Source organism: Carcharhinus amblyrhynchos, chromosome 14, assembly GCF_965287045.1.
Source record: "Carcharhinus amblyrhynchos chromosome 14, sCarAmb.v2.hapA, whole genome shotgun sequence".
In the NCBI taxonomy this organism is placed as follows: domain Eukaryota; kingdom Metazoa; phylum Chordata; class Chondrichthyes; order Carcharhiniformes; family Carcharhinidae; genus Carcharhinus; species Carcharhinus amblyrhynchos.
The window spans coordinates 19955234-20016181 of record NC_137337.1 but is presented as its reverse complement, the minus strand read 5'-3'; the positions used below and the strand labels follow the sequence as shown (position 1 = coordinate 20016181).

The 60948-nt window shown below is 41.3% G+C and overlaps 1 protein-coding gene and 1 pseudogene across 2 annotated transcripts; both read right to left on the bottom strand.

Annotated features, from left to right (window-relative positions):
* Window positions 1–331: 331 nt before the first annotated feature.
* Window positions 332–57437, bottom strand: prima1 (proline rich membrane anchor 1). 2 transcript variants are annotated; one of them, XM_080202358.1, is made up of 5 exons: window positions 56764–57437; window positions 55159–55250; window positions 54858–55005; window positions 14607–14736; window positions 332–5038 (listed from the first exon to the last, which is right to left on the bottom strand). In XM_080202358.1, exons 2-5 carry the CDS (start codon window positions 55243–55245, stop codon window positions 4939–4941), a joined length of 465 nt encoding a protein of 154 aa, XP_080058484.1. In that variant the 5' UTR covers window positions 55246–55250; window positions 56764–57437; the 3' UTR covers window positions 332–4938. The 2 variants fall into 2 exon arrangements, with proteins under 2 accessions (XP_080058484.1, XP_080058485.1); XM_080202359.1 differs by lacking the exon at window positions 56764–57437 and adding an exon at window positions 56619–56649.
* LOC145352329 (small ribosomal subunit protein mS40-like) lies at window positions 37135–37802 on the bottom strand (annotated as a pseudogene).
* Window positions 57438–60948: the final 3511 nt, after the last annotated feature.

Sequence of the window (60948 nt, the reverse complement as noted above, 5' to 3'; positions counted from 1 at the left end):
AACCATAAAATCCCACCCTCAGTGTCAACAAGAGCTCATTCTTGCTTGTTAAGTCATAAGAACATAAGAACATCTTATACGTCTCAATGAGATCTCCTCTCATTCTTCTGAACTCTAACGAGTACAAGCCCAGTTTATTCAGCCTCTCCTCATAGCTCAACCCCCTCAACTCCGGTATCAGCCTAGTAAACCTCCTCTGCACTCCCTCCAAGGCCAAAATATCCTTGCGCAGGTGCGGTGCCCAAAAATGCACACAGTACTCCAGTCAAGAAAGACAATAAAAATCTGTTGTGTAAGGACTTGCAGGTGCATTAAAAAGACAATTTTCCTGTTTTAATTTTACATTTTATTGAAAATAAAAAGATCAGTAGGTGCATTATAAATAGATTGATGTACAATACATGTTTAGCATACTGGGTCAGCGTCAAAAAAGCGTATTCTGCAACAACCTATAGTTACTAAAATATACATTAAAGGCTTGTTCTGAAAAGATGACAACAGTAAAGTCAATCTCTAATTCAACTTTTCCACCAAAGTTCATTTTCTATAAAGATAATTCTCCTGTACATATAGTAAATGTACTGAAGGCAAATTTCTGAATCTTAAATATTTACATTCATGCATTAGTTCACACTATTGGTTGTGTCTGCAGTACATTTCAGATTACAATTTCAAATGCACAGATGCTGGGTATATTTTTAAGTTCATATAATCACACAGCTAATGTAACCATATTTTGTTGGATGAATCCGCTCTTGCAAGCAGGATTATGTACGTAGCTAACATTGGATATTTATTGCTAAAAAGAACAAGCTGTATCCAGTAACTCATGTGTACTTGAGCTGGCTGTTTTAAGGCCTGACAAATGAAAACAGTATGATTTAAAATAATGTTACAAGGAAAATGCTGCTGCAGTCCATTATACTTCTTACATTTTATTCTTCAGTCTTTTCTTCATGGGTGAGTTATTCTTATGCAAGGCGTCACCTTTGTACTTTATTGGAATTCAATGGCAAATCCCTACTTTAATCTACTTTTTCAGACATTGGATTTGACTTCAAAAGCAATGTGCCTGCAGTAATCTCATTACGTACTTGACAGGGAACTTCCTATTTCAGATTCTGGCCTAATTTGTTCCCCAAAGCGTTCTTTCACAGAAGTTCATGGTTAAGAAAATGCTTTGAAATGCAGGTAGGAAGGCAAAAAAAACCCTCCAGTGATCCAAATGTTGCAATGGGTTGCGGTGTGGGTGAGGGGGTCAGATCCTAAAGTGGATATAAATTCAGCAAGTCAGATGAAATGCTAGGGATTCTTTTAAAAGGCTGCGTGAGATTTTAAATACATTACTCTTTTAAAAAAAACTGCCTGTCAAGCTTTCATTGTGATTTGTTGCCTGCATTCAAAGAAACATCTGTGACTGAAATACTTTGACACTTGTGACAGTAGCATAGATCTGGAGGAGAAAACAATCATAAAAAATAAACTAGATATCCTTATGAAACTGCCTGTATTACGAGACTGATTTTCAGTTGCTAATTTAGTTTGATTCTTTCACTTTTCATTATCCAGTGTTATCAGTAAAATGTCAATGTTCTTCACACAATATTCTTGTGTGAAAATAGTCCTCCTTTGTACTCCAGATCTGGAGATGAAACAGATCAGTTAACAACAGAAGAATGTACAATAGCAAGTGCTGCAAGTTGATAGAATACTGAGTGTGTTGAATAAAGCAGGAGCAATATGGAGGGTGATGGTAGTGCAGTGGTAATGTCATGGGTCCAATAATGCAGAAGCCTAGGTTAATACTCTGGGGCCACTGGTTCAAATCCCACCACAGCAGCTGATTTAATTAACAAAATTTGGAATCAAAAGCAAATCCCTGTAATGGGAACCATTCAATACATCCTCATTTGTGAGGTAGACAGCAACTTGCTGTTTTCACAAAATGAATGGTGAAACAACACAACTCCAACATTAACTTTTCAATATTTGAATTGTGTGTGTCCCCCTCCTCTGTAAGTTGTAGCTATGTTAATTAGGCTATTATAGTACCTGGAGGATGCGCAGTGATAATGGGGATATCTCTGATCTCTAGGGAATGCCAATATATACAGTTTAGTAGCTTTCTGCAGATATATAGGCAATTGCCAATAGGGGTTTTTCTAAATTCTAGCCAGGCACTTTACAGCCTTCTGGACTGAATATTGAGTTCAACGGCTTAAAACATGAACTCTCTCCTCTATCTCCACTTATTTTATTTCATGTTCTTTTCACCTTATTCATCCATTTTTATTACTTTATTTTCTTATTTTTGTTTTTGAACTTCTAAAATCTCACTTTCCATCTTGTTTCACCACTCCCACCCCCTCAAAACCTCACTAGGGCCATCTGCTGTATTCCTACACTCTGCACCTTCGTTCTGCCATTTACACACTCCGATCTCTTAATGGACGCTCTTAGCACCATTCTCAGCCTTTATCGTCACCATTTACATTCCCTTTGTCTTTTTGTCTATGCCATTCTTATCGATTACAACAACTCTCCCTCCCCCCCTCCACCCCACAGTATAAACCCCATCCTATTTGTCTTGTCTTCAGCTCTGACGAAGAGTCATTCTGACTTGAAATGTTGGCTCTACTCTCTCTCCACAGATGCTGTCAGACCTGCTGAGATTTTTCATCATTTTCTGTTTTTGTTAATTACAACTTCACTGCATAGGAAAGTCTTTCCTCAGTGGCTGGAATTTTCCAGCCCTGCTGGATTGACTTTCACCAGGACTAGAAAGTCCAGGCAGTGGCATGAATGAGAGCAGAATTGGAGCATTTGTTTCAAATTAAGAAACCTGGTCAAACAGCCCCTTTCAAGGCTGAAAAGACCAGAGGTCAAATTCAACTTCCAGTGCTGAGTTACCACAAGAGATGGGAACTAAGGCGTGCAATGTATAGTTTTGTCGGCCATATGCAAGATCAATCAATTTGGATGTCACAAAGATTGAGCAGTGGGTTCAGGACAGTCTAGCCTAGATGTCAAAAGGATTCTAGGAGGAATGTTGACACTGTTCAAAGCTTTTGCATTGTTTTTAATTTTATACATGGACTTCAATCATAGCCACAAGGCATCAAAATCAATTTCTGCTCATTTTTTAATCACCTGTAATTAAAGTACACTGGTTGGCTACTGAGTGTTGATGCAAATCAACATTTGTTGGATACTTTGATAAAATACTCATTGCGCAAGGTCGCTTCACTGTTTAGGAATTGACAGGAACAGAAGTATACAAATTAAAGGACTAGATTATAAACCTACATGCTTCTAAAAGCTTTGGGGAGAGTTTGGAAGTATGCAATTGGAGGGAGTTGATCCCTGAACCTGCGCCACGCTGATCATTTCTACATTCGGTCTATATACATTCTCACTTGTGCATGCAGTCAATTTGATCATGTAATAAATGGCCATTGTTCTATGTGTATCAATCCTAAACTTAAAAGGAATAACTCAAGAACTTTATGGATAAGATTTGGGTAGTTTAACCCATTATTAATTGCGTTCAGCAGTTACTACAGAACATAATTATTTGCTGTTCATTAGAGAGGAATGAAATGTGGCTTTAGTATGAGAGAACACCGTAACGCCAGAGATGTATTTATGTCACATCTTCAGTAACTTGGAGCCTTTTTTACACTGGACCACATTTGCTTTTGAAGTCAATTTGTTTCATATTAAAAGCATATATGCGAAAGGCAACACGCACAAATCTTTCCAATTTCTTTCATTAAAAAAGAACTCAAATGAGCCATTTGCAAAATGCAGACTGATTAAAAAGTAGAAGGATGTGTCCTTCAAGAATTGGAAGTAATCTTCAAAGTTCAAAGGAAAAGAAATATTCATGTAAACAAAGATCCAGAAGTGAAAAGCATCAACACAAATAATGCAAGACTTAAGGAAATGTGGATGAGAAATCTACCCTGACTGACCTTGTTCTGCCACTGATGAATATTGCCAAATGTTTGTTACAAAACATCATGTTCAAAGTTCTACAAATCATTATACAGTACATGTCTGATTATAGAAAATAAATGCTTCCAAGTTCAGTTGAAGTAAAAACCACTTGATTTGGTCTAGAATAAAAGAAATTTAATGTTTTACCAAGCTTGTGACTACTGACAGCCATCTTTGTTGTGATTTAATGTAAGCAACCTGGGATAAAACCTGCCAGTGTAAAAAAGGCTTTACCAACAAAGTCAAACTATGATGGGCTGATGAAGTTTATAAAGCACCTATTTTCAAAATGATGCACAAAACTTTCCTGGCTATATTTTCTGAAAAGAATGAGCACATTCCAATGAGAGATGTCTTCAGATAAAGGAAATTGCATAGTCAGTCAGACTGCAAATGCATTTTGTGTAATGGACGACAATGCTCTTTGTTGGTTCATTGGTTTTATGGAGGCAATCTTCTCCCTTTTCACTGTAACCTGTTTTATTGTGGAGACACCGGGTCCTGCAGGTAAAGGCTTCAACGAGACCACCTCCGGTTGCAACTGAATACAGCAAGTTAAAACTATTCTAGTGGATGGCAGTTGTTGTAGAGAGAGAGTTTATAGATTGTTTGCAAGAACCAGCTGAGATTCACCCAGGATTGAGGCATCTTTGAGGTTGTTGCTTTCAACGGAAGCCGCAAGCAGTGATTATGCCTTTGTGAGGTTATGTCTCACATTGATTAATTTGATTGGCAGGCTTATCCTTCGCCTCACAGCCAACGTGATTGAAGAGAAGTCTGTTTCTCTGCTTGGAATAACTGATGTGTTCACTTTTGGTCTTGAAATGAAGTCCTTATCTTCAGAACACCTTTTCAACCTTTGCACACAGCACATTGTGTGTGCATTTTGAACTAGACACTCTCCTGTCTTGCAACAATCTTGTGTTAGCTTTTTTTAGGCTAAATGATTGCACTATTTGTGTCTGGCATTTTGTCATTTTGGGAGGTCATTGCATATTCAGCTCGACTTGTCCCATTCTCCTCTTTCCGCATCGGCTTCCTGATTCCAGTTGGGGAAGGACAGTTAAATGTAATGAAAAACAAAGCAGAGAAAAAAATTTGTTAGTACTTACTAATCACGTACATTTTATATGTTTTTGATAAAGGAGCAGTGTTAAATGGGAGTTAAATGGGGAACTGAAAGTTAAGCAATGTTTGGTTAACCATTAAGATTAGTCTGAGCGCTTGATGAAATATCACACATTCACTTCCATCTTTATCACTACATTTCTACAACTACAGAAATGTCTTCAAGTGTTTAACTTAAGGATGCCCCATGCATCCAGCATGCTTATTGGGCTGCCTCTACAAAAATAGAGGACCAGAAATTCAAGGGCAGCATGCCCAGGATTTCCCAATGTTCACTCCTGAAGAGACTGTGCACTGGAAGACTGCACCTGTAAAAGCTGCCCTTATGCCTTACCTGTTAAAGCATACAAAGCAAATAGTTTTCTTCACAGAAGCTGACAAATGGCTTAAAATTCTTTTAACAAAACATATTTTGGGTTTCTGAAGAATCTGCAGCATTAATTTCATAATCGTTATAAAATGAGCACATTGTTTTCAAAGTTCACTAACTGTAAAATGGCCAACTGGCTTGTTCAAGTTTCATGATTTTTTACTTACGTTCCGAAACCTGTTATAACTGATCCAACAATAATTAATTCAAAAAGACACTCACCTAAACAGAAAGCTATTATTCTCAGAACCAGCTACATAAGAGAAAGCTATTTAGGACCTGAAAATAGTTTAACTAATTTTTAATAATTCCACACTTCTGAGAATGTGTCTTAATATGTCATACACTTCCTGTGCTAAAAAAATCTTTCAGTCATTAATACAACACGAAAGCTCTGCATGCCAGATTTGCTAAGTGCATTCATAAAAATGGTTATTCCATGGAGCCTTAAGTAAAGAGAAAGTGCACCAATTAATTTATTCAGACTGCTGGAGCCATTGACACGGTTTACATTTCCTGCTGCCTTGGAAAGGCAGCCAACATAATCAAGGACCCCACGCAACCCAGATGTACTCTCTTCCACCTTCTGCCATCGGGGAAAAAGATACAAAAGTCTGTAATCATGTACCAACTGACTCAAGAACAGCTTCTTCACTGCTGCCATCAAACTCTTGAAATCGACCTACCGTATATTAAGTTGATCTTTCCCTACACCTTCTCTATAACTGCAACACTATATTTTGCACCCCCTCCTTTCCTTCTCCCCTATGTACGCTATGAATGGTAAGTTGTACAGTGCGCAAGAAACAATACTTTTCACTGTATCCCAATACATGTGACAATGACAAATCAAATCATATCAGCTCCATTGCTATGGAAATTCTTCAGCCTGAAGTGTACCATTTTACTATATCAGTATAGACAAGTTGATTCAAATAGGAATGGAATTTTCATCCAGTCAGAACAGATCTAGTGACTGCAAAATTGGTTAAATACAAGCATGAAAGTTTACCACAACTATCTAGTAGAAATGCTATTCAAAGTTCTGGCCACCAATTCCATGTACATGACCACAAATTCCAACAGGAAGACATAAAGGACCTTGCCAAATTCTAAAATAAAAAAATGTTACATGTTGTAACAAAAATATACTCTACAGGTAGAAAAGCACGATGTTCCATTTCAGACATAGGGCGGAATTCTCCCATCCTGCCCGCCAAAGTAATCGTAGCGGGCGGGACACGGACCATGCAAAGGTCATGCAAAACATCTAGGGCAAAGAAACCCACTTGGTTGGTGCTTTATTCATCACCGTAAAGAATAATCCCCCCCTACCAGTGGTATTTTATTCACAACAAGTGGCTATGGTGAAAGAATCAATCAGGATTGGTCTTTAGGTTTGGCCCAATTTATTGTAAGACACTTCCTCAGTCCTGGTAACCTACAAGAAGTTCTCTACTCAAAATGTTGCAGTTGTCCCGCTTTTAGGACAATCAATGTCACATGTTTATCTATCAACCCCCTTAATTAAGCAATTGCCATACACTGTGATTAATAGTACATTGACAATGAGGCGGGATCTCATAGAGGCTTATAAAATTCTAACAGGACCAGACAGGATAGATGCAGGAAGAATGATCCCAATGGTGGAGGTGTGCAGAACCGGAAGTCACAGTCTGAGGATACAGGGTAGATCATTTAGGGTGGAGGTGAGGAGACATTTCTTCACCCAAAGAGCGGGGAGCTTGTGGAATTCATTACCACAGAAAGTAGTTGATGTCAAAACAGTAAATGTATTCAAGAGGTGGCTAGGTATAGCACTTTGGGGTGAACGGGATCAAAGGTTATGGGGAGAAAGCAGAATTGGGCTATTGAGTTGGATGATCGCGATGAATGGCTGAGCAGGCTTGAAGGGCCGAACGGCCTCCTCCTGCTCCTATCTTTTATGTTTCTATGATGTACCAACTAATGAAAGTCTGCGACTCTCCAAGTTCAACAGTTGGATTCTCCAATCCAACAATCTCTACCACTTAGAAGAACAAGAGTAGTAGATGCACGGGACCACCAAACCTCCAAGTCGCACATTAGCCTTACATGAAGCCACATGAGTAAGATCCTGAGACTTCCTATCTCACAGCGCTATGAAAGCACCTTCACCACGCAGACAGCAGTGGTTCGAGAACACTGGTCACAACCGCCATTTCAAGGGGAAATTAGGTTTGGGTAACAAGTGGTATTCACAGTCCATGACCAAAGTTAAAATTTCCACAGTCATACTGGAATCACTGAAATATCAGCTAAGCGGGGGGCTACGGAAAGCAGCAATTATAAGCATGTCAAATAAAAAATGGTAAATCATTACAAAAAAACACTTGCATGTCATTGAGCTTAAGGCAGAACTCAAGTGTATTTTTTCAGGTTATGACACTGTCGGGGAGGTCACTTCACCAATAACGTGCACTGGGGTCTTTCCAGTGAGTTTGCCACTGGGCTCACGCCACAGCCGGCACAGTGAGTTCATGCTGCCGTTTATGGAAAAGGTCAATTTGCGTTAATCCTACAAGGGGACCATCAGTCACCTCCACTTTGTGGCTGAACAGGCCATGAAAGCAGATCCAAAAGGATCTTAGCTTCTCCCTCGGCAAGCAGCAAGTCTTTCTTGCAAAGCCAGCAGCATTATAAGCTATTTTAATTGGCATTGTCCATTGTTATGGTTGTCTTTTGCTGCAGCATATTGATATGCCACCTAAAAGTGATCTAAACTTAGAGCTACTTACCACTTAAGTCAGTCCAGAGTAATCATGACTATGCCGTTTACAGTGTACTTAAAGCATTATGGGGTGGTGAAGTAGTATTGTGGTTATGTTGTTGGACTTGGCATCCAGAGAAAGAGTTCAAATCCCGCTGTGCAATTGGGGAATCTGAATTCAATTAATACAATCTGGAACTATTCAGTCTGCAGCAGTATTGGTGAATGTGAATTATTGTAAAACCACCAGCTGGTTCACTAATGTCTTTACAGGAAGGAAATCGGATGTTCTTGTCCAGTCTGGCCTGTGTGTGGTTCCAATGTGGTTGACTTTCAACTCACCTTTGAGAGTAAGATACCCAGCTGTATTCAAGGACAATTAAGGATGGGCAGTAAATGCTAACCGGCAATGCTCATATCTCATGAATGAATATTAAAAAAGCATGCTCCTTTGACCATGCAATCTAACATGGTAATTTTCACTCTCCATTAACAGGCACAGAAAGCAGATCAGTTAATTAATTCGCAAAGTATAATTGTTTCTGTTGCGCTATTAGACTAATGGATTCAGTTTACTAGTAAATCCCAGCTGGTGGAGATTTGCAGCATTAACATTGATACAGGCTGTTGTTTCTTACAGTTTACTCTTGTCAGAGCACTGTTGAAAGCTGGCTGTAGCAAACCTTGCCTCTGCACATTATTTTTGTAATAGCTGCTTTTATAGCTGTGTTGTAACTTACGACCCTAGCTTTAATCAGTGTGGAGCAAGGTTTCCTCTGGTTGTGTTAAAGACATTCTAATCATCTCCAGCAAATCTATGGCCATTTTCTACAAATCTCTAAAGTCTCCAAAAGCATAACACTTCAATTGCCAATTATTTTAAATCTGTGCACTCTTGTTCTCAATCCTTTCATGAGTGGGAACAATTTCTTCCTTTCCACTCTACCTAGACTCTTCGCGCTTTTGAGTACCTTTACAAAATCTTCTCCTAGCTTTCTCTTCTCCAAGGAAAGCAGTCCTAACTTTTCCAATTTATTTTTATAACTGAAGTTCTTAATCCCTGCAGGCATTCTCATGAATCTTTTCTTGTTTTTAACATTTATTCGTGGGACATGGGCATTACTGTCTAGCTAGCATTTATCACCCATCCCTAATTGTCCTTGAGAAGGTGGTGGTGAGCTGCTGTCTTGAATCGCTGAAGTCTGTGTGCTCTGGATTCTCCCACAACTCCTTTAGGGAGGGAATGCCAGGATTTTGACCCAACGACTGCAAAGGAATGGTGATATGTTTCCAAGTAAGGATGGTGAGTGGCTTGGCGGGGAACTTGGAGGTGGTGGTGTTCCCATATATCTGCTTCCCTTGTCCTTTGAGATGGAAGTGGTCATGTATTTGGAAGGTACTGTCTAAGGATCTTTGGTGAATTGCTGCAGCGCATCTTGTAGATAGTCACTGCTGCTACTGAGTGTCGGTGGTGGAGGGAGTGGATGTTTGTAGATGTGGCGACAATCAAGCGGGCTGCTCTGTCCTGGATGGTGATAAGTTTCTTGAGAGTTGTTGGAGCTGCACCCAGCCAGGCAAGTGGGGAGTATTCCATCACACTCCTGACTTGTGCCTTGTCGCTGGTGGACAGGCTTTGGGGCGTCAGAAGGTGAGTTACTTACCACAGTCTGCATTCTCTCTAATGCATTCACATCTCCCTACAGTGCAATGCCCAGAACTGGTAGGAATACTCCAGCTGAGATCAAAGCAGTGACGGACACAAGTTCAATGTGCCTAGTAATAAAGCCTAGGATATTGTATGTTTTATTAACAACACTCGTAACTTGTCTGCTACCTTCAGTGACTTATGCACATATACACCGAGGTCCTTCTGCCCCTTTAAAGTTGTACCCTTTATTTTATATTATTTCTCAATGTTCTTCCTCCCAAAATGAATCACTTCATGCACAGTGGTATACAGTGGGAGGGAGTTGTCCTGGGAGTCCTCAACATTGATTCTGGACTACATGAAGTCTCATGACATCAGGTGAAACACGGAAAGGAAAATTATTGCTGATTACCATCTACTGCCATTGCCTCTACCAGCCTCAGCTGACGAATTAGTAATCCTTGATGTTGAACACCACTTGCAAGTACCACTGAGGGTGGCAAGGGCACAGAATTCACTCTGACTTCAATGTCCATCACCAACAGTGGCTCACTAGCACTATGACTGGGGCCTAATGGACTGAGCTGGCCAAGTTCTAAAGGACATAGCTGCTAGACTGGCTTTCCAGTGGGTGATAAGGGAACTGTCATGAAGATGCGTTATATAGAATATTACTTTACAACACCATCAGTTTGACATACATGGGTGAAACTGAAATATATTGGATTTGAACCAACGGTTAGGGAGACTGTCACAGGAAGAGAAGACACAACAGCCTAATCATTTCCCCTCCCATCCACCCCCTCTTCCGCATCCTCTCTCATCAAGGTTGAGCTCTTTGTGGTTTGAAAGCCAACTAGAAGATCTCATTTTTGCAAACTGAGAGTTCTTAAAAGAGGATTCCAAATCAGCGCCACTGCCTCCAAGAGAAAAGAGAATCAGCAGGGATTGCAGTGTGATTCCCCAGTACCAACAGCAACCATGGAAAGTGACTCTTCAGCTCTAAACAAGCACCTGGTCAAACTGTGAATAATATTTCTCAACTTTGTTTTTTACTTGGCCAATTTTAAGATCTAATACTCTTCAACTTTTTTTTAAATCTCTGGGTGCATGCTTGGCGAGGGGGGTGGTGAGGGGGGTGGTGTGTGTGTGTTTTTTGCATTAGTGGGAATTTGAATATATTCAATTTGAACTTTTTATTAATAATTTCTGCATCTTTACCTGAAAGGATTCTGAAAATACTTGTTAACTTAAGAAATCTGGCTGGCAGGAGGAGAGGCACATGGTCCAGCTTGTTCTGTGCTTAACACACCACAACTAGAGGATTTCCATGTTAATTTGTGCTCGTGCTACAAGCAGAAGTTGCAAAGAGATAGCAATATGTGAAAAGCAGCAATCTTTCCTCTCAACTTTTGAGTAAAGAAGCTAGCTTTCCCTCAGAAGCTAGCAACAAGCTTCACAGGTACTAAGTGCCCTCTATTAGCTTCCCAAGACGCTATAGTCGGGTTTATGTTGTGTGTATCAGCCTGATTCTCTTTTTGTTTAAAGGCCACTCATTCACTCTCCTTCGAGCACCAATGCGTAATAATCAAATGTGAAACATCTCACTGATTCCTTTCGGAAGCTGAGGTGAATTGTCACACCGGTGCTGCTGTCCACAGATGAGATCATTTAGTGCAGGGCAGATATGGAAGTGAATCCAAAAATTCATTATTACACTCGGTGATAGTTTTATCCACTAATTTAGGGACGGCTCACTTCACTACATATGGGGGAGGGGGGGAAAATTCTCTTATGGAAAGACATCTATGACCTGTAAGAACTTGAGAGCTGTCACAACCAGAATCCCACTGCGGCAGAGCATAAAAATTTGTTAAATACTCTACCACAGCTCGCTAAGATGGAGTCGTGTAATTATTCCAGTTGCCAATAAGGAAATGCTTCAGAAGGACCAAACTTAATGTAATTTTAACTGCCCTGCCTGAGTGACAAGGAAAAAGATTGAAGCATTTGTTTCAAACTGTGAACAGAATCCTTCCATTTGTTACCACTAAGCTCTAAGGTAGGGCATCTGTCAGGAGGACGCAGGAGACTGCCTGCACAGCAGATAGGGTGGCCAACTTATACCTTGTAGCCAAGAAACTTTAATGTAGCCTGGGGTGAAACACACTTCATTAAAGACAAGCAAGAGGTGCAACACTTGAAGCAGCATCCGGCAGAAACGTTCCATATAAATGTGCAAGAAGAAAACAAATTATCAGTCTATCAACTTCCTGTCAAGGTTCCTAACATCAATTATTGTACCATTAACAGAACTAAATGATTTTAATTGAATGGGAAAGGTGAAAGTGACAGCCTAGACTGAGTGCTATGTATTCCCTGGGTAGACAACTATGCTGCGGTAAGAATGTCTGCTGCATTTTACCCCTGAGAAAAATGAATGACAGAAGTGATATTATTGCCAATTAGAAAGTGACAAACACACAAACTGATCATCTCCATCTCACATTTGTTGTCAAAATAAGAGGCGATGAAGTTGACAGAAGTCCAGAGCGAATGTAACTTGACCAGTAATCAATAACCTCTTGTGCTATACCACCGCACTACACACCAGAAATTCAAATCCCTATTCCCTATTCCATGAATGGGACACATAGGAATGGATTATTACCAATTCATCATGGTTTCTAATTAGGAGTTCAGGCATTCATTCTTCGTGCTGGTTAAATAATTAACCAGGCAAGTAAACTCGAATGCAGTTAAGATGCTAAGTGGGGTAAAGCTTGGCAATCCATCATGTGACAACTTAACTTAGATTGTCTTATTAAATGTGCATCACTGTTTTGTCAATCAAAACTGTATATGCTGAAATACGGATTCTATTCCATTTTGTGGGATGTACAATGAACGAGTGTAACACCGTCATATCTACATGTAAAAAAACAGTAAGAATTGTATTTATATAGTATCTTTCGCAATCTCAGAACTGTCTACCTAAAATTGTATTTTTGTAGCATCTTCTGCAACCTCAAAGCAAAAGTGCTTGACAGCCAATGAAGTACTTTTTGACTTGTAGTCAGTGTTGAAACACTGGTTTTAGAATATATTTCTTTTCCAGTATTTATTGAATTCTTTTTTGAGGGTTACTGTTGAAAGTACTTTCACCGCTCTTTCAACAGAAATGTTAACTTATTAAAAATAAATAGGCTGCTTCCTTTATTAGGCACCTACGACTTTCATTTAAATCCGTTAAGTACATTAGTCACTAATATTGTGTGGAATGTTTCAATCCAATTGTGTATTATCCCTCTATAATGTGCGTCTTACAATATTCTTTTACAAAAGATACTTCAGCAATCTTCAAAAGAAACTTAATCCTCAAAACTGTGCAGTGAGGTACAAATGCATAAAGAATTATTGCCACCTAATGCTTTTCTATCTCAGTACATGTTAATCCATTTACTTAGAGTGGGCTTAAGCCCTGAATAAAATAGTGTGGTGAGTAATTTTGGAAGTTGGAATACAACAATGCAGTTAATCTGCAATACTTGTCACATGATGCTGCTAGTCTTTTGGTAATAAGTCAGCTACAGTTAAAATTTTATTGGACCACTTTGCAAAGCTTCACTGCCGTTGGGCTTGAACACAAGTTATTGGTTACAGTGAAGCTTCATAGAATCCCTACATGCAGAAGGAGGCCATTTGGTTCATTAAGCCTGCACTGACAACAATCCCACCCAGGCCCTATCCAGTAACCCCAAGTATTTATCCTGCTAATTCTCCTGATATTAAGGGACAATTTATAATGGCCAATCAATTTAACCTGCACATCTTTGGAGTGTGGGAGGTATCCACAGCACATGGAGGAAACCCACACAGACACGGGGAGAATGTGCAAACTCCACACAGACAACCACCTGAGGCTGGAATTGAACCCGGATCCCTGGTTCTTGTTGTTCACTTTGCCAATATCTTCCCCATCACAGAATATAATTATGCATCATAACACCAGATACCAAATAGCTGGCAAACTGTCTCAACAATGGAAAGGTCACTGTTTAGGAGTGCTGTTGAGCTGGAAGGGATAGAAGGGATTGTCCTGGATTTGCATTCTAGTAAATTCCCTTTGTGGTGGTGGTTCACAGATAGGTGCAGAGGAGACCATTTGGCCCATCGCATCTTTACCAGTTCTTTGGTAGAAATGTAAGGCAGCTGTGCCACCATGTCGCCCTTGTTCTAGTAAAAATCCACTCACCTTTCACCAAGGCATATAGCTATCAAGAATGCTGATTAACTTAACAATATGTATACTATATAAAATGAAAAGCAGTGCAAAGTAAAGGCACTAAATGTTGTTCAGTTCTGCAGTTCAATTAGTGTTCCCAAACTTTCCAACTTTGTTCTTCAAGTTTATGAACTGAAAATATGGAACATTTTTTGAAATCACAAAACCCATATCCCATATATTCTCCTTCACACTTCACAATAAGCAGACTATGTTGTGGTAACTGTACAATGCAAACTTCAGGTCTAACTATAGTAAAGTTATTATCTTATATAAAAGGCCACATTTTGGATCGATTTTACTCAAACCAGTAAAACGCTAAGGAAGACAAATGTCACAAAAATAAACGCCACAATGAATCAGTGGAAGACACACACATACACACAAGCCAAATTGGCTCAACAGAACCAGAACATTTTAGACTTACCTTTTTATTGCTTTGTAACAGATAATTACAGCTATCACCAGGAAAACAAGCGTGGCACAACCCACTGCGATTAAAATGACCATGTCTGTCCACCAGGGCTTTAATGGAGGATAATCTGTTGGTTTAACAGCTGTATAAAAACAAGAGAAAAGAATATATTGTAGTTTTTTTTGTACGTTGTGAATTTGCATTCATGTAATAAAGAGTGATCTAACTGGGCTGGTAGAAACAAGAGTATCACATCTGCCTGAATACACAGGTGGAATTTCCCCGATCCGCCCATCAGCAATGGAGTCATAGCGGGCGGGAAATGGACCACACAAGGATCTGTTGACCTCAGGCAGGTTTTGGGGTAAGTGAAGCTGGAAAATCCACCCATAGTATTTGAAATGAAATGAATTTACAATTTCCTAAGATGGCAACGCGTTGTTTACTGCAGGCTCCATGGGCGTTTTTATTACACGCTTTGAATGACATTGTTGTACAATAAAGGCATGAAGCAGGTTAGTAGATTTCACTTTGCATTGGTTCTTTTCCAACCTGAACTTCCTCTTGATTTTGGTTGAAAGGTCACTGCATTGTTTTTCTGTTCTATTTGTATGTTTATAATATATTTTTATGCTAATATGTTTGCACAGATCTTCTTTTGTTCATTATTTTGAAAGCGTCAATAGCCTGTTTAATTATTTCAAATCCATGAATTCCTCTAGTGCTGTGTGAGGAAAACTGCCTTCATCTGCATAGTTGAATGTGTTCTTCGATACAGAATCGCGAGCGTACAAGTTTAAGCATCTGCCTACATTACATGAAACAGGTTACATGAGAAAGAATAATGGCAAAATTAAAACCTAAAGTAGTTCACATTAAGCAATGTGTAACTTCTTCAAAACTTCCTTAATGTTGTTAAACCTGTGATGATCTGAAATTATTTAAGAATGTGAGGCTAGTTCCTTTATCTACATGCTGCAAACACAAAGCACATCTCACTGTCGATATTTCCACTTCCATAGCAGAGAGAGTGTTGCTTAATTAGGTGTTTTAAAAGAAATCTGCTAGTTGTTGTGCTTGAAGTGGCTGATTCATTTTTCTAACACTTTGTACCTCTGACCTGATGGAAATAAAAATCCGGAGGTTTCTTTAAAAAGGGGCTGGGAATCCACTCCGCTGCTTTACTGCCCTGGCAAGGTAAGTGAAAATGTTTCAAATAGTTCGCACACAACCTGGGGGGGGGGAGGGAATTCAAGGCTAACAATTATTATTAGGAAAAGTTGTTCACAAGATGAAATCAGCAGTGACAGGACAAAATAAAGAACACAGTGTAGAAAGTAGAAGCGGCCTTGAAAGAGGGTTAGATTAGGAAGCATAAACACTTCTGTTACATTGGAAATTGAAATCTGGGAGTTTGGCCAGAAGGAACGTCTATGGGAAAGTGTTTCCAATCTTGTAAAAATTATGGTTAGTGTACAAGGCAACAGACTAAAACAAATGATAAAGCTTTCATGTGTTTACCTTGTTTGAGACATTTTGTAAATCTTTTTATAAATCAAGGACAAACAGATCTTGGGCCTCATTTGGTGAATTTTGATATCTTTGCAACCTTCTACGTGCCAGCTGCCACAGAAAGCTAAACACAGTTAAAATAGCGTTACAGGGAATTGCAATGGGAGGTCATTTGGTTTTGTGCCCGCCATTGACAGTCACAACAATACTTGGTTTGACCTAAAGGGCTGAAACATGCAAGCCCAATAAAACACAGCAACAATTAACATAGCAGCTGAAATGTGAAATGTTCTTCATCTCATTTAATCATGCAATTTGGGATAAGTAATCGAATATAACCCTTGAATGAGCAATTTGAAAATGAAAGGAAAAGAGAGTATTTTACTGCCAGGCAAGCTGTAATTGTCTCAACTGTGCAGAAGTATTTGAAATTGGTCTAAGTTTTCTAATGGGCTTAAGATTCTCCACAACTGTGAACTCCTCAGATAAAACAACAAGCGAACGTCAGACAAATGAATTCATCATTCGGAAGTATGTCCCAAGGTATAAATTCAGAACCTAGGTTCTTGTGCTGCCTGAAAACTCTTAAAACTCCAAAAATGAGTGGTGCTGTTTAACCAAATTGTGTAAAGTCACATCATAGAATTCCTACAGTGCAGAGGAAGGCCATTTGGCCCATTGAGTCTGCACCAACTCTTCAACAGAGCGTCTAACTCATGCCCTATCTCTGTAACCCACCTATTTACTCTGCTAATCCCACTAACCTACACATCTTTGGACACTAAGGCTGGAATTTTAATGGCATGTCCGACCTGATTCTGGGGCAGGCAAGGCTCGGAGAATGGCATTCTCCATTGGCCTTGGGTGGGATCGTACGAACCTCGAGCAGACATGCCAGTAAAATTTGGCCAATCAACCTTACCTGCATATCTTTGGACTGTGGGAGGAAACTGGAGCACCTGGGGGAAACACACGCAGACAATGGGAAAGTATGCGGTCTGCACATAGCCAGTCACACAAGGCCGGAATTGAACCCGGATCCTTGGCGATGTGAGGCAGCAGTGCTAACCACTGTGCCATCGTTGTACATTATTTCCATGCAATAAAGAGAAAATGGAAGTGAAGTCTTTTTTTTGTCACCTGTCATTTATTTCCAGAAATTTTGTATGGTAAAATTACTATCCAGCATGCTCCCAAGAAAGAGTGGTGGCTTTTAACCAAAATTGTCAATTATTGGGGAGTTGCCTTTACTGCTGGAACATGGTGCAATACTTGTAACATAAATTTTTAAAGGATTAAAGTACAGTACATTAAAACAAGTGAAGAATAAGTTAACATACAGGTACCAAACAAGAAGGAAAGTACAGCACTTTTTATACTCTAGTGTCAATTTACCTTCTGCCTTATCTACATGAAAAGGAAGTGCAGAATGTGCAAATGCATAACCTCTTGTGCAGAGTAATAAGTTGGCTTTCAGCAACTGTAATCACTGTACTAAAAGCTGAAGCAGCCGCAGCCCAGTTATTTTCTCACGTTCACTGAAATCTTCTCTGCAGCCTTTTTCAACATCCTTGGCTACAACCCATTCACAACACTATTATTCCTGTATCACTAACAGGATATGTCATTTCACCCCCCCACCTTATCAACTTCAACCCATTCTTCTGTCTCACTTTCACAAAGTTTCTTGACTGGGTATGCTGAAGGAATATCATTCACCATTTTAATAATTTGGGCTAATTGTATTTTTTCTACGTCTTACATTATATCCTTCAAGCTCTCCCTCATCAGAAGAGCCTTCTGCAAACAAAGCACCGAGCAACAAATTTTTCCACGTGCTCCATAAGGTTTCACTTCTCACTGCATCCAGACACTGGCCACAATTAAAGTTGCAACTTTTAAGCCACAGTGAAACTGGAAAGTTCCCATAAAGTGCCTTCATAATTGCTTGACTTCCTTGTGAAATCTCTTTTGTAATAACATTTAAAAGTTTATTTATTAGTCACAAATAAGCTTACAATTAACACTGCAATGAAGTCACTGTGAAAATTCCCTAGTCACCACACTCCAACGCTTAGGGACAATTTAGCATGGCCAATGCAGCTAACCAGTACGTCTTTTGGACTGTGGGAGGAAACCGGAGCACACGGAGGAAACCCATGCAGACACGGGGAGAATGTGCAGTTTCCGCACAGACAGTGATCCAAGCCAGGAATCAAACCTGGGTCCCTTGCTGCTGTCAGGCAGCAGTGCTAACCACTGTGCTGCCCATTTTACATTCTGGATGACATTGTGGTTTTTAGGTTGTAACCCAAGGTTCTACGTTGTCACATGAAGCGATGTAGAGTAACTGTTTATTGATAACACAGGTAACTAAAGACGGCTCTGACTAAGTGCTATCTTCAGCCTGTTTTCTGCCAGACTCACAACTACACACTATTAACCGAATGTGACTAACGACATCGTAATGTTCTGTTTCCCCAGTCCCACACAAACCCTTACTGTCCCAAACACCTGAATACTCCAGGTTTGAGTCAATGAGGCAACCTTGGCAGGCTGGAAACTAGTAAAAATGCTACCGTTCATCAAGTCAGATTCATGAAGGGGAATGTCACAAAGGGCAGGGGAGAGGCAGCAAATGCAGAGAGAACCAAAGGGGAATAACAGTACACTTGGCAACCATTTCGTAGAAGCAGGTTCTACCTAGCAGCCTGTGAGGTAGCTTCTGTAGTTCTAAAGGATTAACACATGTATACCTTCCCTAGATGGTGCAATCATCTATCTACCCAAGGTGTTTCCTATTAGCAGGTTGATGTCTGCCTACATGTCTGTCTAAAACTGCTAATCTTGCATCCTGTGAAATACCTTTTGAAATGCTGGGTGAGGGGTTGGGGGGGTGGGGGTTAATCCTGCTGCCACACTCATGACAGTAATGTCTAGCAATAGAATACCTTTACTGGCTGCACTGAGGTGATCCAATGGTGCTTGGAAATTTTCGGATTCTGAATAACTTCTGAATGACTTCCAGCTGGTAAAGTGACAATTTGCATGCGGGGAATATCAAAAATTCCAGTTAATAGAACATTCTGGTCGGTACAGTGTTGGATAATATTACTGTACCACCTTCAAAGCAAATGCAAGTGCCACAGAGATATTTTATAAAGTGAAGGGAGTTGTTCCTTAAAACCACTTTGACTGGTGACCACAGGAGCTGCTGATGAATTCTGTGTGTCTGCCACACTCATGGCACCAATCTGTCAATGCGGTCCATTGACAGTCTCTAATCCCCTGACATGCACGTGCAGCTCACTCATGAGCAGATGTCAGTTGCAGGATGTCATCATTAGCAGCTATCAGTTAGGTCCTAGAAGCGAGGTTGGACTGCGTCACGGCAGCTGATTTTACAGGGGTGGCACAGGGTTTAGCACTGCTGCTCACAGCTCCAGGGACTAAGGTTCAATTCTGGCCTCAGTTAACTGATTATCTGAAGTTTGCATGTTCTCCCTGTGTCTGCGTGGGTTTCCTCCAGGTGCTCAGGTTTCTTCCCACACTCCAAAGATGTGCGGGTTAGGTGGATTGGCCCTGCTAAATTACCTTTTAGTGTCCCAAGATGTGTAGTTTAGATGGATGAGCCACAGGAAATGTGTGGGTTACAGGGATAGGGTGGGGTGGAGGGCCCGATTAAGATATCCTGTCAGAGAGTCAGTGCAGACTTGATGGACTGAATGGCCTCTTTCTGCACTTTAGTGATTCTAAAATTTTTGATTGCACTGTTCTAGCTGGCGTTCCATTCTCTGTATTGATGATTGTTTTATGTGAGACAAAATCTCTTACAAGTCAAACCAAGAATAAAAATCTATGAACATACTCATGAGTAAGTAGTATTTCCGTTCATCCTTATTGTTAGTCTGCACGCATTTGGCAACAACTGGTTTCCTTGGAGCCAAAATGCGGAGGAAAAATACTTGGATGCATTAAGCATAAACCATTTGAAAATAGATTTCTTGTGAAATCACAGTTAGCATTTCTGTCACTCTCAGACATTTTAAAAAACATTGTCAAGATTTTTTCAACTTTTTTTTAATTCATTATCGGGACATGGGGGTTGCTGGCTGTCCAGTATTTCTTGCCCATCCCTAGTTGAGTGAGGGCAGTTGAGAGCCAGCCACATTGCTGTGGCTCTGGAGTTACATGTAGGCCAGGCCAGATAAGGATTAGTGAATCAGATGAGCTTTTCTAACAATCGACAATGGTTTTGATGGTCAGCACCAGATTCTTAATTCCAGATACTTTTTAATGAATTCCAATTCCAGCATCTGCTGTGGTGGGATTTGAACACAGGTCCCCAAAACATTAGCTGAGTTTCTGGATTAATAGATTAGCGATAATACCACTTACCATTGCCTCCTCTTGATTACAAAATAATTGCTGACTTTGAATAATAGCTCTGTCACAAAATCCAAATGTCCAGGAAGGTTTCATATATGTCCTGAGAATTCTAGTCAGTCAATACTACTTGATGCAGCACGCACCACTGAGAATGCTAAAAGACAGTCCCAGCGTGAGTTAAATATACCGGAGAGCTGTGGGAGGGAAATCTCCATCAACAGGTAATGGGAAGAAAACTGTGAACAGTTTTGTTCAACTGCTGCAACCCACCTGGTGCAGGTAACCTGCTGTGCTGTTAGAGAGGGAATTTCAGGATTTTGACCCAGCGACAGTGAAGAAGCAGTGAGCTAATTCCGAGGGAGAATGGAATCTGACTTTGAGGGAAACTTGCAGGTGCTGGTATTCCCATTTTTCTACTGCCCTTGTTTTACTAGATGACACAGCTTGTGGGTTTTGAAGGTGCTGTTGAAGAGGTGGATGGCTGCTCTGCATCCCTGTAGATGTACACAGCCCTGCCACAGTGCATCGGTGGTGAAGGTAATGAATACTTAATATGTGTCAAGAGTGATAATCAAGCTGGCTGCTTTGTCTTGGATGACGACCAACTTCATGAGTGTTGCTGGAGCTGCACTCATCCATCAAGAATATTCCATCATGCTACTGATTTGTACCTTGTCGACAGGCTTTCGGGAATCAGGTTGTGAGTTACTCATTACAAAATTCTAAGCCTGTGATCTATTCTTGTATTCAGAGAGTCCCTACAGTGCAGAAGGAAGCCATCGCGTCTGCACTGACAACAATCCCACCTCGGCCCTATCCCCGTAACCCCTCATGTTTACCCCTCTAACCTATGCATCCCAGGACACGAAGAGGGAATTTAGCATGGCCAATCAACCTAACCTGAATACTTTTGGAATCAAACCCAGGCCCCTGGAGCTGTGAGGTAACATTGCTAACCACTGTGCCACCACGTCACCCGTGGTGGTCACAATATTCATATGGTTGGTGCAATTAAGTTTCTGATCAGATATTGATGATGCAGGATTAAGAGATGGTAAGTCAAGGAGAAATGGTTAGATTCCTTCATTCTGAAGATGGTCATTGCTTGGCACTTTTCTGCCCCGGATGTTACTAGCCACTTGTCAACTCAAGTCCGAATGATGTCCAGGTCGGTAGAATTAGAATATGAGAGGAAAGTGGCCAGGATTATGAAAAACAGATGGTCAGATATTCTGCAAGTATATAGAAAGAATAGCTAACTTAAATGTTGGTTCCTCATAGGCAGAGACAAAATAAAGCACAGGGGAAAAAAGAAGCAACAGAGACTTTGCACAGTTATTTTATAACTGTCTTCATGGTAGAACATACAAGTTACATAGCAGAAATACAGAGTAACCAAATAGCTACTTAGTCATGTGTTTGGGGTCTAGATGGGGCTTTTTGGGACTTGTCTATTCTCCTAAAGGAACCTGTGAGATAGTGGTTTGTTAAAACTATTACTCTTTGTTTACTGTAGCTACTATATAAATATTGGAACTCTTGCATGATGTAATGCAAGGGTCTGGCGCAGCCATATAGGGATAATGTGGGACTGAGTACAGTCCTGCCCATATGGTGGTATAAGAGGACATGTGAGCCACACTGAGGAGTCTGTCTAGGGTTGAATAGAGCCAGCAAACATGGAGATGGCTCCTAGCTTCAACCCATTACTGTATATGTGCGTAGTTTTTGTAGTTGATAAATAGATAGTTAACCTACTTAAAGCTACAAAGACTTCAGTCAGATCGATGGAACAATATACAACATCCTACAGCATGGTGACAACAAATGGGAAAATCGAAAACCTCACAAAAAAAACAGAAAAAAAGTAAAATTGTACAAGACTAAAGAAAAACTTGAAGGAGCATTCTGACCTGAAGAAAAGGATGATATGCACAAAGGAAAATTGCCAAGGAGAAAGACTTGGAAGCTGAAGGCAGGAATTTAAAATTCTTGCACTGCTGCAGCAGACTTCATTGAATTATGAGGAAGTCTACTGTCAACACCCACAGAGTGCTGATTCGAAAGACCTAGCAGGGATGAGCTTAAACTTTTAAATTCTAGGATACTGCAAGCCCTGAGAAACTTTTAAACAGCTCAATGCTCAGAAATTGCTGCTTAAAACCTATGTCAGTAAAATCAGATTGCCAAGACGGTCCCTGTTAATGTGGCATCTGAGCTCACTGCGAGAGGGAAAAAAATTTAATTTGGAAGAATTGCATCTAAAAGATAAATTAGTAAAGGCTAGAATTCAATGCTTTCATAATCCTCAAGCATGGTGTGGAAACAGAGAATTGTACAGCCAATCAATCCAAGAAGCCATTGTTTAAACATTTTATAAAGGCTCAACATGAAGGCCATTGCAAAGGGAGCTTGCCAAAATCGGCAAGGGCGGGAAAACCCTTTGTCTTCAAATTAACAGCAGTGCCAACTTAAATTCCAGCAACTCCTTAGAGCTGCACTTACACTTTAAAATTTTTAAACATGAATCAAAAATTCAACTTATTAGATCAGCTTAGATGCTATAATTTGTATGGCGAATCAACTTTCATGTTAATGAAAGGTGGCTTGGTGGCACAGTGGTTAGCACTACTGCCTTACAATGCTAGGGACCCAGGTTTGATTCCTGGCTTGGGTCAGTGTCTGTGCAGAGTTTGCATGTTCTCCCCATGTCTGTGTGGGTTTCCTGTGGGTGCTGTAGTTTCCTTCCACATTCCAAAAGACGTGCCGGTTAGGTGGACTGGCCATGCTAAATTCTCTCTTCGTGTACCCGAACAGGCGCCAGAATGTGGTCACTAGGAGATTTTCACAGTAACTTAATTGCAGTGTTAATGTAAGCTGACTTGCGACACTAATAAATAAATGCTTGAAAGATGAGTTTTTTTAAAAAGGAAAAATGAGAATCAGTGAGACACTGGAATGTCGCTCACAGGAAGTAGAACACTCGAAAGAGGACTTGAAATGCTTAAATGATGAACTTGTAAAAACAAATTAAAACAGTAATGGATTTTCAATTTAAACTTGATGAACTTCAAGCATTCAGAAGTCTCCAGTAGGCACTGTGCTAGATGGCAGGAACAGGAGCCAGGATTGCTGATGAACCAGAACATCAGCAGTTGCTTGAAAGCAGAATGAACTACTGAAGGTAACAAACTTCTTGATCTTTGATCCAATCTGAATAAAGTGAAGGATGAGATATGCAATGTCCAGGCTTCAAAAGCAGAAAAGGTAAATATCTAATGAATGAAGAGTGTCAGGAGCTATCAATGACCATGGAAGAAGGTCAGAATTCTCTGAACAGGACTGGATACCCAGGTGAGGGCAGCATGATGACATAGTAATTAGCATTGCTGCCTCACATTGCTAGGAACCGAGTTCAATTCCCAGCATGGGTCACTGTCTCAGCAGAGTCTGCATGTTCTCCCTATATCTGTGTGGGTTTCCTCTGGGTGCTCCGTTTTCTTTCCACAGTCTCAAAGATGTGCTTGTTAGGTGTACTGGCAATGCTCAATTCTTTCTCAGTGTACTTGAGCAGGTACCGGACTGTAGCAACAAGGGGATTTTCACAGTAACTTCATTGCAGTGTTAATAAGCCTACTTGGGACACTAATAATGGACTCAAAAAACTTAACTAGGTGCTTATAGAACAGGTGAAGTAGTTTAGACTACTTTCAAGCTGTTAAATGCATTCTAACACTGTGGGTGGGATTTTCCGGCTGTGCTTGCCCCAAGACTGGAAAATCCTGCCTGAGGTCTGCTAAGACATTGGGCGGGCAAATTCCATCCCTGGTGTCCATTGGACTGTTCTGTTCTTTTTTCTTTTTTAATGATCCAGTCAGTGGGGCAAGCCACGCTGCTCAAATTTGACACGAATTTCCAATAAATATCTCAAATTTTCCCGCTTTGTTGTCAGGACTGGGAATTCTACTCTTCCTTTTTCTTCGGCATCTACTACAGTTGGCACAGTGAATGTCTATGACCACTATCATCTCCAATTTCCTTGCTAATTTTGTGAGGAGAATGAGAGAGTTCTTAATATTTCTGTGATATCATTTTCATGTTGTCATATACTAGGAAACAGGTCCAAGTGAATGAATATGGGTGTGACAGGCTTAATTAAACTGGAGACAATCAAACTGCAGAGGTCAGAACATCAATGAAAGAGGTGTGAAAGCAAGTGATTGAAATGGCAATGAACAGGAGGCTGGAGAAGCAGTTAGACCAAATATTTACATTAGGCAAATAAGAGGAGTGATTTTAAAGTTGAGTGTTGGATTTCAAAGGAAATATACAATTGGGAGACTGTAAATGTATGAGGCAAAATACTAAGTTTACTTTATAAATGTAGTAGTCATAACTTAATCTTAAAACATTGATCAACTTCTAAAAAAACACTGAATTCATTCAGAAAAAGGCCATCTGGTCCATTGATTCTGCACCAACTCTCTGAAAGAGCATCCCACTCGGGCCCTCCCCTCCGTCCTATCCCTGTAACCCCATACATTTACCATAGCTAATCTATCTAATCTACACACCTTTGGACATGAAGAGGCAACTTAGCATGGCCAATTTACCTAACGTGCATATCTTTGGATTGTCAAAGCAATAGAGTGGAAGGTCAAAGGGGAAGATATATTTAAAGCGAGTCTGAAGGCTGTTGTGGGTGGCTGGTAGATCTTGAACAAGACAATCTGGGTTGGATCCAGGCCTGTGAACACTAGTTTTGCTTCCACCCTGAGAAGGTGGCAGCTTGTGGAAAATTTTCCTTTGAGCAGCAGGTCATTCGATAGATTAAAAATCTATGAGGACCGTTGGTCATAATAAGAGGGTTTAGCTCTGAATTTAGTTAAGCCAAATTTTTTTAGAAATGCTTGTAGAAGTACTGTTAATTGTGTTAAGGTGTTCTTCTGTTATTTTGCTTTATCTTTATTTTAACAAACATTTAACTTTAATATTTAAGATCACCAGAAGTGGCCTGAGAGTTACTTATATCAGATACCTCCTCATAATGTACAAATTGCTAACCATTGTGGCAGATTGTTTTAAGTTACTCTTTGGGATTTGGCAAGCTGGCACTTACCATTTTCTGTGCCATAACATTTTCCATATGACCCTTTCCCTATATTTAACCATTTGTGTGAAATATGTTTTGGCTAAAACAACACCCTTCCTGTCTTTCATCTAAATACGTCTTAGTGTTAACTGGAATGCCATTTCTGAATTCTACGATAATCATATTCAGTTACATCTATTCTCGCAGCAGGCTGTAACCAGTGGAGTGCTGCAAGATCGGTGCTAAGGCCTCAGCGACGCGGGGAGGGGCTAGAAAATCCTGGCCTTACATCTCTTACCCTGTCACGTCTGTTCTAGTACACAAGGTAGCATGACATTAAAATGACAAATAGATTATCAGTAGCTACATAAAGGCTAATGACAAATTGGATAATCACAGTCAAAATTTGAAACTGGGTTTCAACTGGGAAACAGATGTTGTTCTGGCTTAAGTTATCAATCTATATTTACGTGCAGACTGCAATTTTTCCATTTGAAAGGAGAAAGGAAAAGTAGTCAGCTTTTCTTTATTCCACATCGTCTTTCATCTGTTATATGTCACTGTCCTCCTTGCTCACAAGATAAATTCACTGAAAGCGATTCAGAAATCAGTGGTGGTTGAAGTGATTGCAGGAACACTTCATCTTTGTTTTTTCAATCTAATCTCACCACAAAGCATTTTCAAATTTACTTTGTTATCCCTGAATGAACATGGACAACTTAATTATTGTACTGGGATAAAAACAAAGAATGCTATAAAACCTCGGCAGGTCAGGCAGTTGAATTTTGCCTTCATTGTCTTCTTCAGGTTTCTAGCACCCGCAATGTTTTGCTTTTGTATCGTATTGGAAATTTAGTTTAAGCTCGTGTAGGGTATGTCCCAATGACAAAAGATGGCGCCTCTGGTTGGAACTGGAAATAATTAACCATGGCCGCGATTCTCCCTGTTTTTTTCGAAGTGGTACCGCCATTGAGAAAGCTAGGGTGTGTCTCGCTGGCATTGGTAGCGTCTCACAGGTGGAATTCAGCCACCTCTGAAATGTAAAACCACGCAACTCATATTACACTCCAGCTGGCCTGCTTTCAGAGATCAGGGGCATTTTTGGACGGCACGCCAAATTCAGCTTTCAGAAACAAGCCCCCTCCATCCCAACTCAAATATAGTGACCCCCATCGGCAGACAAGAGGAGCATGCCCAAAGCCTCTGCACAGGGGGGCATCATCTCCCCACCACAAAAAGAATGGGTCAGTTCCCCCCCACACCAACTGCCCCCCCCCGCCCCATCTCCTCAAGGTGGTGACCATTCCCCATCAGCCAGAGGCCTCACACCACACTACACCCCCTACCACAAGACAGTCTCCGATATGGGGTCCCCGCAGGCCCCTCCCCCATAGGCACCCCCCTTGGGCCCCGCCTTTAGGTCCTACCTCTTACACTCTTATACTGACACCCTGATCTGGCTCCTTGGATTCTGAGGGAGATCAGTGAGGTAAGTTGTGTGCCCATGTGCCCCTCTGCTGCTGCCAACCAATAGAGGGAGTGTCCCCCAAGTGGACCTTGGGCTGGGGAGGAGGGAGGGAGAGCTGTTGACCTCAGGACACTCCCCTGGGATGGGGGAGGTCTCATGCTGGATTGCACTTCGTGCCCCAGAAAAAGCGGGGATCACTCTTGGCATGATGATCTCAGGCAGCTTTCTGTTCAAAATCTTCATTCATGTGTGTGTACCGCAAAACCTTGGACATGGCCTGGTTACTTTTATGTCCCTGGGCACCTGGAAGCCTTCATAATCACAGTGACATTTCCATTTTACAGAGACACCACATGTAAGTAGACCTTTTTGAAGTGTTTTGACTGATAGGAGATGTCAGTTTCACTGGAGGGATTTACTTTTTTGCCTGAATGAGCCACAGGTGCAACCCAGTCACTACGAACTGCTGTGATTGACAGCTCCAGAGCAAATCAAATAATTCATTGTTGATACAATCCATAAGCCTCAAAAACTTCCTCTGCTCTACACATCTGCCCACTCACCCCATTCTTTTAACACTTTTTTTGCCTCAAGTCGCTGAGACTTCCTGGAAAGTTCAAAGTCTTTGAAATGCTTTGTTTATATTCCATTTCACTCTTTAACTAGTCTCTTAATTGACATCGTGAGGCCATCACACAGCAAGCAGCAGCTTTGCTTGCTTTTGTCTCCCTTCATGGTTTAATGCATCTCAAGTACTTACTTTTGTTGTATACCACAATGTTTATCACAGGCTTGTTCTGACTGATAGGCTGAGGCTATTAAGCAGCAGGCAGGAGCTCTCACTTCCTCTTTTCTAATCGCAACATTTGTAAACAGGCTTGATCTTTGATCTGAAGACCTGAGCTGACTGTTTTATTTCCACATTAAGTCTTCTTCAAACACTCCTGCTGGAATCGCATGCCTGTACTAGAAGTGGCTTTCAGCCATAGAAGAGGCTGGCACTACTCCCCTTGCTCTCCTGGCAGTGACACCCTAGCGGCAGCAGGTGGGTGCATCGCAGGAGGACATTGAATCGGGTCCAGCTCGAAAATGACATTTAAATAACTAATTATGATTAATCATCAGGCTACAATCCTGATGAATATTGAGTGTGGCGACTAGGGGATTTTCACAGCAACTTCATCGTACTGTTAATATAAACCTACTTGTGACACGAATAAATAAACAAAAACATTAATTTGACAATACTTTCTGTAACTACATTAATTAGGCACTTGAGGTTGGCCTGTTAAAATATGAACTCCCTGATTAACAGCCAAATTGATGGATCAATCAGGGACACTCCAGGAGTGTCAGTTCCTCTGGGACACCCAGCGTAGACTGCTAACTGAAAGCACTCTGTATGCTGTTGTCAGATTTGTAAATAAAAGGATTTTGGTGAAGGGACTTCTGCCTCCGAGGACTTATTACACTTTCAAAGGCCTTAACCTCCTTTATCAATCTATCATGTGGAACTTTATCATCAAATTGCTTCTAAAAGTACAAAGAGATGACTTTCACTGTATAAGTTTCATTAATCTGTTTAGCTGTCTCTTTAAGGAGTTCTGATAGAAATGTGAGGCATCTACATCCATAATGGTTGTTCCTTATCTTCAGTTGAACATCAAAAGCAACCTGCAAAATTGCTTCAAACACTTTCACTGCCAAGATTGTTTGGATACAATGTTTATAATCACATTCTTAGCTATGGAAACAGTTCTGATAATTATTGCGCAAATCTACTAGTTTATAATTCCCACATTCTTAGCAATGGAAATATTTCTAATAATTATTATGCAAATCTGGTTTTGTTTCAGTTTTTTTCTTTGCACTGAATTGTCATCATCTAGATTGTCTGAAAGCAATCCAAGTGGTATACGTTAGATTTCCATAGTAAGATTAAGGCATCATCTTCATCAGTTAAAGTACAAGGTGAAAGAGATTAGTCTTTTTACGCAGAATGCAGGGTGAGATACAGAATATCAAAACTGCCGAGCAGCTGATAAAATAGACAAATTAGGAAATGATTTTAAAAAGGAACCAAAGTTGCATGAAGCTTAATCTGCGGACAATTAATTACTGAAGATAAAAGTAATCTAACTGAAGAATAACAAATTAATTAAGTGACTCAAGGATGCTTAATTTGGCTAAAAAAAGGGACATTGTAAATTTGGTAAAATAAGATGCTGGATAAGAAAATAATCCAACATCTCTTTGCCAATCTTTAGAAGAGAAACGTCGTAGAGAAGGCAAATCAAATCTTTCGGTACTTAGATGTGCCATGGGATAATGCTCAAGTAACCAATGTCTAGACTGTACAGCAAGTAGGCCATAGACTGACCTAACATGAGTCTGGGAATTTCTGTTGGTTCACCCTTTATTAAGTGGTTATCAGTGGTTGACTGTTGGGAGAAGAGGGGAATGGGGAAAAAAATTACTAAAGGAATCTGCAGGGGCTTGTGGGATTATTAATTAGGCAGGGTGCAAAATTTTGATTTCCCAATAGTCGGTTGAGATGTAGAGATTAAGTCAGTTGAGTTTTTGAAGTGTATCAGGCCTCAAGTTGTCCTGTGAGAGGCTCATACGTGTAGGTCATTTCCATGCCATCATCATTTGTGTAAAACTTATAAAAATTACACCCTATCTTCAAGATTAAGTCAATGGTGCATGAGAATCCCATTGTATCCTATTAATTCATAAAATTCATACTGAAAGTTAGTGGACAAGTAATATAATTAGCAACAATATAGCTGTTTCAAATGATCAGATCAGCCCTTGTGCTGGTAAATAACTCGAGAACTTGCATTGTTGGACTGTTGGCCTCTTCACTAGAAACGTTTATTCTGTATCATGAGATTGTTCCACCACTATGCTGCAAGCTATCTTCTTAAACCCCTTTCCCTGACTCCTACATCCCTAGGCAAGGAGTTTGTGGACTTTTTTTCACTCAAGTCGAGATTATCTTATCAATTGCCTCTGATGTGTGCATCCTTTTACCAGGCCAAACTTCCTCAAAGTTCTCTGCTGTCCTAGCTCTGAACTCACATCTTTCTCATTAATCTCCTCTCCTGCCCTCCCAGAGCTCAACCTCTCCATATGATCCATCTCCTGCTCCCTCCACCCACTTCCATTAACTTGCTGGCCACTCAACTTCCCCTCCTGCTCCCCATGTTAACTATCCTCTCAATTCTGGCATTGCCTCTCTCTCTCTCTCTCTTTCCCCCCTTCATATTACCACCATCTACCACTCCTCAGATAAGGCCTTGTAAACTTCCACCCATCTCCAATGTTCCTTTCTACTCCAAAGTCCATGCATAAGTGTTGCTACCTAAATCTGTGACCCTCATTCCCAGAATTCTTGTCTTAAATTCTTCCAAAATAGTTTCTGCCCCTGCCACAGTATCAAAATGACTCTTGATCGCCACCAATGGCACAGTTGTTACAAATATGGGGGTACTCAAGAGGCCAGAATTGGATGACAACAGATATCTCAAGAGGTTTGCAAGGCTCTTGCAGATCATAGATATCAGGAGGGCCAAGTAACTGTAAGAAAGACAACTTCATGGGAAGGAAGTCCATTTGGGGTCTTGAAGTCATTGCCATCCTATCCCAAAAAATAAGAAATGGCTTAATGAAGGAATTCAGGGTTATGGGTGCATGAGAGGAAAGTGGGCAAGAAATTTTCTTACTGGCACTTTTATGCAAGAGTAGCTAGAGATGCTATTCCATTTGATTTGATTTATTATTGTCCTATGTATTGGTATACAGTGAAAAGTATTGTTTCTTGTGTGCTGTACTGAAAAAACATATTGTACAAAGAAAAAGAAAGGAGAGTGCAGAAAGTAGTGTTATAGTCATAGCTAGAGTGCAGAGAAAGATCAACTTAATACAAGGTTGGTCCATTCAAAAGTCTGATGGTAGGAGGGAAGAAGCTGTCAATAAGGGAATTCCTAGCCCTCTAACCTCTCATGCACTCATGATTCTGTTGTTCCCTGAAATGCTTCATTCAGACAGTTTTATTTTTCTGGGATAGGACGGCAATGATCCCAAATCCCTAAATGGAGAGAGAGGACCTTTATAGCACCTTTCTTGAGTCGGTTGGTATGTGCCTTCAGACATCTTTTTCCCAACAGAAGAAGGTGAAAGAGGGTATGTCCAGGATATGTGGGGTCCTTGATTATGCTGGCTGCTTTTCCGAGGCAGCGGGAAATATAGACAGAGTCAATGGATAGGAGGCTGGTTTGTGTAATGAACAGGGCATCGTTCACCATCCTTTGTAGTTTCTTGCAATCTTGGTCAGAATAGGAGCCATACCAAATTATGATACAACCAGAAAGAATGCATCTCTAGAAATTAGTCAGAGAAAAGGTGGACATGCCAAATTTTCTTAGTCTTCAGAGAAGGTAGGGGCGTTCGTGGGCTTTCTTAATTATAGTGTCAGTGTGAAGTGATCAGGACAGATTGTTGGTGATCTGGACACCTGGAAACTCAATCATTTCCACTTCATCCTCATTGATGTAGATAGGCCATGTTCTCCACTACGTTTCCTGAAGTCGATGACTATCTCCTTTATTTTCATGTCTTGGAGGGAGAGATTATTATCGTCGCACCAGTTCACCAGATTCTCTATCTCTTTCCTGTACTCCGTCTCATCATTGTTTGAGATCCGACCCACTACAGTGGTATCATCAGAAGACGTAAAAATTGAGTTGGAGAGGAATTTGGCCACACAGTCAGAGTTGTATGAGGAGTATAATAAGGGGCTGAGGACACAGCTTTACGTGGGCACTGGCGTTGGGGATGAGTATGGAGGAGGTGTTGTTGCCTATCCTTACTGATTGCGCTCTGTGAGTTAGGAAGCCTAGAATCCAGTCACAGAAGGAGGAGCTGGATCCCAGGCCAAGGGGTTTGGAGATGAGTTTTGTAGGAATAATGGTGTTGAAGTCTGAACTGCAGTCAATAAATAGGAGCCTGACATAGGTTTCTTTGTTATCTAGGTGTTCTAGGGTTGAGTGTAGAGCCAGGGAGATGGTGTATGCTGCCCTATCAATTATATTCTATACCTATCAATGACAATGCCTCCCCTCCTCCCTCCCGCCACCAACACATTCACTATATAAATCTTGGCGGATTTCTCGTGTCTTCAGCTCTAATGAAGGGTCATCCTGACTTGAAATGTTGGCTTTATTCTGTCTTCACAGATGCTGTGGAGATGCTGGCATTGGACTGGGGTAAACACAGTAAGAAGTCTCACAACACCACGTTAAAGTCCAACAAGTTTATTTGATAGTAAACCCACAAGCTTGTGGAGTGGAGTGGTGAGTGGAGAATTCTACACTCACCTGATGAAGGGGCAAACCCCGAAAGCTTGTGAGTTTACTATCAAATAAACTTGTTGGACTTTAACCTGGTATTGTGAGGCTTCTTACTGTGTTCACAGATGTTCATGATGTGGGTATGCCGGCGTTGGACTGGCATAAACACAGTAAAAAGCCTGACAACACCAGGTTTTAGTCCAACCTATTTATTTGATAATATACTCACAAGCTTTCGAGGGGACTGCCTCTTTGTCACGAAGAGGCAGTCCCCTCGAAAGCTTGTGAGTATATTATCAAATAAATAGGTTGGACTAAAACCTGGTGTTGTCAGACTTTTTACTGTGTTCACAGATGCTGTCAGGCCTGCTGAGATTTTTCATGCCAGAGATGGCCCTGCTGCCGGCCTGTGAGGGAAACTGAGATTGGGGCGGTGAGGCAGCAGAGGTCCTGGCTAACTCGCTTCGTTCCACTTTCTTCTTGCTACATCACATCCTCACTGGATGAGCATCTGATCCCACGTGATTGATTTTGTGCTATTTGCTTGTCCCTTGTGCTTCAGGAAGCTCAGCTGCAGGAGCAGGGAAATCTTCCACACCACACTAATTAAAAAATCGAAAATCAAAATGGGAAACAAAGGCTTTCAAGGATATAGTGCCACTGGGAGGCTGGATATCAAGAGATATTTGGGGTAATTTAGTTATTATACCTGCTTAAACATCGTCCTTCAAATAGATTAAACATAAATGTCAGTCACACAATCTAATTAGCAGAAAATTACAAAAATTACTTTTTATTCAATTCACTGAACATCTTGAAAGACGTTCCTCTCACAGTAATCCAGACAGACTTTCACTGTCTGCACTGCATAACTGAGTCTAGCCCTAACAAATGCTTTTTGGCTGCTGCTGACTCTCAAAATTAAAAGAATCTCTTGGGGTCATGCAGACCAGCAAGATCCCAGGTTAGATCCCTGACTGGTTTCCTGACCCCTGCCAGGGTTGTGTCATGACCACTGTGGGGGAAATGCAAACCAAAATAAATCAAATTTACCGACCTATCCCGAAATGAAGAAATAACCAATATGATTTCACTTTCCGTAACTGTACTTTAACACAAATCAGAATCAAAATGAGTGAAACGTGATTGGCAGGCACATCGCAATTGGTGTGAATTACAGAAATGACATGTGGAATAGCCAATACGACAAAGACTACCTCATGGAGTTAGCAGACATTTGGTTTGCTGATCATCTTGCCTTTCTCCAATTTTCCCTTTTCCTCTATGGACTTAACCACTTCCAGACAGATAGCAGCTTTTACATAAACAGGGTTTCGCCTGTGCAACCTTTCCAATATGGCACACTTTGCTTTATTCTATCTGTCACTGTTGGCTTTCTCTTTCTACTCACACATATATGTGTCGATCACCTTCTGTCTATGGCTTTCCTTTGTGCCTGGCCACGTGGCTCTCTCTTCCTTTTTTTTGGTACTGCTTCCAGGTCAAGGATTGACAGGTCTCCTGGACCAGTGTTTCATATTAGCCGAGGAAATGACAATTGATTCCTTCACAATAGTTGCAAACTCTTAAACGTTCTTTCCAAACTTATAAAAACAATTACAGTTTACCCAAACATTCTGAAGTAATTAGAAGATTTCCTTACTGTTACTTTTTTTAATCATTTGTGAGACATGGTCAGCATTTATTGCCCATCCCTAGTCGCCCTTGGAAGGCAGTTGAGAGTCAACCACATTACTGTGGCTCTGGAGTCACACGTAGACTAGACCAGATCAGGATGGAAGATTTCCTTCCCCAAAAGACATTAGTGAACCAGATGGGTTTTTCTGACAATCGACAATGATTTCATGGTCATCAGTTGACTCTTAATTCCAAATATTTTTTAATTGAATTCAAATTCCACCATTTGCCATGGCAAGATTCAAACCCAGGTCCCCAGAATATTAGCTTCGTTTCTAGATTAACTGTCCAGCGATAATACCATTCGGCCATCACTATAGTCCTGCTCTGGACGAGGTAAAGGGGGTTATATTTCAATTCCAAGTGGAAGGAACATTTTGGTGAGACAGGATAAGGCTATACACAGTTGAACTGCTTGCTAACATTCACCATCAAAACTTATACTAAATTATGTGTTAGGGGGCCAAATGCCATCAGTGAAGATGTATTCCAGTAACTGGCGCCAATGCCTTCAGAACAGGGAGAAGCTCTCTCACTTATACTTTTCAAGAGAAGCAATGGTTTATGCTGCATTTTGTTTATGCAGCAAACTATTCATTCCGAAATTCAGAGTTTTTAAACTTCTTACCCTAGACTTTGGGCGGCATGACGGCACTGCTGCCACACCGTGCTGGGACCTGGGTTCAATTCTAGCCTCAGGTGACTGTCTGTGTAGAGTTTGCATGTTCTGCCTGTGTCTGCGTGGGTTTCCTCCGGGTGCTCTGGTTTTCTCCCACAGTCCAAAGATGTACGGGTTAGGTTGATTCGCCAGGCTAAATTGCTCCTTGGTGTTGGGGCGGGAGAGTTGGGGGGGGTGTGGTTAGCAGGGTAAATATTTGGGTTATGGGGATAGGGCTTGGGTGGGATTGTTGTCAGTGCAGACTCAGTGGACTAAATGGCCTCCTTCTGCGCTGGAGAGATTCTATAACAAGTCACTGAATAAAGAAGTTGAAATCTAGCATCACACAGATCAGCAAGAGGGTGCCTCAAGGCTTCATAAAGCCCCACTGTACTGATCAAGATTTTCATTATGTAGAGTCATTTTAACCTGACTCAACATTGGATAGGATGGATGAGTTTAGATTACTGCTGAGCTTCTCCACAACTGACCAGGTGCTGATTTGAAAAGAGTTGCCAACAAAAATGGTTAAGAGCTAGACTGTAATTTATAGACATTTTTCATGCTGGACCACTAGCTTTTATGTTTATCCTCCAAATAATATAACTTCCTATATAGCAGCAGAGCCATCACATTATTTAAAAATAGCAGACATAACCAATATTTTACATTGCAGATACTCCCCTTCACTGAGTGTTCCCCTTTAAAAAGTTGCCTAATGCTAAAGATATCTACTGGGGCCTCCACATTAAGCTGTGAATTATTTCTGTTTGGTGCTTTCATTCGAAGTAATGTTAAAATCTGGGCTGATATAATGGAAATCTGAACAACCCTGGCGCCGGCTGTCTGGCTTTGGTCCCGGTTAATTTTATGTCTCAATGAGAAGCCAGGAAGGAAGGGAGAGGTATAAAGAGCACGGACGATCAGATCGGGCTGGGCAATCGTCTAAATTCCGATCAGAAATGCCTGAATCATCTGGCGCTGTTCGCTGGAAAGAGATTGAAACGATTGCTGGTTTAAACTAAACTCTGAGCTTGAGTACTTTCTATATCAGCAGCTGCCCGGGTTTCATCTGAATCATGCAGAGATCATTATTACCATGTGCTGAAAGTCTGCTGGAGGTCACAGTCGATTTTGCGTCCAAATGCTTCACCTGAAACGTGGGTGCAGTTTCTATTATTCAGTACCAATGAATCAAATATGCTTTAGTAGTTCGTGCTTGTAGATTGTTTTTAGCTGTGAAGTTTTGTGAACCTTTACCAGAAAGGGGAGACAAAAATCCGCAGTCTGGTAGAGTTTTAATACAAAACGTTAATGGGTAGAGATTTTTAGCAGCACAAACTGATTTCTGAAAGTGCTTTATAAGATGGCTATTGACACCTGATGAAAAGATATTATCACAACTCACGTTGCTGTCACTCAAGGATTGGTGATCTTACAAAGGCCTATAAAATAATGAGGGGCACAGATCAGCGAGGTAGTCAACATCTTTTCACAAAGGTAGGGGAGTCTAAAACTAAAGGGCATAGGTTTAAGGTGAGAGGGAAGAGATATAAATGGATCCTGAAGGGCAATTTTTTGCACACAGAAGGTGCTGAGTGTCTGGAACAAGCTGCCAGACATAGTATTAGGCAGGTACAATTTTGTCTTTTAAAAAGCATTTAGACAGTTACATGGCTAAGATGGGCATAGAGGGATATGGGCCAAACGCCGTCAATTTGGATTAACTTATTGGTTAAAAAAAGGCAGCATGGACATGTTGGGCTGAAGGGCCTGTTTCCGTGCTGTAAACCTCTATGACTCTATGATACTAATTTTGAACCACTGCTTTCCTTGCTTGGGGCACTTTATCCTGTCTTGCATTTTCTTTGAAATATAGTGACTGAATGAGGCAGGATATTTAATATCAATTTACAATCCATCACAAACTGCAATGAATGGACCAGACCTTTGGCTGATTTCATATTTTGTTATGAAACAAGTTTAGCCAAACATGCTCCAGAACCACAATTGATACAGAATCATAGAAACCCTGGTGCAGGAGGAGGCCATTCAGGTCTGCATCAACCACAATCCCACCCAGACTCTATTTCTGTAACACCACATATTTACCCTGCCAATCCCTGTGACACTAGGGTCAATTTAGCATGACCAATCAACCTAACCCACACATCTTTGGACAGTGGGAGGAAATTGGAGTGCCCGGAGGAAACTCACGCAGACACAGGGAGAATGTGCAAACTCCACACAGACAGTCATCCAAACTGGGAATTGAACCCGGGTCCCTGGTGTTGTGAGGCAGCAGTGCTAACTACTGTGCCACCGTGCCGCCTTAGCTTGATCAGTAGTTATCGGAACCATTTCAAAACCTACGTCACAAAGTTTTGAGCGATGCTCTTTTTCAGGCAGGGTTCGGACATCTTGTGAATCCGAGCAATCTCCTTTTCAGGCAGCTCCTGCCACGGATACCAGCTGTCACAGAGTCCCTCCTGCCAGGGTGGGGGTGGAGTTTTGCCCACTGCACCATGGGAACCAGAATAATCATCCCAGATTGAACGCAATGTGCGGGACTTGGAATCTGAGCAAACTATGATCCTTAGCATTCCGTGATGCTTTGATCAATTCCTTGTACTGTTTCGTACAAATACCAGTTCTGGTCAGCAGGCGGATGCCTCAGCAAGATCAAATGAACTTGTCCAGGAGGATCATGTTCCTGATTTTTTGTATCGCAACATACCAGACAGGACCGCCACTGAGCTTGAACCCACTTATGTGGGTCTTCTGATGTGGGAGCCCATCTTCATGGTTCCAATGATAGTTAGCTCAAACTGGCTGTTTGCCATATCGCTCAGTATACTCTTCGCTCTGCATGTATACCCACTGGCTAAAGTGCAGTCAGATCAGGTTGAAAGCAGTCTGGTTCAAAGGCTGGCAAACTAGTTGCAACATCCTCCATTGTGGAACTGCACTCAGCAAAGCCCTGTGAGCCACTGCTGCTCCTGAACTGAGCCCTCAACTGACTCAGTAGTGCTGCCATGTTGTTGTGCAGGGTGGATGGGGGCCAAAGAACAAAGAACAACACAGCATGGGAAACAGGCCCTTCGGCCCAACGAGCCATTTTTAGACAAAGATGAGAAAAAATGCTTTCTTCCAGAGGGTAGAGAGTCTTTGGAACTCCTTTCCTCATAAGGCATAAGAATCAATGAATGTTTTCAAGGTGGAGGTAGATAGATTCGTGATAAGCAAGGGGCTTAAAGGCTACTGGGGGTAGGTGGGAGGATCGGCCATGATCTTATTGAATGGGCGGAGCAGTTCCAGAGGGCTGAGTGGCCTTCCCCTGCTCTGAATTTGTATGTTTGTATGTATGTTCTTGTACAAAGTCAATTTCTCAGGGAGGCAGGCAAAGCTAACCTGAGGAAAAAAACAATTAGCTAGTGCCAACTCAAACTCACTTCCTCACTGTAAAGCACTGAGCAGATCAAAACTCTTTCTGATGCACCAAGCAGTGATTGCCTCGCGCTGTGATGCCCAAAGGGAGAATGGTCCTCCAGTGATTTCAGTGAGAATGCTTGTGCTTATTCTGCACACATATTTGTTTCTTGCCCATTAGGATTGTGATTCTAAAATTTAGTTCGGTGACCGTGCTAATTCAAGGTGAAAGTCTTGGTGTAGTCAGATTTCAGCTCAGCTGATCTGCTTGCACAGTAATCCACCCAAATAAGGAGATCAGTCATGGAGTCCAATGCCAGGCAAAGAAAATGCACCACTTCAGAAGACTATAAGTCCCCCAGTGAAATCACATTTTTTATCTTGAGACCAATCACTTCCTCACTCGTGGAAATCCAAACTCCCACTCAGACCAGGGGCAGGGATGGGGGAAATTCACATCCACAAGTGTTTTTGGCTGAAAAATCTCCTATAATTGACTTTGAAACATGTGAAGGCATAAGATAACTACCATGTAAGCATTGAAACAAGCACACTATCTGGGCTGCAGCGCTATTATGCTGACGAGAGACAGGAAGAGTTGAGGTAACATATTCACATGCTTAGGAAATAAAACCAGAAGACCTGGCATTGACTTAAAGAAATGGCAACAACATAACCAGCTCTGCCAACAATACAGTTTTTACTGCAATTTATTGCATTAAAACAATGGCCTCTTTATTAATATCTGGGAGCTATTGCCAAAATTGGGAGAGATGTCCCATAATCAAGAACAGCAAGGGCCTGACACTTTCATACTTATTGAATCATACCTCATATCCAAAACCCCAGGCACCACCATCACCATGCCCAGGTCCAAAAGCAGGTAAGACCCAGCAGAGATGATGGCACAGTGGTATACAATTAGGAGGGAGTGACCCTGGGAGTCCTCAAATTCGTCACTGGGCATGTCCTCCATTGTGTTGTGTGGCACCAACACTCTGCTAAATGGGACAGATCTAAGACTGGCCATCCGTGAGGCATTGTGGACCATCAGCAGCAGCAGAATTGTATTCAACCACAATCTGTAACCTCATGGCCCCACATATCCCCCCTCTACCATTACTATCAAGCCAGGGATCAACACTGATTCAATGAAGAATGCAAAGGACATGCCAGGAGCACCACAAGAAATAACTAAACCCATGATATCAACCTAGTGAAGTTAATATACAGGAATACCTAGATGCCAAATAGCAGAGGCAGCATACAAAAGGCAGGGTTGAGCAATTTTACAACCAATAAATCAGATCTAAGTTTTGCAATCCTGCCACATTCAATGGTGAATCGTGATGAACAATTAAACAACTAACAGGGGAGGAGGCTCCACAAATATCTTAAAATCCTGAATACAGGAGTTGGGCCATCTTATTGAAGTTGTACAAGATATTAATAAGGCCACACTTTGTGTATAGTTCTGGTCATTGTACTATAGAAAGGGTGTAATTAAAAAAGAAAGAGTGCAGATAAGATTTACTAGCATACTACTGGGACCTGATGACTTAAGTTATAAGGAAAGGCTGGATAGACTGGGACTTTTTTCCTTGGAGAGTAGCAGGCTTAGTTAATGTCTTAGAGAGGCCTACAAAATAATGAGGAGCATGGGTAAAGTAGATAGTCAACATTTTTTCCCAAAGGTAGAGGAGTCTAAAACTAGAGGGCATAGATTTAAAATGAGAGGGAAGAGATACAAAAGAGTCCAGAGGGACGATTTTTTTCACACAGAGGGTAGCGAATATCTGGAACAAGCTGCCAGAGGCAGTACTAGAAGCAGGTACAACTTTGTCTTTTAAAATGCATATAGACAGTTACATAGTTAAGAGTATTGAAGGATATGAGCCAAACACGGGCAATTGGGACTAGCTTAGTGGTTAAAAACTGGGTGGCATGGACAAGTTGGGCTGAAGAGCCTTATTCCATGCTGTAAATCTCTATGACTCTATGACCTCAAATATTGGGGGAGCCAAGCATAACCATTGCAAAATGAAAGCGATTTGCAATCATCTTCAGGCAGAAATGCTGATGGATGATCCATCTTGGCCTCCACTTGTCAATCTTCAACCAACTTGATTCATTTCATATGATATCAAATGGTTGAACGTGCCAGATACTGCAATAAGATATGGGCCCTGACAATATTTCAGCAACGGAACTGAAGATTTACACTCTAGAATCATCAGTACTCTAGCCAAGCTGTTCCAGTCCAGCCACAACACTGGCATCTATCTGACAATGTTGAAAATTCCCCACATATGTCCTGTCCACAAAAAGCAAGAGAAACCCAATTCAGAAAAGTACTACCCATTAGCCTCCTCTCGATCACCAACACATTGACTGAAGGTGTCATTGATTGCTATCAAGCAGCAATTACACAGTTATAATCTGCTCACCGATGCTCAGGCCCACTCAGCTCCTGACCTCAATACTGCCAGGATCCAAACATTGGCACAAGAAGAGAGATAACAGTGACTGCCCTTACCTTCATTGCGGCATTTGACCATTGAATGTAGCACAACGAAGTCCTGACAAATTTGAAGTCAACAGGAATCATGGAGAAAGCTCTCTGCTGGTTGGAGTCATATTGAGCATAAAGGAAGATGCTGTGGTTGTTGTACGTTAATTATCTCAGTCCCAGGACATCGCTGCAGAGGTTCTTCAGGCCCAACCAACTTCAGCTGCTTCCTTAATGTCCTTCCTTCCATCATAAGGTCAGGAGTAGGGATGTTCAATGAAGATTGAACAATATTCAGCACCATTTGCAACACCTCAGATTCTGAAGTAGTCCATGCCAATTTGCAGAAAGTCTTGAATAACATTTGGGTTTAGATTGATAAGTGACAAGTAGGATTTGTTCTACACAAGTGCCAGGCTATGATCATCTCCAATAAGAGAAAATCTAACTATCTTCCCTTGACATTCAACAGCATTACATTACTGATGAAGATGACAACCCCTCACTATCAACGTTCGCTGACCAGAAGTCGAACCGGATCAGCCACGTAAATACTGCGAATAATGCACCTCCTGACTCTCCAAAGCCACCTTCATACCATCCTTCCCCACCATCTATCTGTAAGGCACATGTCTGAAGTGTGATAGAATACTTTCCACTGAGTGGGATGCGTAAAGTTCCAACAAGAAACTCAGCACCACCCGGGACAAAGATGCTGCTTGATCAAACATTTACTTGCTCCATCACTGCTGCACAATGGTAGCGATATATGCTACAGACAAGATGCACTGTAGCAATTCACCAAGGTCCCTTCAACAGCACTTTCCAAACTCACAACCTCCACCACAGAGAACAGGGAGGGGCAACCCAGGTTAGTGAATGGGCTGCATGAGTGGCCCTCCTTCACCTCAGTGGGCTGCAAGTTGGAAATCAAGCTTCTCACAAACCATAACCCCATGAATAAGATATCTCACAACACCAGGCTAAAGCCCAACAAGTTTATTTGGAATCACGAGCTTTTGGAACACTGCTCCTTCATCAGGTGAGTGGTGATGGAAGAGCAGTGCTCCAAAAGCTCATCATTCCAAATAAACCTGTTGGACTTTAACCCGGTGTTGTAAGACTTCTTACTGTGCTCACCCCAGTCCAATGCTGGCATCTCCACACCATGAAAAAGATCAAATACATGCCAAGTATTTGAAAATGGGTAATAGAAAATGATTCATCATTCATATGTTAATAGAACTATCAACATCAAATGGTAAAAATAAAAGAAATATTTACACTTTGGAAGCATACAACTCTCACAGTCAATGCTGTGTGCAAACTACGCATACCTCACATCATCTGCCCTTGCTTTATGTATGTATCACCTCAGTCATACTGATAGGCAAAAAACAACATGGTCAGAAATCAACGAAATATGCAACTCTGTGTGTGGGCAACAAACAGACAACCAAATTTCTGATGGGCCACACTCAGGACTTAGATGGGCTGCATGTAGCCCACTACTGGCCCAGAAGGACAGGCGCATCAGATCACCACTGCCTGCAGGTTCCTTCCTGAGCCACACACCATCGCAACTTGTAAATATATCAGCAATCCTTCACTGTGGAGGGACCAAAATCCTGGAATTCCCTTCCCAGCAGCATTGTGGGTGTACCTGCACCAGGTGGACTGCAGCAGCTCATCGCCACCTTCCCGAGGGCAATGAGGGATGGAACAAAATGCTGGCCTTGCCAGTGACACCCGCATTCTATGAAAGAATTTTAAAAAATACTAGTATGGAAGGATGTTTATTTTGGCATTAACTTAAATAACTAGAAACTTGCATTTTATGCAGTGATTAATTGTGTGTAGAAGCAAGTAAAGCACAGGCATTTCAGCTCCCACTCATAGGAGGGAAATAGTTTTTTGAGCCCATAATTTCTCTTTCATTTTAATTAGTTCTTTCTCTAAAATACCATGATCATGTTCCCTGAAGTATGGGTTACACCTTACTGGAATTCACTAAGTGAATTTGCTTCAATTACTGCCAGTACAAATCAGCCTTTTAAACAAAGGTCAACTGGCTGTTGTTCCTCTTGCATTATTACATCTAAGATTTTAGTGGACAGTGTTTTGAAAATGCCTGATTTCATGATTCATATGTTTTAAGAGCATATATTTTAGCAGGGATTAAAGATTGAGGTTTTTAAATGTAAAATAATGGAAGAACCCACTGGATGCTGGCAAACAAACAGACATTAAGTGACCACCGTTCAAAGGATGACCTGTGTTTATTTAAGTTTAAAGTTTATTTATTAGTGTCACAAGTGGGCTCACATTAACACTGCAATAAGGTTACTGTGAAAATCCCTGAGTCGGCATACTCCAGCGTCTGTTCGGGTAGTACACTGATGAAGAATTTAACATGGCCAATGCACTAAACCAGCACATCTTTCGGATTTTTAATAAGGTCACAATTAAAAGTAGGAAAATATTCAATGACAGTTGGTCCCTTTATGAGTTTCATGGAGATGTCCACAATTACCCACATACTGGGTTTAGAATATTGATATGGTTTCCCAGAACAAAGGAAATGCTTTAGAATGGGAGCAACGATGTGGAAATGCTGGATTTGGACTGGGGTGGGCACAATAAAAAATCTCATAGCAGCAGGTTAAAGTCCAACAGGTTTATTTGGAATCACAAGCTTTTGGAGCACTGCTCCTTCATCAGGTAAGTGCCCGATGAAGGAGCAGAGTTCCAAAAGTTTGTGATTCCAAATAAACCTGTAGGACTTTAACCTGGTGTTGTGAGACTTCTTACTTAGAATGGGAGATAATTGGTGCTATTTAATGGGACATGTAAGAGCAGGAAATATGGTGGATGTTGGGGACTTAATTAGGTTGGTTTCCCAATGTAGGGTTGAAATCGTGAGATAAAGTCAGCAGTGTGTCAAAGGTGGAGCAGCCAGCACACTGCCACATTGGTAAATAGTTTGCCACATTCATCTGTCTACACATTAATTGGGAAGCACATCAAATTAAGTCTTGCCTTCATATTAAGTCAGTGGGAAACTCATGCCTCCTGCTTCCCAACAGCTTCAAGACACTAGGACAGGTTGTTCAATCTTTGGGTCTGAGGTGAGTTTTTGTCTTTGGCTAATTCACCAGCGCATTAGTAGGAGTAAATAGCAGAAAGGAATAGGCGGTGGTTGCATTGCAATGGTTGGGCATCCACTTCCTGCCTTGCCAATGAGAGCTGTGCGCATCTTATTAAATTCTGTCCAATGAGTTTGGACCTCTAGCTGAAACATTCCAGATATACCACTTTGCCATAGGGACAGATAACAGGGAAGGATTTCTCACAGAAACAGACAGTTGTTGCTGGGGGATGGTTTGGAAACAAGCAAGTTGTCGGGGTTTTGGATCAACTGTGGTTAGCAGAGAAAGCCATTTGCCAGAAGCTGTAGATCAATGGCAAAAAAAGGCCATTCAAGCACAATGGAGTCTTCTGGCTTTTGGAGTCACTGAGTGTGAAAGCATGTTTGGGCATGAGAAAAATATCAGCCATGATTGAATGGCAGCGCAGTCTCGATGGGCTGTGTGGTCTTGTTCTGCTCTTATGTCTCATGGTCTTATGGTTTGAGCTGGTGTGTCACAAAGTCCTTAATAAGAGAGTTGGAGGGCTGCTTAGTCAGATGGTTATACCTTGGAGAATAGCAGGAACACTGAGCAGAGTCAAAGTAAATTCCTGAGAGCTGTGGTACATGTTGGTTTAGTCCCAGGAGAAATGAAGGAGCCCTCAATGTCCTGCAAGGCACTCCGGAGTAGAAATAAGAGTAGAACAGTGAGTGTTTCATTGAGATTTTTGGATTTAAAAAAATAAGTATTTATGAAATGTAATGTTAATTTGATAAGATTTGCATTGTGCAATGAAGGTTTTTGCTTAATATGTGAAATCATGCGACACATTTCATTGAGATGAGAACTGGGAATTGGGATTTCTTTTTAAGATGTAATGGACTCCCTCACGATAATAACAACAGCTTGGATTACTGTTGTCAACACTTTCAGGCCATTTTTCAAGCCAAAATCCTAAAACGCTAACATCCTGCATTTGCCTTCAATGAGGTCTAACCTCACACCAGTCAGAGATAACTGCCTGTGAGTGAATAAGTTATGTGTGACCACTTGACACTGGACATTTACATGCAAGATCTTTGTGCTTCACAAACTTTCAATTGTGTTATCTGATGCCCTGGCAGCATTCTTTTCCCCCATAGAAGTGCAGTTTACAATACTCAAGTCTCTGGGGAAGCTGCAATTGGCTCCCAGCCACCTGACGAAGGGACAGGCTGTCCCGAAAGCTTGCGACTTTTGCTACAAATGAACCTGTTTGGACGTTAAACTGGCGTTGCGGGATTCTGTTTTTGTTTTACCCCAGTCCAACGCTGGCCTCTCCACATCGAAGCTGCAATTGCCATACATTGCTCTGTTCAGAAGTTTACCTGAGCAAGTTTGTCACATGAATGATCCTTTAGGAATGCTGCATTAGTCTGTTCCTTATTGCAAGTGAACACTTCCTCTGGATATTGATTCAGATGTTCCACTCTCAAGATTGCAAACAGCAGGGAGAATTAATTGTCTCATTAATCTGTTTTTGTTGTTTCAAAACAACACACTAAAATAACTCCCTGGCTCTTCCTTAGAAAGGTCTATTACACACACTTGAAAGGATTGTCAAAATGTTGGTTTAATGTCTCATTTGCAAAGTTGTACCTGTGTCAATGCAACACTTTTTCAATGCTGCAGGAATTTGGCAGATAATATCATGTGCTCAAGGGGGCCTCGAAAGGGCCTTGAACCCATAATCTTCTCCGTCAGAGATTAAGTAGGTGCCACTGAACTAAAGCTGACCCATACAAACATTACTTTAGGTATAAAATTAATGTGTACTTTATGTGCTGATCTGCCTCATGTCTTTGCAGAAGCACACAGTGCGGAAGAGGCCCTTTGGCCCATCGAGTCTGACCTAACACATGAGAAACACCTGACCTATCTACCTCATCTCATTTACTAGCATTTAGCCTATTGTCTTGAATGTTATTGTGTGTCAAGTGCTTATTTAGGTACTTTTTAAAGAATGCCTCTGCCAGCCTCTCAAGCAGCATATTCCAGACAGTCAGTACACTCTGGGTAAAGAAGGTTTTTCCTCACATTCCCCCCTAAACCTCTTGCTCCTCACCTTGAACTTGTGTCGGCCTGTGGCTAACTCTTCAACTAAGTGGGATAGCTGCTCCTTAACCACCCTGCCCATGGCCCTCATAATCTTGTACACCTCAAACAGGTCACCCCCCACCCCCAGCTTTCCCTGCTCCAAAGACAAAACTACCCGAGCCTATCCAACCTCTCTTGATAATTTACATGTTCCATCCCAGGCAACATCGTGGTGAATCTCCTCTTCACCATTTCCAGTGCAATCACATCTTTGTTAAATGAACTTAATTCATCTCAAAACACACGAATCTCAGCCACTGCCATTACTTAATGATTTTCCCTGTAATTATTGCCCAATATAATAAAAAATCTAAAGAGTTACATTCCAACCTACAGAAACTTGGATGAACCTAGCCAATAAAAATCTGGAATGCTTTTTTGGTTGATGTCCCTTAATGCAAACTCTGACATTAATTAGGCTTATCATTGACAATGATAAGTTTTAATATGCAAGAAAGGCAATATCCCAGGTAACGCTAGAATTGAAAATCTTGATTGCTCCAGGAAGACATTAATGACACTAATTGACTCAGAAGCTTCATGAGTGGAGGATATTGTCCTAATAACATCAGTGATCTAAACATAATAGAGCCATGCATCTAACGGCAAAACACTAGGGATGGTAACTTTCTGAGCTGCACAGAAAGCATTTCACTGAGTGAATGGAACTTCCTCCAACTTTGAGTGCATCTGGCTTTGGTCCCATATTCAATATTGAACACAAATAGTGTAGCACGACTCACAGACGTACATTCTGATTAAGTGTCAGTTTTGGCCTTCAGGTTATGCACACAATGGGTTTCCCCTTTTATTCCTATGTAGTTATTATTCCTTTCAAGCCCCTTGCTGGTTGATGTGCATTTTCAATTAAGGTAATAAAAGCAAGCAAGATGTACCATGAAAACACACTTTTTAAACAGATGACAATCAGCTGTTCAGTTCTCTAGCAACAACATTTAGTGAGATAAGGCCAAGGCATACCTAATAACAGAAGTTTAAGCCACTGACCACCCCCCACACCACCAACCCTCAAATAAGAGGGAGATGATGGCAAAGTGATACCATTTCTGGATTAGTAACCCAGAAGCCTCACCTAATGTTCAGCGGGCATAGTTCAAATCCCACCATGGCAGCTGGTGGAGTCTGAATTCAATTAATTCATTAAATTCTATTAACAAAAGGTCGTGAATGTAGCCCAATCCATCACATAAACCAGCTTTCCATCCAATGACTCTGTCTGCACTTCCTGCTGGCTCAGCAAAGCAGCCAGCATAATTAAGGGCTCCCACACACTCTGGATATTCCTCTCTTCCACTTTCTTCCTTTGCGAAAAAGATACAGAAGTCTGAGTCCATGTACCAGCTGACTCAGAAACAGCTTCTTCCCTGATGCTGTTAGAATGCTTTTGAATGGACTTACCTTACATTAAGTTGATCTTCTCTACACTCTAGCTATGACTGTAACACTACATTGTGCACTCCCTCATTTCCTTCTCTATGAATAGTACGTTTTGTCTCTATAGCGCACAAGAAACAATATTTTTTACTGTATGTTAATACACATGACAATAATAAATCAAATCAAATCAAAATCAAATCAAAATTTAGAATGCAAAGCTTCTCTCAGTAATGGTGACCATGAAACTATCATCCATTGTCACAATCGATCTGGTTCACTAATGCCTTTTAGGAAAGGAAATCTGCCAGTCCTACCTGGTCTGGCTTACAAGTAATTCCTGATCCAAAATAATGGTCGACTCTTAATGATCCCCTGATACAGTCTAGTAAGTTCAAGGGCAATTAGAAATGGGTAAAAAGTGTTGGTTTTGCCAGTGATGCCCTTGTCCCATGAAAGAACAAAAACCAGTTAACCTATCAGGAGATTATGTTTCCACTTTCTTGTAAGATTTAATAAATATCAAACTTTTTTTTAGCAATTTTAAAATAATACACCTTTGTGACAAGGTCATTTGGCCGTCACTGCTGCCTCACAGTGCCAGGGACCCAGGTTCAATTCTGGCCTTGGGTGACCTTGTGGCATTGGCACATTTTCTATAGGTTTCCTCTGGGTGCTCCGGTTTCCTCCCACAGTCCAAAGGTGTGCAGGTTAGGTGGATTGGGCATGCTAAATTGTCCCCAAGTGCCTAAAGATGTATAGGTTAGGTGGATTAGCCATACTAAGTGCATGCGGTTACAGAGATTTGGTGGGGGGGCGGGGGGTTAGTGCGGGGGGGGGATGGTGGGCTTGGGTAAGATGATCTTCAGAGAGTTGGTGCAGACCAGTGGACTGAATGGCCTCCTTCAGCACAATAGGGATTCTATGGTTCTATGATTGAGGATTAAATCAAGCTCCATAAAAGGCAAAGGAGAAATGAAGTTGCCAGCCTAGATGACACCATAACCTTTCACTCATTTGCTCTATAGAAACATTCTACACCCTACCCAAACAATAATAGAATTAATATTGTAGTTTACAAGAATTTTGCAGCAATGACAACTAACCATGTAGAGTCAAATGTAGAAGGAAGTAATGGGAAGACATCAGGAAATAGATCGGGTATTAGAATTTAAAAAAAAGAGGAAAAGGTGGTGGGTTTACAATTTTGTTATTGTTGAACTCCAAAATAAGCATCCTGAGAAAAATGCTAAACCAGAGCATGTTAACAGCCACAGGGAGGACGGATGGAAGAATGGTCTTGAACTTTTATGGTACTAACAGCCAATTTCCACTGAACAAAATCCTGCAAAATAAACTAAAATGAATGAATAAATGACCAGGTAATTTGTTTTTGTTGATCCTGATTTGGTTAGAAATGCTGGCCAGGATGGGAAATCTGGTCATTGTCCATTTTCAGCTGCTTCAGCAGTGACGTAGAGTGTGTGAGATGTAAACAGATGGACTGAGGCAGGTGTAAAGTTGGACTTTAGGTCTCAAATACATTACTTGAAAGAGTTACAGGCACCTATCATGCCTGGATAGGGAACTTGTCCATTTTGTTGAACTAAATAATGCGACATTTGATTTTTAATTAAACACTTTAAACGAGGCACTAACCCTTTCACACGCAAAACTAAGGGGCATGACAACTATTCATGACAGCCATTAGAAACTCCTGAAAAAACAGCTAAATCCAATACTGGGTCAGGCATCCTTGGAGCATGGGACATTGATTACTATAATTGGCCCTTATTGTACAATCATAAAACACATGTAACAAGAAGTGATTTCTATTAGAGTTCTTTTACTTCCACCAGAATAATTAACATCTCAGACGAAAGACTTATTTCAACAGCCCTTCTAATCATTAACACTATCCCTTTCCCCCCTCCCAAGTCACATATACCAACCTGAAAGCGATTAATGTTAAATCACAGTAAAATACTTTGAAATGTACTTAAAATACCAACGTAAATGTCTTAAAATCATAGTTACTTGCTTTAAATCTCTTCCTGCATTAATATATGGGTTCTCTACCTACTGTTAGCTGTCAGTGTCTGTATTCTGTCTAAACAAAGGAAATCTAAAATAATCACTTTCAAATCTGATTACTAAGGTGCTTGTTACTGGATCAATATCAATGCAAAACCACAAACAGCAGCAGATGAAAGGAGAAGATCCAAATTTATCTTCACTGGCCAATTATTAATGGCCAATAAATATGACCTGCTGTCTCTGAACAAAAATCCTCTGTAACAACTTATGTTAATTCTTTCATGATCAATGAGATCATCTAAAGATTAAAACATTACTCCAGTCCAACTAATAATGAAGAGACAAAAGCAAAATAATGCAGATACTGGAAATCTGGAATAGAAACAGAAAAGACTAGAAATAGTCAACAGCATCTGTTGAGAGAGAAACAGAGTTTGCAATTCAGGATGTTTCATCCGATGCGTTCTGATGAAAAGTTAACATCATCATTCTCTCTCCACAGATGCTGCCAGATCTGTTGAACATTTCCAGCATTCTCTGCCTTCACATCATTAATAACCAAGAGAACTATTCTCCAGCTTAGATAATTATGCACCCTATCTGTCACATTGAGATGTGACAGTTGGTGCATGCCTCATTCTCTTGTCATTGCATCATAGTTGGATACATAAATGAGGCATTGTAAGCATTCACCAAGTCAAAAATGCTGCACAGAATTGTAGAAACCCTACTGTGTAGAAGGAGGCCATTCAGCCCATTGAGTCTGCACTGACAACAATCCCTTCTCAAGTCCTATCCCCACAACCCCACACATTTACCCCATTAATCCCTCTAATCGATGCGTCTTGGGACACTACGAGCAATTTAGCATGGCCAATCAAACTAACCCTGCACATCTCTGGACTGTGGGAGGAAATCGGCGTACCTGGAGGAAACCCATGCAGACACAGGCAGGAATGTGCAAACTCCACAAAGACAGTGACTCAAGCCAGGAATCGAACCCAGGTCCCTGGAGCTGTGGGGCAGCAGTGCTAACCGCTGTGTCACTGTGCTGCCGAAACTAAAAGTATTAAGAAAATAAATTTCCTCCTGTGTGATATTCTGTTTTGGTAGAAACTGCTCAATCTGCGTGAAACTGCTAAGCTTTCTGCAAATTGAGCCTTTGAGTCCTTCAAATGCTTAAGCTTCAACAAAAACAGAAATGATAATAACAAATGCAAGTGGATAACCAAGACAGCTGCATAACACATACTAAAAAGTATGAAGAAGCAACAAAGTTCTTCATTGACACAAAGGACTGAATTGCTGTGCAGCATGAAGACTTTCCATCTGCATAAAAATGCTGGCAGAGCCTTAAAAACATAACTCCCACCCCTGAACTTGGCTTCTGCCATTTTAACCTTGGTGAGATAGTGTGAAGATTAGACCAGGAAAGAGCAAGTTGGAATCATGTGGATTTGTGTAGATAGCCAGGAGAGGTAAGGTACCTCTTCAGAAAATGTCTCTGGATATTGGTGGGACAGGTCCAGTTCCCTTTTGGAGAGGTGAGGCACCTTTTGGGAGAGATGACAACTGAGAGATGTCAGCTGCCCTTGGGATTGTTTAATAGTAGATACAATTGTGCATAAAATAGATGCACATTTTTTTAAAAGCCCATTCAAATTTTCAAAGCTGTCAAAGAATTGACAAAGACGTGTCAACTCTGGCAAAGAACTGTCAACCCCATCAAAAGAATTGTCGTAGCTCATTGGAACAGTCAAAGCACATCACAACTGATTAAGCTGTCAAGGGATCTAAATCTGCTGTGGTGTTTTTAAGTGTGGAGTTTAAAAATGTGCTTGATATTTCACTCTGTCTCTTGATATAAGCCTGAGGGTTATCATTATAGGATTTGTACTGAACAACTGATTTTATACTCAACATTATCATAGAGGGGTTCCTGTTAAGTGAGCAGTTTGTTTGACAGGCTCAGGTGGCTATAACAGAAAAATGGTTGATTTCGTAAGAGATTGAATACTTAAGTAAAGTATTTGATTTTATGAGAGATTAGTTAAAATCATTTCAATGAGGGGCCATGGGTGGCATGTAGAGTGGCAAAGGGGCTATGTGGGGCCATTTGGTGTGGGTAGAGCGTCATAGGGTGATGTGGGATATGGGAGATCTCTTTTGGGCCTCTTTTCCCCTGGTCAGGTTCGTTGAGTTGGGAAATGTGGTGGTAATATATAAGAAATGCCACATCCATTCAGATAGATATACTACACATGCTATTCTGTATGATATGTGACAGGTTCAAAGCAAAAAAACTCTAGTTACTGCTGGGCATTTCTCTCTTGGAACTGAAACAAACAGCAATTAAACTCTGAGCAACTTGACTTTATGTGTACTTCAGAACAATTAGACTTTGTCTGCTTAAATGGGATACAGTTCCACTTTAGCAGAATAATATTCAGTGTGTCAAACAGTATTAAACTCTTGTACTTAAAAATACAAAGAATCAGCTCATCTAATGCAAACAATGCCAAGGGACATCTACTAATGATGCTTGAAAGAAAGCGTATTTAAGGCTTTTCTATACATTCTCATGCATTTTAGAAAAACATATAAAATAGTGTAAAATAGTTTACCTTATAAGTAATGAGACAAAGTCACATTTGCAATTAAACATTTCATGTCATTGTAAATTTATGCTGCAAGAACATTGATAATGGAGATATAGGCCAGAATTTTACTGCCCCACCTGCTACAGGAATCGAAGTGGGCGAGGGGTGGAAAATGGGAAAGTCCGTTGACCTCAGGCAGGATTTTATGGTTTCTGGATGAGCAAGGCCATAAAATCCCGTCAACACTTTTTTTTTGCTGGTAACTACAATTTAAAGGAGATGTCATTAGTCTGACTTGAGCCCCAATGTCTAGAAAACCATTCCTACACCTCTCTATCTCATTTATTTTACTTCACAAAACTTTTGTTCATGTGTTCCAATATCTCCTCACTTGATATGGTGTCAAAGTTGTTTTATGCTGCTTTTGTGAAACACTGTTGTTCTTCACAGAGGGTAAGGTAAAATTTATACTGCAGCAAAATGTAGTGAACATTACAAATAGCAGATGGTTATTTTCCACTGACTTAATTGGGCAATTTATTTTTCGCTATATAGTTCTCTAAATAGTTGGGATGTTTACAATTTCAGCCCATGAAATGTATGTCATTGTATTGAAATTACATGATGGAATAAATAGCTCATTAGAAATTAAAAGAAAAATGTTTTATTTTTCCCTGCAACTTCCACTTCATGCCAGAATGCCAAGAGCTATTCCAAACAAAGATCTAATCTGTTTCAAATATTTATGCACATTTCCTCGCAAAGATTTTCTTCCAAAAGCTTTTTGTAAACAAAACAAACATTGCCTGTTGAAGTCATCCAAATACATTTCTAAATGTTAATGCACAACAGAGAGTTACAATTGATTGATTGAATACAATCAAGGTTATGTTTCAATTGTTGGAAGAGTTTTACAACACTGATTAGACTCTAGCAAGTCAGTAGTTTACTGTTGAAGAATAACGTACGCCTTTTAATCTTTTCGCTTTCACAGCACATTGTGTAGCACAATTGCCAGCAATATACTGAATACAATCTTTATCAAGGAAAAAAGAAAAAGAAACTGCCGTGTAGGTTATTGTTGCAGTTCATTTGCAAAATATCTATCCTTGTAACATCTGTGCTAATCGTGTAAAAATATATCCTTTGCTACATGTTGTCACAGGAACAGTTCCACCTGATAACATGAACAGCACAATTATTAGTCTGAAGTTGCATAATCTCATGACTACAATGATGTAATTTGCTTTGGCTATGCGCTGACTTGATCTATTGTTATGTATTGCTGGAGCCCGAGGCAGGCTTTCACTGAAAGCTTGCACTTCAACCAAGACAAACCATGGACATCTCAGTGAAAAGGAAATCCTGCATAGCTACCTTCAATAAAAATGAATGGGAAAGTAGAATTAAAAATGTCATCAGTAGGGTTGTGAAATTCATCTCCCATCATATTTATCTAATAGCCTTTTCATAACTGCTTTAAACATATGTGCACAGTGAAATATAATAATCCACATATAACTCAATAGGATAAATAGGCAAGAATTATGTGTCCTAAACAACACATTAACCTGTTCATAACTGCTTTAAACACATTGTGCTGTAGTTTACACTGAAATGTAATAATTTAGCCTGCAGCCCAGTAGAGCAAACAAGCAAGAATTATGAGTCCTCAACAACAGGCATTTGGATTCTACTAAGCAGGGAGGCAATAGTTTAGTGGTATTATTGCTAGGCTATTAATCCAAAGCCTCAGCTAATGTTCTGGGGACCTGGGTTCGAAACCCACGATGGCAGATGGTGAAATTTTTGAATTCAATAAAAAAAATCTGACATTAAGAATCTACTGATGACCACGAAACCATTGTTAATTGTCGAAAAAAATCCATCTAGTTCAATAATGGTCGTTCAGGGAAAGAAATCGCCTGTCCTTACCTGGTCTGACCTACGTGTGACTCACAGCAATGTGACTGACTCTCAACTGCCCAACTAGGGATGGCCAACCAGCCTACGTCCCATGAGTGAATAAAAGTGTGACACTTTTTAGGTGCGATTGTGATCTAAAATTTTTACAGCCCTTCAAACAAAACTGCATAAAATCACAGGTGATTCATGTCCTTAGAATTACCTCCTAAATTAACAGCCCCAGGAGCTCAAAAACACCACAAATTCTTCAGATTGCCGCTTCAAAACCGTGTGGAACCTGCCTGAAGATTAGAGGACTTTTGTCACGGTAGCTGCTGCTGAGTGGAAGCAGAAATGCCCACAGCAGTCAGGGAAGGAAGTTGCAAATGGTAGGGGCTGAGATCACATTCATCTCATAGCGTCCCTACAGTGTAGAAGCAGGCCATTTGGCCCTTTGAGCCTGCACCGTCAACAATCCAACCCAGGCCTCATCCCTGCAACCCCGGGTATTTATCCTACTAATCCACCTGACACAAAGGGTAAATTTAGCATGGCCAATCTACCTAACCCACATATCTTTGCAGTGTGGGAGGAAACCAGAACCCCCCCAGAGGAAACCCACGCAGACAGGGGGAAAACCTGCAGACTCCACATAGACAGTCATCCGGAGGCCAGAATCAAACCCGCGTCCCTGGCACTGTGAAGCAGCACTGCTAACCACGGTGCCATCCAAATTCACCCCATCTGGTGTCACTTTTAAACTCCTGCCCTAAACTCGCATTCAGACAGGAGGAGGGCAGTCTTAGCTCACTCATGTTTCTGTTTGACCCTTATGCTGGGTGGGGGGGGGGGGGGATGGGGAGGTAGAGGGATTCCCCCCTCACTTCCATTCACACACACTCTCACTCCCTTGCCGGGGTGCATCCTAAGGGCAGGTTTTATGTTCCACTTACTTGGAGACACCAGTTGCCTGGGCGGTGGAGGGGGAGGCGGCGGCGGGGGTAAGGGGGGAGGTCGACAGGAGCAGATCTCATGGCAGCTGTCAGTCACTGTCTCAAAAGCCGATCGCCCGCCTGATTTCTGGAGTTCGCCCTGAGAGAGCTGGTGGAGTAAAAACAAACTTGCATTAATAATAAACAGACAGGGCGGGCTGGGGTTTGTCTGTGTGTGTGTGTGTGTGGGGTGGGGGGAGTGGGAGATGTAACAAAGGCAGGATCATTGTTTTTTGTACATCTGTTCACTCTCTGCACTCACCTGAGAGAAAAACAGCAGCGAGGTGAGGAGATAGCAGCGATGCAGAATCCAGGGGTAGAGGGTAAATGGCAGATCAGCCGCCAGCATCCCGCCTGCGAGGTTAAAATACAAACCCAACACGTTAAAATGGGGCGGGATTACCGCACGAAAAATACGTCGAGTTCCAGTTTGAAGCTGGTTCACCCCTCTCCCTCGCACACAAACTTTTTTCCCCCTCCCCCCTCTCTGGTTTGAGGGAAGGGGTGATGTGGAGATGCTGGCGTTGGACTGGGGTAAACACAGTAAGAAGTCTCACGACACCAAGTTAAAGTCCAACCGGTTTATTTGAGAGTTGGAATGTTCCAGCAAGATGTATCTTCAGAGTTGAAGTGCTTGTCCTTGATGGCTTGTTCCCCGGGACATGAGGCAAGCTCTCACCCAGCCCTCTCTCCACTCACTCACTCACTCACACACAGCGGGAACTGACTGCCGACAGCTGGGAGAGAGAGGTGGGGGGGCGGGGTGGGGGCAGGAGGAGGCTGTCAGTGCCTTCTCTGAGACAACTTGGCTCTTCTGCTTACACTGACAGACTAAAAAGTCTGGCAGAGACAGGAGGAAGGGGAGAAAGAGAAGGGGGAGGTAGGAAAGCGATAGAGAGAGTGGGAGGAAGAGGGTGAGAGAGTGTGGGGGAGAAGGGAAGAGAGATGGGGAACGAGAGGGTGAGAGAGAGAGAGAGCTGTTCGTCCCTTATTTGAGACAACTTGGAGCTTCTGTTTACCTTGGCAGAGAGAGGGGGAAAAAAGGGGGAGAGAGAAAAAGGGGGAAGAGAGAGAAAAGGGCGAGAAAAGAGAAAAGGGGGAAGAGGGGGGAGAGAGAAAGGGAAAAAGGGGAGAGAGAAAAAGGGGTAAGAGAGGGAGAGAGAGAGAACAGGGGAAGAGAGGGGGAGAGAGAAAGGGGAAAAAGTGGGAGAAAGAAAAAGGGGGAAGAGAGGGGGGGAGAGAGAAAAGGGGAAGAGAGAGGGAGAGAGAAAGGAAGAAGAGAGAGAGAGAGCTGTCGCTTTCTTGTTTGAAACAACTTGGTTCTCCTGTTTACACTGACAGAGAAAAGGAAGCAAACCTGCCTTAAAATCGCAATGACCACAAGACAAAACTATCCTGCTTGAAAATATGTACTCATCCATGCAAAGTTATCACAGCGGGGAGTGGGATGGAGAGAGGGAAGGTGGAGTGGGATAGGATTGGAGGGGAAGGGGGGAATCCTCTCCCAGACTGTAGTTTTTAAAGGATATGAAGGAATCCCTCTTTAAGAGGATTTGCTGCAACAGGCGATGCCCAGCGGGCACTCCAGGGCGCTGTGAAGGCATTTTTTTTTTGGGATCCAATCCCGTTTCCCCCTCCAGCTGAGAGAGAAAGAGAGGGGGAGGAAAGTGGCAGCCCGCTTCTCTCATCTGGCTGAAAATCTGATCACTTGCTCCCAGGCACCTTGCTTATGTGGCTCCTTGCGAAGGACCAGGTGGAGAAACAGCGGCGCTGTAATAGAAATAAAGAGAAATACAACAACCCCCCCCCCACCCCACCTTCTCCTGCCTTCCCCCACCCACCCACCCCCCCGCCTCCCGCTTTTCACCTTATTGGCAACGAGCTGGATCCTCCGTCGCTGTAAATGTTCAGAGGCAGAGAGAGAGACAGAGTGTCCACTTTACAACTGTGCCAGCGAAGAGTCCCGAAAGCGACTGCAAACCGTGTGTGTGTGTGTGTGTGTGTATGTGTGTCTCTCACATCACTCCACTGCACCCGGGCTCATCCTGGAAGTGAGTAGCACCGTGTTGGATCGACACATGCACAGGATTTCGCTCCAGCTCGCCTCTGAATCTAACCTCTGCTTGGCACGCTGCAGTAATTTTTCAGAGCGCTGTAGCGTGTCCATTGTGCACTGCCCTGTGTGTGTGTGTGTGACAGCCCCCACTGCCTGCCTGGGCTCCTTCACTCCGCTGCAATGATCAGTTTGCGGACTCGGGTGGCTGAATCGCTGTAGCCTCCCCTCCGCCTCTCTCCCATGGCTTGGGGACTGATTTCTGGAAGTGCTGGGAGTGAGTTCCCCGCCCTCCTTCCCTCTCTCTCTGGCTGTTCTGTTCTTGCTTCGCCCGACGTTCGAGCCGCGCAGAAATCGCACTGGGGTCCGCACTATCGCCAGGTCGAAGTCGCCAGCAAGGATTGCACACTGCACTCAGCACACACTGGGTTCCTCCTGCCTGTTATCTAATATCCGCCATGTTGTGGCATGATTATATTCATCAGTTGTGATTGATGCAGAGTTGTCACAGAGTCCCAGGCTCGGTGCATGTGCCCGGAAAGTTGTGGCACCCACTCGAATGCGCCGATCCCCTCAGCCAGTAACTGCTATTTCTCCAACACACCTCTCAAGTGATTCAAGGGGGAAAAAAAAGTTCTCAACTTACATTGACGCATCTGACAATATTTAACTGGGATTTGTACTGCTTAGATGAAAACATGAAGCTGGTTTAAAAACAAGCAATTGACACCCACAGATTGGGTGCGGGTTTCAGTGTATTAGCAACTATATATATTTGCACAATATATCCTCCTGTCCAGTTCCATGAAGTTAATATAAGTGATCTGTTCCGTGACTGTTCACTTACTTCGCCTTTCATTGCGCCAATAATTCTTTCGGGACGTGCCTTCCTCTAGATGGATCGCAGATTGAAAAGAACACAAGCCCCAAAGTTAAGACAATAACAAACACAATTTTCATAAAGCGCTTTTTACACTATCAACTTGGCTTGTCAGTGTCCACAAAGCACAATTGCTCACACACACACATAAAACTTCAACATGTCCTTCAGTGAGGCACGGTTTCTACATACGGTGAAGCCATGGCAAGTTACCTAATCCTGAGAGTTTATCCAATGTTGAATATCATTGAGGTTTTATTTTTGCTGATCTGGAATCAGATTCTCAGTTGATTTAATTGACAGGGGAATAGTTAAGATCTGCATGTTATCCAAATAAATTACATACACTGCTGCACCTTGGTAGTTTGCAAATCACTGAAATAAGCTTCTGCTCCACCGGATCCTTTCAACATCACGGGAAATCAGGAAAATATATTTAGATCTCTAATTTAAGAGACATATCTCAATGATCCAGATATTGAAAAGGTTACAGAGGTACACTCTGGAGAGTTTTGTGAAGGTAAACTTATGGCCCTGGTTGTGGGGGCGGGGGGGGGGGGGACTCTGAAAATTTAAGCAATTGTCAACTTTATTTGATTTTGGCAGTCAGTTAAGCCACTCAGCCAGTCGTTAGAATTTCCGATCTTTCATCTCGAATAAACAAAAATAAGTACTTGATTTGTGCTAATTATTGTGGAATTATACATTAGTGACAATAAATACGAGAACCTAACATGATCATCCGCTTTTAATGTGAAAAGACAAATCATATGATGAAGAAGGAAAAATGTTTGTTCTAATAAAACAATTAATCAAATCTCAATATTCCATTTCAAATAGATTCTGCTGACGATAGAAGCGTGAATATGTGGAAGATCTTATAATGTAGCTGCTAATGTTTCTTAATTCTTCAGTTACCTATGATACTTTTCTAAGTCTGCTGTCTTTAATATATTCATGTCAAGGGTAGCAACACAGAAATTAATTCATTCCAGAATTGCATTTTTCTACAGTATTTTCAAATTACAAGCGCTTTCCTTGCAGTGCACTGTTGCAAAAGGCTTCACATATTGAAATAAGTACTAATTTTGGCAAAATCAATTTGCATTCTGCATTGTACCTCCATATGGATCAATAGAGTAAATACATTCATTTATCTAACATTTAATAAAAAATACTCAATTGACTATAGTCTGTCAGTGTCCACAAAGCACAATTGCTCACACACACACATAAAACTTCAACATGTTCTTCAGGCACGGTTTCTGCATAGGTGAAGCCATGGCAAGTTATCTAATCCTGAGAGTTTATCCAATGTTGAATATCATTGAGGTTTTTTTTTGCTAATCTGGAATCAGATTCTCAATTGATTTAATTGACAGGGGAATAGTTAAGATCTGCATGTTATCCAAATAAATTACATACACTGCTGTCTTCAGTGTCTAATCCCTGTTTCTCCTACTGCAGTTAATACTCCTTTGAACTTTACAGTCTTTCCTACTCAAACACTCAAATGTTACATCCTCCTTGCTCTCCCACAATCGATTTGCTTTTCTCATTGCTTCTTGATTTAGTACACCTTCACCCCTACACTTTCCAATGCCAGTGAAATTACTCCTCACCTCAGTTCTAAAAGGTTTGCCTCATCCGCAAACTATGACCCCTGGTTCTGGTCTCCCCCACCATTGGGAACATTCTTTCTGAATCTACCCTGTCCAACTCTGTTCAAATTTTATAAGTATACTGTGAGAAAATGTGAACTTGGCCACTTGGCACAATGAATAAAAAAGCAGCATATTTAAATAGAGGTCACAGAACTCAGTGGTACAGGGGGATCTGGGTGTCCTGGCGTATGAATCACAGAAAAGTTATGATATACACCAAGTAATTAGGAAGTCAAGTAGAACATTGAAATTTATTGCAGGGTGAATGATACTTTAACAATTCTTTATGAACCCTGTGTTAGTGCACAAAAAAGACAGACCGACAAGATTGGAAAGGAAAAGACTACACCAGTGCAGACATCTTACACTAAGCGAGTACTCGTATTGAAGGTCCAAGTGGAAGTAGCCACAACCACATCCCTCCCTTTTGCTTGCACCTTTGTATATTGTACAACAAATGGGAATTCCCCTCATGTTGTCAGCGATGTTGCCCACGTAATTTAATGTTGCACAAAGTAAAATCAGAAATAGAATGATGAACATGTATATATACCATAATGGATTTTCATTTCAGGACTGGTCTTTTTCCAGCCCATGAGCTTGGAATATTGCAGAATAAACACCAGTTAGCAATTCTACCTGACAGCAACTTTCACCTCCCAGTTTCATGGGTATGATTATCATCATCCACGCACACTTCTAAGAACCCTGCCTCTCTTGGGTCATAAAGTTTTGATAGCGTATCTTTCCGAAGTTCCTTGTTAACTGACCAACAAACAATATCCTGATTCATGGTTTGGTCACTTATAGTAACACACACAGTAGCACCTTTAAGTTGTCCACACAGCCTTCCAAGTTTTAGACTTTTTTAGCCTGTGACAGCAGTGTCTCCAAGACCTCCTGCATTGCTGTGCTGACCACTTTCTGCATCCAGCTCTCCTTTGTATCTGGTTTCTACATTTTAACTTACCTTTGGTGCTGCTTTTATATCAAAGATCTTTCGGTCACTAGGGCCAATACTTGTCATTATTGAAGAAAATTTACTTTACAATTGACACAGCATGTTGAAAGTTCTTGTCAAGCATTCTTAAAACAATTCAGATTCCACAGACACTTTAAAGAAATTACAGATTTTCCTTATGTTACTGCTTCCAGGCCAGTTCATCCCAACATGACGCTGTATTAAACTAATAATACATTAAATCACAAGTAAAAAAACTAATGACATGAATTAAGTATATATTAATAAAGAAATCATTTCATAGCAGCCACAATAGTACTGAATTATATTATGAACCATCTCTTCCAGATCTTGTGATTGGAAAGATGTCATTCACACCAATGGCAGAATCACACTTTGGGAAAAGAACTTTGACCATCCAGTTTTTTTCTGAGGCAGAAAGCACCTCAAATAATTTCAATAAATTATTTGAAGAATGGACTTAGTTCAAATAG

Coding starts and splice junctions, on each gene's coding strand:
- prima1 (XM_080202358.1), bottom strand. CDS start 55,245: ATGCTGGCGGCTGATCTGCCATTTACCCTCTACCCCTGGATTCTGCAT. Junction 55,006..55,158: donor CGCTGCTGTTTTTCTCTCAG/GTGAGTGCAGAG, acceptor TTACTCCACCAG/CTCTCTCAGGGCGAACTCCA. Junction 5,039..14,606: donor TGTTACAAAGCAATAAAAAG/GTAAGTCTAAAA, acceptor AACTGGAATCAG/GAAGCCGATGCGGAAAGAGG.